This window comes from Macrotis lagotis, chromosome X, assembly GCF_037893015.1.
Source record: "Macrotis lagotis isolate mMagLag1 chromosome X, bilby.v1.9.chrom.fasta, whole genome shotgun sequence".
NCBI lineage: Eukaryota > Metazoa > Chordata > Mammalia > Peramelemorphia > Peramelidae > Macrotis > Macrotis lagotis.
In genome coordinates this window covers 341672021-341744109 of record NC_133666.1, presented here as the reverse complement: position 1 = coordinate 341744109, position 72089 = coordinate 341672021, and positions in this window count along the sequence as shown.

Below are 72089 nucleotides of genomic sequence, written 5' to 3'. Positions count from 1 at the left end.
GGCAATTTTCAAAAGATCTATTGTCTTAGTTATATTTCTTATTACATTATACTTGTGTTGATTTTTAAGTTGTTAGATTTTTTTGTTCATCCCTAATACATTTTATTTTAATTAATAATAGCTAGAATTTATAATAGTGCTTACATTATGCTAAACCATTTGTAAATATCATCTCAGTTGATCTTCAGAAAAATCCTGGGAAGTAGGTGCTATATATATCCCCATTTTACAGTTGAAGAAACAGGAAATCAGAGTTTAAAGGACTTACCTTGGCTACTAAGCCAATAAATGTATGAGTCTAGTTTTGAACTTATTACTTCCTGGCTCCAGGTCCATTACTGTATCTATTGTACTACCTAGCTGCCTAGATTCAATTTAGTATTCTAATCTGTCAAAATCTTTGAGTATCATGGTTTTGTCTTCTGAGCTAGTTCTCTCTCCTAGATCTGTGTATTCTAAAAATTTGATCAACATGGTTCCTTTTTAAACTAAATTTAAAAATGAAATTTCGGCTCTGGGAATTTCTTTGAATACCTCCTTCCAAAATGAGATCAATTAATTACTACTATGTATTTATAAACTACTAACTAATTTTTCTAACATATGATTCTCAAACCCATGTCTCCACATCTTCTCAAGTCTAGCAGAAAAGACTCTAAAACATTTCTCTCATCTAGATTTAATTTTATATCTAAATTCTACCAGTACTTCAAGTTCTTGCTCAAATGTTACCACCTAAATGAAGCATTTTATGATATTCTTAGTTGCAAGAATTCTATTCTTATGAATTCGCAGTTACTTGTTTCATAGAGTAGCATATATTAGAGTTTTTCCTATGCTACCTGGTGCATAGTAAGAGTTTAATACACATTGGCTGATTGACCTATCTTGTCTCCAATATTTCCAGGTAAGCTCCTCAGGAGGGATTTATACATCTTACTAATTTATGTGTTCCACAATGTCGCAAATAATATTTTATATATGCACTTTAGATATATAATGCTTTTTTTCTGAAAAGAGAATAAATGATAGATACTGGATCTCTGGAGATAAGTATAGAAACTATAAAAACACAAAAGCTAACCCAAACCATGTTTAAATTATTAATACATCACAAACATTCAAGATTATTTTAGCAACCATAAGGTCTTTCTAAAAAACTGAAAAAAGAAGAAACTTGATAAAATAGTGTCACCAAGTTTTTGTCAACGTTTTGGAGATGGAAAAATAATAAAGAAGAAGGTATTTAATATGCATGTTGTTTTTAAGGTTATTATGTAGACCCAGGCTGAAAAAAAAAAGGTAATGCCCTACTTATCCTGACTTAAAAAATGAAACTGAATCTCATTTTAAAATGAAACAACAATGATATTTTCTGTTTCTCATATTCATTATAATTACATTTATGGTTTTTTAAAGAATAATACTAATAGGGAAAAATTTTCTTATCTTTTTCTCCTCAAGGTGATAAAGAATGGACAAGCCAGGACCAGCTGGAACTGAACCTATCCAGCTGAGATGCTTTTGTTCTATTCTTTTATAGCTAAAGGCATTTTTTTTCTGCCTGCCTAGTGCACTTAGAAAGTACAGAAAATGGCTTTAGGTGTTATTAAAAGCTAATCTTCAAGTCAACAGGTTTTCTGGATTTGATCTACATCAATACTGCACATGTTGTATTTAACAGCGGTCCCAAAGGGAGAAAGGAACGAACATGCTTTGTATTGAGCTGTGCAACCCAATTAAATGTCTCTTGGGAGTTTGTTGTGGAGGACTGGATGGGGGGTGTAAACAATGCAATAACAAAGCAAAGTAAACCTATCCTGTAAGAAAGGAAGTATGCCTGATCCTGATGGGTCACATTATTAAACCACTGGGAGTAAATCTTTCTTATACTCAATATTGCATTTAAAACATTAGGAACCTGAAAATAAAGTGTACTATAGAACACCAGGAGTTGGTAGGCAGTACTTCAAATGAAGCTAATTTTGGACCATGACTATTTTTTTAAATGGGTTTGATTAATTACAGAACTGTAAAAAGCCAATAAGAAGAATCTCAAGGTTGAAACATATAGGAAAATTTTAGGGTGCAGTCTGTGTGGGTAAAATGGGGTATTTTTTGGGACTAGACAAAAGGGGAAGTTCTGATAAAATAGGGAACAGACACAAATATTTAAAATCAAGGGCTATTTCCCAGTAGTTAAGTGGTCCAAGAACATAATCAAGTACTTCTCAAAAAAAAAAAAGCAAAAATAAATAAATAAAAAATGAGAATAATGCCTTTTGTTAGCAAAAAAAAGTGGAAATAAAACTAAATTATTTCTGAAGTTTCCCATGAAATCTAATATCATAATGGCAAGATATGGAATTCGTCAATCTTGAAAGGTTTCTGGGAAGACAAGCACACAAATTTACATTGTTTTTGGAGTTAACCTGGAAATTTCCAATTGAGCTGGAAATCTTGTGATATTTATTCTAGACAAGTGATTCAACCCAAAGATTACATTACTGCTGGACCTAAAACTAAGGAGATAAAATTCATAAAAAAAAATGTTGCGACTAGTCCAAAATAATTATAACATCAGTTTTTTGTGATGTATGTGTAAATGTATGAACTTATATTGTATTAATCACATGTGTGCATGTATATGCACATATGCATGGGTTGTATATATGCATATTTGTGTATTGAAAACAAGCAACTATCCATTAACCTGGAAATCATTAAACATATTTTATTCCAAAATATAATAGAATATTATTGTGATATTTAAAAAATGACTATGGAGAATTCAGAGAAAAAAAGAAATGACTGATAGATCATTCAAACTGAAGTAAATAATTTTCTTTTTTATTTTTTGAGGGGACAAACCTGTGGAGTTATTAGTATATGTAATTGATTTTTTTTTAGGTTTTTGCAAGGCAATGGGGTTAAGTAACTTGCCTAAGTCCACAAAACTGGGTAATTATTAAATATCTGAAGCTAGTCCTCTTGACTCAAGGGCCAGTGCTCTATTCACTGCACCACCTAGCAGCCCCATATGTAATTTGTTTTTAAGGAAATTATATATTTGCAAAAGGAGTTGCTTTACAACTTAAAATCTTAGAGAATGTCTTAGAGTACTCAGAATTTACAAGTCTTGTGTAAGGTTATAGAAGCAGTTTATGTCAGAAGTGGAAATGAATCTTTCAAGAATAATCAGAGAAATCATGAACACAATAATTATAATTATAATAAGATAATAACAATGAATAGAACAATACAATAGTAGAGAAGAAAGACAATTGGAAGGAGGAAGGAGGAAGAGAAGGAAGAAGAGAAAAAGCAAGAAGAAAGAGAAGAGGATGAAAAAAGGAGTAGAAGGAGAGGAAGAAGAGGAGGAGAAGAAGATGAAGGAGGTGAATAACTCCACATATTTAAGATAATGTTATAATTGGATTGGAGGTAGCTCTATATAGTTAAAAGATATAGAATTTAACGATATGAGATATATTTCTGTCTCTGTTATTCTCTGAGTGCCCTTGAACAAGTTACCTTTGCACTTCTATAAACTATTGGGGCTATCTGAGTCATCGGCCTGCATGATTAAACTTTTTCTTAAAAAAAAAGGTTCAAATTAGTTAGGATTTATCTGAAAAAGATCATTTTTCCATTTAAGATCTTCATGGAAGTGAGCATACTCGAAAAACTTCATTATCCTTTGTCCTCAAAATTATATTCAGGTGTTCATGCACCCCTCTCACTTCAAAATTTATTCTTAATGACATAAAATTGGAACAATTAAGTTCTTTACTTGATTAAAAATCTAAAGTAACTAATTTATCAAAGCAATATATTTAAGTATATAGGCCAGAATAACTTATATAACATATCCTCCAAGTTTTAGTGCTTTGAAACTATACTGATTTCTGGGATTGTATAAATAATGTACTTGGCTTTTTTTAGGGAGGGAGTTTGCAAGGCAATAAGGCTAAGTGATTTGTTGAAGGTCACACAGTTGGGTAATTATTAAATGTCTAAGGTCAAATTTGAACTCAGGTCCTCCTGACTTGAGGGACAGGGCTCTATCCACTGTACTAGCTAGGCACCCCAAAGTAATCCACTTTTAAGATTTGAGAGGGGAGCTAGGAGGCACAATGGATAAAGCATTGGCCCTTGAGTAAGGAGGAATTGAGTTCAAATATGGCCTCAGAAACCTAATAATTACCTATGTGGCTTCATGCAAGTCACTTAACAGCATTGCCTTAAATAAATTTAAAAAAATGTAAAATAAGATTTGAAATTGCACTAAGACTTTTCTGGGGACATTCTATATACATAATTCAGGTATTTAAAAGTATATGCTTTTAGGGTTTAAAACTTTACTAAGGCTCTTGGGACACCCTGATTGTAAGAATAATGGGATAGCTTCTGGACAAGATGACAGAGAGAAGACAGGCACTGTGCTAGGGTCTCCTCATCTTCCCTCATATAAAATATGAAAAAAACCTCTTAACAGAAATTTGATTGACAAAAACCCAGAAAAAGAAGCTAGGAGAAGAATATCTATAAAGAAGGCTTGTCTCCAGGGATTGTGGGTGATACATGGGCAGAGAATAGAGAGCCAGCAGGGGCAGGGTGAAAGCCAGACTAACCTAAGATCAGCTGCAGAGGCTTTTACTGTGGGAGCTGTGGTCCAAGAGCCAACTAGGCCCCAGAGGCTTTGCCAGACTGGACAGCTAATACCAGCATAAAGAGTTGAAGAGAGCATTTGGTGCACTTAGAGTTACTAAACCCAGTAAACAAAGCCTCTAGGGATTTCAACACCAAACCTCTGTAAATCAGCCCCACCCCCAACATAATATCTTCGGAAAATGAAGAAAGGCCAGCAAAAAGTGGGGTCCATAGAAAACTACCTAGAAAATAAAGATCCTAAATCAGAGTGATCTATAACTTCTGAGGAGAATATGATTTGATCTCCATCTCAGAAATATTTCTTTGAAGAAATGAAGAAGGAGTTTAAAAATCAATTGGAAAATTTGGGAAAAGAAACCTAAGAGAAATTTAACATCTTGCAACAATAAAACAAATTCTTGGAAAATAAAATGGACAAATGCAAGAAGAAAATAATTCTCTCAAAACCTTAATTGGACAAATGGAAAACTTCAAAAATAGAATGGACCAATTGGAAAAGGAGTTACAAAAGGTAAATGAAGAAAATTCTTCTCTTAAAAAAAACAGAATGGAGTCTGTGGAAGCTAATTACTTCATGAGAAAACAAGAATTTGTAAAACAAAATCAAATGATATAAGAAATAGAAGGAAATGTAAAATACCTCATCAACAAAACCATTGATCCCAAGAATAGAACCAGGAGAGAAAACCTAAGAATCATTGGGCTTCCTGAAAAAAAATGAAGAGAAAATAATCTTGGACTTAATATTACAGAATTTAGTGATGGAAAATTGCCCTATCATGGAACCAGAGGGCAAAATAGTTATTGAAAGAATACATTTAACCTCTATGTAAAGGGATCCCAAAATGAAAACACCAAGGAATATTGTGACCAAATTCCAGAACAATTAGATAAAAGAGAAAATTCTGCAAGGAGCCAGAAAGAAGCAATTTGGAAACCAAGGAGCCACAGTAAGGATTACGTAGGACCTGGCTGCATCAACATTAAAGGATTGAAGGATCTGGAAAGTGATATTCTGAAGAGCAAGGGAGCTTGGAATGCAATCAGGAATACATTGTACAGCAAAACTGAGCCTTCTCTTATAACTTTTCCTGATCAAAAGACCAGAGCTAAATACAAAACTTGGACTTCAAAAGGTAAAAAAAAAATGGACTGCAAAAGGTTAAAAAGGAGGGGGGTAAAGAAAAAAATAACTGGTATCAAATAATATGAAACTAGCTATATCCCCACCTGGCAGAAATATTCTCATTACTCTCAAGAATTGTAATTGTATTAGAGAAAATATACCCTAGCCAGAAATAATGGACATTCATGACTTAACCGTGACTCTAATAGAATGATTTAAAAACAATATTTTCTTAAATAGGAGATCTCAGTAAAGAGATGGGAGAATGGAGCAGACTGAATGAGGTAAATCACATTACATAAAGAGCTACAAAGGACCTATTGCAATAGAGGGCAAGGAGGGTGGAAGTGAGAACTGCCTGAATCTTCCCCTCATCAGATTTGGCATAAATTTAACAAGCACACATTCAGTTAAGAAACTTATAATAACTTTCAAGTATTAAAAGGGGAAAGGGGGAGGGAAGGAAAAGAGGAACTAACAAAACATTGTGAAGGAAGAAGGGGGGGGGAAAGAAAGTGGAAATAAAGGGTAGGGGGGTTGGATATAAAGGAACAAACTGAAGGTGGTGGTATTCAGAAACAAAATACTGGGAAATATGGGTAAATTGAAAAAAAGGGGAAAATGCAAAAAGAAGGAACATAGAATAGAGGGCAATAAAGAATTTGATCTTTGGAGAAAACTGAATGGAGATAGAAAGGAATTTGCTTTTTTTTCTGAAGTACATAGCACTCACACAAAAATTGACCATGTACTAGGGCATAAAAAACCAACGATCAAATGCAGAAAGGAAGAAATAATGAATACATCCTTCTCAAATCCTAATGCAATAAAAATCATATGCGATAATGGTCCAGGGAGAGATAGACCTAAAACTAATTGGAAACTAAATAACTTCATTTAAAGAATGAATGGATCAAACAAAAATTATAGAAAGAATTAAAGATTTCATTCCAGATAATGGCAGTAATGAAACAACATATCAAAACTTATGGGATACAGTCAAGGCAGTTCTCATGGGATATTTATATATTTACATGCTTATATGAATAAATTAGAAAAAAAGAGGAACTCGGCAAACTAAACATGCAACTAAAAAAATTAAAGAAAAAAACAAATTAACCCCCCAATTAAATATCAAATTAGAAATTCTAAAAATTAAAGGAAAAATTAATAAAATAGAAAGCAAGAAAACAATTGAACTAGTAAATAAAACCAAGAGTTGGTTCTATGAAAAATCCAATAAAATTGATAAAAAATTTGGCTAATTTGATTAAAAAAGAAAAACGAAAATCAAATTGCTAGTATCATACATGAAAAAGGTGAACTCACCATCAATGAGGAGGAAATTAAAGTAATAAATCAGGAATTATTTTGCCCAACTCTATGCCAATAAATTTGATAGTCTTAGGGAAATGGCTGAATATTTACAAAAATATAAATTGCCCAGGTTAAATGAGGAAGACATTAAATACCTAAATAACTCTTTCTCAGAAAAAAGAAATTCAACAATCCATTATTGAAATCCCTAAGAAAAAAATCTTCAGGGCCAGATGGATTCACAAGTGAGTCTATCAAACATTTAAGGAACAATTTATTCCAATTGCATATAATCTCTTTGGAAAAATAGCACCAATAAGGTCCTGATACCTAAACCAGGAAGAGTTAAAACAGAGAAAGAAAATTATAGATCTATCTCCATGATGACTATAGATGCAAAAATCTCAAATAAAATATTAGCAAAATGATTACAGCAAGTTATCACTAGGATAATACTCTATGACCAAGAAGGATTTATCCTAGGAATGCAGTGTTGGTTCAATATTAGGAAAACAATATAATAATTATATCAATAACAAACCTATCAGAAATTAAATGATTATATCAATAGATTCTGAAAAAAAAACTTTGACAAAATACAGCACCCATACCTACTAAAACAATTGAGAGCATAGGAATAAATGGATTGTTCCTTAGAATAATAGGCAGTATCTATCTGAAATCATCAACAAGCATTACATACAAGCTAGAGGCATTCCCAATACGATCAGGGGTGAAACAAGGATGCCCATTATCACCACTACTATTCAATATTATATTAGAAATGTGAGCTTCAGCAATAAGAGAAGAAAAAGAAATTGAAGTAATTAGAATTGGGAAGGAAGAGCCAAAACTTTCACTCTTTGCAGATGACATGATAGTATACCTTGGTAATTCCAAAAACTCCTCTAAAAAACTACTAGAAATAATTAGCAACTTTAGCAAAGTCTCAGGATATAAAATAAACTCTCCTAAGTCCTCAGCATTTCTATATATGACTAGCAAGATACAGCAGAAAGAGCTAGAAAGAGAAATCCCATTCAAAATAACTTCAGATAACATAAAATACCTGGGAGTCTACCTGCCAAGGCAGACTCAGAAACTTTGAAAATAATTACAAAACACTTCTCACACAAATAAAGTCAGATTTAAATTACTGGGCAAATATTAACTGTTCATGGATAGGCAAAGCTAATATAATAAAAATGACAATTCTACCAAAATTAAACTACTTCTTAATGCCCTATCAAAGAAAATTTAAAAAATTACTTTAATGAGTTAGGAAAAAATGAAAGTAAATTCATATGGAGAAATAAAAAATATAGAATGTCCAGGGATTTAATAAAAAAAGGTATAAAAGAAGGTGGTTTAGCCTACCAGATCTAAAATTACATCATAAAGCATCATTCATCAAAATTGTCTGGTACTGACTAAGAAATAAAGTGGTAGATCAATGGAATAGACTAGGTGCAAAAGAGATAACAGGGAATGGTTATAGTAATCTGTGTTTGGTAAATCCAGAGAGTCCAGCTTTTAGGATAAAAAACTCTCTCTTTGATAAAAACTATTGGGAAAATTGGAAGTTAACATGACAGAAACTTTGATTAAACCAACACTCCACATCATTTACCCAAATAAGATCAAAATGGATAAAGGACTTAGACATAAAAGACAATGTTATAAGCAAACTAGGTGATGAAGGACTAGTTTATTTGTCGGATCTATGAAAAGGGAAACAGTTTATGATCACAGAAGATATGGAAAACATCATTAAAACAAACTATAATTTTGATTACATTAAATTAAAATGCTTTTGCATAGACAAAACCACTGTATCCAAGATTAAAAGAAATGTAGTAATTTGGGAAACAATTTTTACAACTAGAATTTCTGACAAAGGACTCATTTCTAAACTGTATAGAGAACTCAGTCAAATTTATATAAAAACAAACAATTCTCTAGTTGACAAATGGTCAAAGGACATACAGAGGCAATTTACAGATGAGGAAATCAAAGTGATCCATAGTCATATGAAAAATTGCTCTAAATCATTACTTATTAGAGAAATACAAATTAAAACTCTCTGAGGTACTACCTTATACTTCTCAGACTGGCCAATATGACCAGAAAGGACAGCGATCAATGTTGGAAGGGATATGGGATATCTGGGACACATAAACATTGTTGGTGCAGCTGTGAACTCATCCAACTTTTTTGGAGAGCAATTTGGAATTATGTTCAAAAGGCAATTAAAACATACATACCCTTTCATCCAGCAATACCACTACTGGGTCTATACCCTGATGAGATCATGAAAAAGGGTAAAGATGTCACCTGTACCAAAATATTCATAGCAGCTTTGTTTGTGGTAGCAAAGAATTGGAAATCAAGTGAATGTCTGGGGAATTGGGGAATGGTTTAATAAACTGTTGTATATGTATGTCATGAAATACTATTGTTCTATTAGTAACCAGGAGGGATAGGAATTCAGAGAAGCCTGGAAGGATTTGCTTGAACTGATGCTGAGCGAGATGAGCAGAACCAGAAGAACATTGTACACCCTAACAGCAACATGGGGGTGATGATCAATCTTAATGGATTTACTCATTCCATCAGTGCAACTAATCAGGGACAATTTTGAGGTATCTGCAAATGGAGAATACCATGTGTATCCAGAGAAAGAGTTGTGGAGTCTGACTAAAGACCAAAGATTATTACCTTAAAATTAAAAAAAAATGATATCTTATTATATAATTTTGCTATCTCTTATTTTTTTCCCTTAAGGATATGATTTCTTTCTCAATGCATTCAACTTAGATAAATGTATAACATGGAAACAATGTAAAGACTAACATGCTGCCATCTGTGGGGGGGTAGAGAAGCAAAATTAGGGGAAAAATTGTAATATTTAAAAATAAAGCAATTAAATAAAAAAAGAATAATGGGAGAAAATAAAGGTTCATGTACATTTTGAGCCTGTTGTACACAGTGTTCTTGGTACTTATAAGGTAAATTCTCATTAGTTGAAATTGATCTATAAAGACATTCATCTATACAATACTTGCTTAGTTGCTTGATTTCTCTGCAAATTAAAATTCCTGAATCAGGTGTTGCATAGATTTTTGACCCTGAAATGAATCAGCTAGCCAAAGAATAGATTGATAGCCTGACATAATATCCTAATCTATACATAGGGAATGGATCATAGAATAATTTATCATTCTACATGATGAGCATAGTACTGGCATATAGTGGTCCTTAATAAATGTAGAAATTTACTTTTAAGTTATGTGTAACAGAGTGATCATAGAAATCTTTCTGATCTTTTTTCTTCATTGATTTCTAGAAAATAGACAACATAATACAGAGAATAGAGAACTCGCCTTGCGTTATGGAAGCCTAGATTCAGGACCTGACTCTGACAAATACTAATTTTATGACAACCAAGTTGCTAAATATAACAGTACTGAGTTTGCACTTTACAAATATATTATAAAGGCCTTTCCCTCTGCCCTTAGTGCTAATACCCTTCCTCTGTTAATAATCTCCAGTTTATCTTGCATTTAGTTTCTGACACTTTGTATCTCCAATGTCTGACATAACAAGAGACACTAAATACCAAATAAATTTATTAGCTTTTATTATAATTTAATATTAAAATGTTTACATAAAGATTTTAAAATAAATTATTTGTCAAAACTGTAAATTACAGCATTCTATTCTTTCAGATTTGGGTCTGGAAAACATCTATATTCCTGCAAGCAGTGCAGAATAATTTCATTTACTGGTTCATCAAAATTCTGGACTGAGAGTAACATGAAGTCTTTTGAAAGAAAAGACCTTTTATCTAACGTTATTGTCATTGTGATGAAATATTCAGATCCGAATTTATTACTGACATTACATGTGTTTGTCAAGGATATTTTCACTCTATTTCTAGGGTATTCTTATAAAAAAGTAATAGATCTTAAAATGACCTATAATTTAGTAATTGTTGATATCTGTCACATTTCTTGTGGCATGAATAAAATCTGAAAAATTTCTATGCTCTTTGGGTATTCCATGCTTTCAAATGAATCAGTCCCTCAGTTCTCTCATAATTGTATGTGCTTTAGAATAAATTTCCACTATATTTCACTAAAAACACCTGCTTTATCCACTGGCTTTTCTTTATTGTCATGTTTGCCTCTTCAATCACAACTGGGACTGAAATATTGAAGATCAAGTATAATTTTTCTTCTTCCTTTAATGGTAAAATAATTTATTTGAAAATTATTTGCATATACTATCTTTCATCTGTGTATTTCCCTTCATATGACTTCATTCTTAATGGCCTTTATAATAATTTGCTTAGTTGGCAATTAGATCAAATTTTCTTTAATTGGTTTTACCATTCACTTCTTTCTCTATGACTTATAAAGATGTTTATATGAAAATTGTTCTTGACTATAAAAATCTCTGCTTGGTTTGCTAATGGATGCACTTTTACTCTTGTTATGAAATTTTATTTTCAATTAATATTTTATGAAATTATTACAAAAGTAACTATAATTTATTCTATCTATATTTAATTTTGGCATCAATAACATTTTAAAAGGACAGAAATTATTAAAAAGGAAAGAAAAGGACTTCACAATATTTTTAATCATTTTTTGTTCTACTTTGCAACAACTTTGATCTTTGCAACTAGTTCATTTGACTATTGCAAATATTTTAATAATAATTGATTTCTATTCACATATATAATCAGTGCCATTTTTAATATTTTTATTGTTTCATTAAAGTATTAATTATACTTAATATCATCAGTGGTATGTTATAAAATATTTAGACCTGACTCTAGAAATAGCTACATCCATTACATTTTTGCACATCTGTGTGTGTGGTTTATAATTTCTTAGCTTCTTTCAAGGTTTAGTTTCCACATTTTCAAACATCTTTTTCTCTATTTCATCTTTTTCACTGAAGTCAACAAATAACAAACTTTCTATTTGAATACACTAAGACAGATAATGGGGTACAAATTACAATTATTTTCATGGAAGCATTTTTGCAAATACATATTTTGATTAATGAAATAAAAATGTTTACATGTCTCATGAAATGATATTTCTTCTTCCCTTTGCAAAACTGATAAACTATATCATATCAATTCCTTTATTCATCTTTCCAAGGAAAAACTATAAGCTATTTTTCCATTTAAAAGCAATTTCCTTTCATCTTCTTGTTTCACTCATACTTTGAATGTCAATCTTGGCATTTTTAAATTCTCCTAATAAAATGTCCATACTTTGGTCAATAGATATTCTAAGCATTTTATACATATACATAAGCATTTATTCATATTTTAATTATTAATAGTAAAGTTAAATGGGCATCTACATGGTGCAGTGGACAGAGTCCTGTCACTGGAGTAAGGAAGACTCTAGTTCAAATCTAACCTTAGAGACATACCATATGACTTTGGACAAGTCATTTAATTGTTTGCCTCAGTTTCCTCATCTCTTAAAAGAACTGGAGAGGAAAATGGCAAACAATTCTAGAATCTTTCCCAAGAAAACCTAACTGGCATTATGAAAAGTCAGATATGACTGAAAAATGACTAAAGAACTATAAAAATGTTTATGCATGGTCTAAACAAATAAGCAATTATTATCCCTCTTTTTCCTATTTCTTGCCACTTTCCTACCATAACTGTAGAGGAAGAAGGATATTACACAGAGTTTAGGGTCCCTGGGTGCTTTTCTTTATTTTATGGGTCATCATGGCCAAACCGTTCACTATCAATAGTCCTCTACTGAGTCTCTCTACACTTATCAAGGCTGGAGTTTGGGAAATGGACTTTGCTTATTAAACTCTTGTTGTTGCTGTTCAGTTGTTTGGGTGTCCTACTCTTCGTGACCCTGTGGACCACACCATGCCAATCCTGTACATGTAGTTTTTCTGGATACTGGAATAGTTTACCACTTCCTTCTCTATGCTGATGATATTCTAGAACCTTTTGTAGAAGGTGTTCTACTGCTATATTAAGTGAAATTTCATATCTATGTGCTTGCCATAATTAAGCTACTTGGGATCAGTGACAGCCCTAATTCGTAGTATAGAAACCTGAGATTTAGGGAAGATACTTCTTTCCAGTAGAACTCTAAATTTATTTTTGTTTTCTGACAAGGAACTAGAGAACAGAACTGACAATACATTGCCAGGAATAATTGGATGGAATGCATCTTTTTGAGAAATATGTGATCAGAAAATGAGATGGGTTCATTATGTACTACTGTAAGGCAAACATTGCTTAACTGATAAATCCTCAAAGATAGTTTTCAAAGAAATACATATAGTGGGGAAAATCCTATTAAAAAGCTCTTAATCACAATATTTAGATAAATACAAATTAAAATATCTCTGAAATATGACCTCACACTCATCAAATTGGTAGTTAATAATAAAGGAAAATGATAAATGTTGAGAAAACAGGTACATTTATAGATTGTTAGTGGAGTTATAAACTGGTCCAAATGTTCTCTAAAGCCATTTGAAATTGTGCTCTCAAAGGATAATCTTATTTATCTGTGCATATCTTTTGATCCATTGATATCACTATTGTATCTTTATTACAAAGAGAACAAACAGAGAGGAACATGATAAGCACACACACACGTACACGCACAGACACAGCACGTGCACGCGCGCGCGCGCGCGTGTGTGTGTGTGTGTGTGTGTGTGTTTGTGTGAAAGAAGGAGGTAGTTTTATAGAAAAAAATGTGAAGGCTATTGTTCCTTTGAGTTTTATCAAGAAAGGTATACCTACTTCATAAAATGACAGCAGGGCACTAAAATCTTGTTAATATACTTCTCTGTTTTTACACTGTCAACACCTCATCATATTCTTTACATCATCAGCTGAGCAGGGAAAGGAGGGGTTTTTCCACCTCCTCCCCAAGTATATCTCCTTACTATATAATATTTCTAGAGATCTAAAAGAAAGTCCTTAGACATGTTGGGCAGATCCTCTGAAAGTTATAGAAGTCTGCATGAAAACGAATTTCTCAGTATGAAGGAACATGCATAAGGCGATTGTGATCAACTTTATTTGCAGGGAATAGCACATAGATGAAATCTCAGATCCACTGTTATATTGAAGTAAATACAGCAGCAACTTACTGCAATAGAGTTTGGACTTTGAAATATGAAGAGGAATTCATTATAGCAATACTACATACTAACTAGGACCTTTAGTAAGTCATATTATTCCTTTGAGCCCTAGATGTGATCACTAAACAAGCTTCAAACATATTAAATGGAAAGTGAACAAATATTAGTTCTAATTCTTTTGCATATAAATAAATCTATGAATGTATGTATGTATGTTTAGTATTCTTTTATATTGCGTTAGACAGGGTTGGAAAAGAATTGAATCCCCTGTTTCGTGGAGTCTCCCTTTATTTCAGTTATTCCCATGTGCTTAGCTCAAATATTGAATGAGCAATCATGAAAAGGTTTCATGAAACAGGTGACACATTGTACTACAATAATACCTGAATGTGCTACACATTAGTAAAGCAATGAGAGGGAAAATGTGTATAAAAACTTTGCTGTCTTAAATACATGGAACTTCAAGGACTTGTACCTACTTGTTATTTGCAAACATTCCAGAAATTTAATTAAGAACTTCCTTAATGACAAGGACTGAGAGAACCTAAGTTGTGTGTCTATAATTCTGTGGCCCCAAAGAAGAGAGATGTCTATGAGAGATACTCTGTTCTCATGTATAATGAAAAAAATTTTTTTTCACCACAATTTTAATGGATTTTTTATGGTCTAACGTTTCAAAGTAAAAACTGTGCATGGTATCCTTCATTTGCTTTTTTGCAAGAAAGTCTTTTAAAATGCTTCAACTCATTTCATGTGAAATCTCTAAGTCTGAGGCATTAGAGGGATAAGGCAATATATTTGAGTGGAAAGATTATTGTTTTAGAGGAAGAACATCTGGGTTCCAATACTGCCTCCATTGTTCCAATCAATCAGTCAATAAGTATTTATTGTACTTAAGTTAGCATACACAAAAAGTAAAAAGATATTCCCTGGCCTTAGTCTATGACCCATATTACCTTGGTCAGTCAACTAAACTCTGGAATTCAGTTTCCTCATCTAAAAATTACAAGATTAAACAGAATGGTTTATAACGTTATTTTATATTCTAAATTTACAATCCTAGGTAGGATTGAGTTAAATTTTAAAAATAAAGAATGAAAGAAAAAAGGAAGGAAATAAGAATTTAAGCTCTCTCCTCTCTCTCTCTCTCTCTCTCTCTCTCTCTCTCTCTCTCTCTCTCTCTCTCTCTCTCTCTCTCTCTCTCCTACTATTTCCCAAGGCTTTACAAATATCATTTGATACCTAGAACAACTTGTGGAATTAGATGTTAATATCTTTTATAACTGAGGAAACAGAGATAGAGATTAAGATTTGTCCACAGTCAGTAAATTTCTGATACCAAATTTGAATTTAGTTCTTCCTGACACCAGGTCCATGATCTATTTACTGAGACAGCCTAGATGCTTCTAATAACAGCAATAGGCTACATTTGTTTAGTTGTATTATTACAAAAACATTTGGTATGCTTTATTTCATTTAATGTATGCAACAATTCTGTGGCTTAGGAATCAGAAATATTGATATTACTTATTTTACAGATAAAAATGAAATTCAAAGAAATTAATCTTCAAGATTATTTAGCTAGGTAATGGCACATCAAATACTTCAAATCATTTTACTCCAGTTTCAGGATTCTTCCCTCTACATAATGCAACATCAAGAGAAATAATAATTGTTAAGGGTTTTCTAATTTGAAAATAAAAGGAATTCTACCTCTCTACAAACATTTAAAATGTATGCCAAGAAACTGAATATTTGAATTTGCTTTCCATGATCATTAGAAAATATTTCATAATTAACATGTACTTCAATATATATTGATTCATTTCTATGAATGAAATCATTTTTGTATAAGGTCTATATTGATATTCAGAAATCAGATAATGTTTGGTATCCTAGATATGCCATTTAAACACAAAGAGAATTCATGTTGTTCTCAATTGTCTTAATAAACCTAGTGAGGAACCCAATAAGAAATCCACTTTTGCAAAAGAGTTTAAGTTCTACAAAATATCTCAATATCAAAATGTAATGTATCAAAAAGGATGATTTTTTTAACAAGTATAATAAATCCTTTCAGATTTACCGATTTTATATTTCCCAACTTATTTTCACTGTTCCAAAGGTATTTTTCTGAAAATTTAACTCAAAACTAGCATTAGTGTTTGCAGAAATGTTTATGAAAATGAATGTGCTAAACTCTTCAGTGTTGTAATCCTATGAGAATCTTGGCTTAAACAGTTAACAAGAAAAGAATCCAGTAGTGGTTGGTTTTTACTACAGCTTCAGAAAGAGAAATAGAATACAATCGTTACTACTCCAGAAAGAATTTCATATGACTCACTGGGATCTTTTATAAAGTGACCAGTAGAATATTGAACTGATAAAAATCTAAAAAAAAATCTTTGCTAGAACTATACACAAAGTGAAAGAGGGAGAAGTATATAGAGTGCACACAAAAACCTAAACTTTAAGTTCTGTCAAGTTATAATTTTTATTATAAATGCAGTTTTTATTGTTATTTAGTCATAGATAACTATTTATGATCCCATTTGGGGTTTTCTTGCCAAAGATAATGGAATTATGATTTCCTTCTCTAGCTCAACGAGGCAAACAAGATTATGGGATTTGTCCAGGGACATAAAGCTCTTAAACTTCTGAGGTTAAATTTGAACTTAGGTCTTCCTGAATCTAGATGAAAAGGCAATACTTTATAATAATTTTAAAAGCTTTAAAAATAAATATGGATTCAATTTATACATTTTTATAACTCAATCATGCATGGGGATTGCTTCTTTGACATTAGCATTTTAATCTACTAGATCAAAGCAAGCATAGATGAATAAAAGGAAAAATGGGAAGAGAGAAAGAGTGGAGAGAGAGAGACAGACAGAGAGAGAGAGAGAGAGAGAGAGAGAGAGAGAGAGAGAGAGAGAGAGAGAGAGAAATTCAGACAGTTCTAAATTTTGGCAGGGAGACAAAGGAATAAGCTGCATTATGGTGTTTACTCCTATTGACACTGTAGAAGAAAATGTGCTTCCTCCCTCACCCCAAAGAAGGTAAAATTCTTGTGCACTTCTATTTTATACTTCTTTTCCTTCTGTTTTCATTAAATTCCATGTCATTACATACTTTATTACCAGGGACTTTCCACATTTATTGAGAGTGAAATGGAAAATAATGTTTTCTAGCTTACCAAACCCACTGTAATCTAGAAAAAAATGATAATTTGGGAGATGTAGTCTATTTTTAAAATATAGGTCATTTTTAAACTAAAGATGTCTTGTCCCAACAGCAACAAAAGCTGTCCTCTCAATTCAGTTAGATTATTCATTGCTTCCTTCTTTCTGAAGAGCTGTTGTTTGGGGAAGAATAACTCCCCAAAATTGTAGAAGCAAAGCTGGAAAGGAAAAAAAAATTGATATGTCAAAAGATAATATGTTTCCAATTTAAGTAGATAATAGGAGTCTCTTTTTAGTTTGTTTTTTTTTGTGGGGGGGGGTAAGGCAATGGGGTTAAGTGACTTGCCCGAAGTCACCTAGCTAGGTAATTATTATGTGTCTGAGACTGGATTTGAACTCAGATCCTCCCGACTCCAGGGATGGTGCTCTATCTACTGTGTCACCTAGCTGCCTCAGGAGTCTTTTTAAATAAAGCTTCACTTAATGAAAAGATAGCTACCCAAGATGGATAATCTGGAATTTAAGAAAAGTCAGTAGGAGGAATAAACAAAAATGAGCTGGGTGAGCTCTGTTCCTAGAGAAGCTGAGGAAGGTAGATCACTTGAACTCAACAGTTCTGAGCTATAGGAGGCTAAACCAGTCAGATGTCCACATCAGTCATATGTTCAAAATCAAAATTATATAAACTCTGAGGAGGAGAGGACTACCAGGTTGCTTAAGTAGGGACTGGAAAGAAGACAGACCAAACTTCTGTTCCAGTCGGCAGTGGAATAAAATCCATGAGTAACCACTGTACTTCTAGCCTGGGAGAGATAAGACCCAGTCTCTGAATAAACAAACAGAAGGACAACATAATACAACACAAAAGAAACAATATACCAAATAGAAAGAATAAATCTGGCACATTGTGGTATAGTAAGGTAGAGGGATATTTTTTTTAAGGCAATAGGGTTAAGTTTCTTGCCCAAGAACATACAGCTAGGCAATTACAGTGAGGAAATGTCACTTGACTGAGACCAAATTTGAACTCAGGTCTTCCTGACTCCAGGGCCAGTGCTCTACCCACTGCACCACCTAGCTACCCCAAAGGACACTATTTTGATGATGCCAAAAAGAACAGATAGAAGGGAAAATTTTGGCTTGGGTCATGATATTTGTACCAATTGCAGTCATATGAGTATGGGAAGTAGAATTGCTGTTGATAAAATTAATAGAAATAGTCAAGAGGCAAAATAGATATTTCCATAATCTAATGACTAAGTCATTGTTATCAAATTATTGATAAATCATTGTTGATAAATCAACAATCATTTAATAGGCAATGTACTGTGTTCCATATTCTATCTTAGATGATTGAGAAACAAATAGAAAATTTAACTTTCTTACTAAGAAATGTTTTTTTTAGAATTTACCTTATTATACTAAAAGTTCCATCCTTCTGTAACTAATTCTAGAGATTTCATAAAGTTGGTTCCATTGGTACCCTTCAGGTAGACCAGTCTATTAATATCAAAGTGCCCAATTCTAAGACTTTCAAATATCCATTTATTTATTTCCCTGGAAAATATCAATAATATTCCTGACCAAGAATTCCTATAGTTTCCCTGAGATATGTTTACTTGGGTCTCCCAATCTTCAGTTGAGGCAGCAAGTGTTCAACCCTACTATGTATTGAGCTCTTAGGATAAAGATCCTGTTTCCAACCTGAAGACTCCAGAGACAGCAAAAACCGCGAACACTAAAGAGTCATCATGTCAGTCCTAAAGCCATGAGAGCTCTCTAATACAGTGAGGAAATGTCACTACTTTCCATACACAATTTAGTGCCTTCCTAGAAATTAAAAAAAAAGTTGTCCTTAAGGTATATTTTCTCTATGGGTATCTAGGACTATTTTAAGCCACCAACTTACGAAGTGACTTTAAGTAGATAGTATTATTTGAGAGCTTCTGTTAAGAACTTATGGAAGAAAATTCAGATTTTTTTTTTCAATATTGGTCAAGAGTAAGTCCCAGAACTCATATTGTATAAATTCTGACTGATATCAGTCTACCCTGAAAACATGTTATTGATAGTCTTTAGTTAAATCTCAATTGCTAAAATATATATGAATGAAATCATATCTATCCTAATGACAAAGATCATTTATTTATACCAGTCTTCTTCCATGTCTACTAAAAGAGGAAAAAAACAAAACAAAAGGATCATCTTGTTACCACCCATTGGCATTTTGATACCCATAAACATGGCAACAAAAAAAGATGAAAATGGATAATGAGATGAATATCCTGTCTAAATGGGGTACTTCTGGTAACTAAGTAACATAATATTCCTAAAGAGATCTTTAAAATTGGGTTGAATTTCAATAAATGTTTCCTGATAATGGGAATTACTGGATTAAAAGGAAGCCGTTCAAGAAAAGTGATGAAAGTACTACCACTTGGAAAATTTTGACTTAAATCTTTCAAAGTGAAATTTTGCTTATATTCTCCCATAAAAAGTCTCTTATTTGCACCTTTTAACATGTGATTCACAAAGTGTTCATATAGATGCGGGGGGGGGGGAATGGACATTCTCTAAATAAGTTTTTGTTAGTGATCTCCTCAAATGAATCATGTTCTTCTATTTGAAAAGTCACTTCTTCACATTCTTTAATAATTCACAGAGAAAAATATGTATGTATGTATTATAAATGGACAATCATTATCAAATGATATAGCCACTTGTATGTGTATATATGTCCATCTATCTATCTATCTATCTTTCTATACACACACACACACACACACACACACACACACTCGTAAAGACAGGAATAGAGGAAAAAGAAGGTCAGAAGGTTAGTGAAACAGCTTCAGAGACAGATGGACAGACACACAGGAAGAAAGGTAGGTAGGTGGACAGACAAATAAGCACTTCGAGTGCTCGTCTCTGTTCTGTAAATTATATCTGCCAACCTTAAGGTCATTTTCAGATTAATAACATATGGTATCAGTCAGTAGAAAGATGTGCAGAGATATGAGTACCTTTTAACACTTATAATTTAAAATTGCTTAAGAACTAAGACGGAGCCAATTTGAGCAGTAAGTAGTAGGATATTTATAATATCTAACATTTCTCTTTATTTGTTCTAGATTACAATCAAAGTTTCCAAAAAATATTTTCCTTCCCAGGGAGTAACGATCATGAATTTAATCATTTGATCAATGGAGAATGGGGTATGTGGTAAGAGAACCTCATTAACTAAAGAGTTATGACTGAATTTGAATTTTACTTGGTGTATTTAGAAATAAGGAATCATAGGTGACTGAGAAATTGACATATTGACTTGACTGACTTACCACACACAGGAAGAGACAGAGAGACAGACAGAGAGAGAGAGAGAGAGACAGAGAGAGAGAGAGAGAGACAGAGAGAGACAGAGAGAGAGACAGAGACAGAGAGACAGAGACAGAGAGACAGAGAGACAGAGAGAGACAGAGACAGAGAGACAGAGAGAGGAGAGAGATAGAGACAGAGAGACACAGAGAGAGAGGAGAGAGACAGAGAGAGAGAGAGAGAGAGACAGAGAGAGGAAAGAGAGAGAAACAGAGAGACAGAGAGAGAGAGACACACACACACACACACAGAGAAAGAGAGCAAGGATTCTATGATTTTTTTTTAGTGCCTTTCTAAAATGTTCACTCCATTAAGCTAATTTGTAAATGAAATGAAGAACAACAAGATACCTTTGGATGAGAGTGATTATATCAGTTTCAGAAGATTTTGAAACAATCTATCTCTCAAGAACAGATACTGCTTTCTTTAACCTAGCAATACCACCCCTAGATCTGTACCCAAAAGAGATTTAAGAAAAGGAAAAACCTATATGCACATAAATATTTATTTTGTGGTGGTCAATGATTGAAAATTGTGGGAGTGTTCATCATTTGGGTAATAGTTGAACATATTGTGGTATATGGTTAGAGAGAAAATCTATATCTTCCCTTTGAATATCTGGAGTTTACTTTTGTTATTCACCAGTATTAATTCCTTATGTGAGCGCTATATGCAGCACTATGCTTTCTGGAGAATGAGAAGCTATACAGAAAGAAACAAACAAACAAAAACACAGTATCTGCCCTCAAATAGTTTATTTGTTACTTAAGTGGCATATCAGCACCTTGGTTAGCAATAGCAGCTGTCATAGTCTACACAAAGTCTAGATAAATAAGAAGTGCAGATTAGTTGAGTTCTTTTGGTCCACTATTGATATATTTTGGTTTTTATTGTTTTTCATTTTTTTCTCTCTTTGTTTTTGTAAGGCAATGGGGTTAAGTGACTAGCCCAAGGTCACACAGATAGGTAATTATTGTCTGAGACAACAGATTTGAACTCAGATCCTCCTGACTCCAGGGCCAGTGCTCTATCCACTGTGCCACCTAGCCACCCCAACATCTTGGATTTTATGGAAGACAAGTGACAATTGCTGTTTATAGTAGACTTAAGTGGGCAAGCTAACATGTGCATTGGTCAACTTAAATCATTCTTAGAATGTGAAGATTTATACTGTAAGCCTTATATTTCCTTCTCCATAGATTGAAAAATTCATCCAGAATGATTGTATATTTGTGAATATATTTCCCAGGTTCTTTATTGGCAGGGAAGGAGCCAGGACAAAGGTTTTGGTCTTTCTATTTCCAGGATTTGAATATTCTGTGGCAGCATGTTGTAGTCTCCTCATAAGATCCAAGATGAGTTTTCAAGTAACAGCTTTATATAAAAAGAAGTCCTGATTGTGATATTGATATTTTACTTGACAAACTCAAAAATAACTCTATAGCTTCCCTTAATATCTGAGGTCAAAAATCTTACCTTCTCTTTTTCCAAGCTCTGTTATCCATTTAGAAATATTAACCATTTTAAAATAGCAAGTAAAATTTTAAAATGAGGAGGACCCAAGCTTAATAAAAGTGTGAAGTCACTTCCTCAGTTTGGCGACAATGACAATTTAGGGCTAATCTTTGCCATATCAAGGAACATGTTACTCCTTTATTCAAATAGAAGATAAAGCATTGTCAACTGATATTTGTGATACTAGCTATTTTTCAATTTTCTCTATTTCCTAATTTTATACATTGTTGACACCAATCAGATGACTAATATATCAAAATTTTTCTTAGAGATCTCTAAACCTTTAAAGTTAAACAGTTTTCTTAAGAAATGGTAAAGTGGGAAGAAATTCTCAAGTAGCAGATAGACCAAGATGAACAGAAAAGAAACAAAAATTCACTAATATACCCTCAAAATAATTTCTATGTATGGAACCCCAGAAGTATTAGAGAGTTGACATTTTTCTTCCTTAATAGAGGCTTTGCAATATTTGAAGTCTTGTTTTCTATAGTTCCAATCATAACACTTTTCCAAGAAGTACTAGAATTCCCAACCACTAAAAGCAAAAGTCATGATGACAATATTTTCCCTTTAAATTTTTTATAAGTTATTTTTATAATTAAGGATAAAATCAATTTTTACTTTTTTAAAATTTTGAATTCCAGATTCTCTCTCTCACTCCTTTCCTTCTACTTCTCCTTTAATATCAAAAATAAATTTATATGTCTTATACAAGTACAGTTATTGAAAACATATTTCTATAAGTCATGTTGTGAAAGAAATCACAAACCAAAGAGAAAAACAGAAGAAAGATAATGAAAATTTAAAAGAAGTATTCATCAATATGTATTGAGAGTCCCCAAGTTTTTTCTCTGGAGATAGTATTTTTCACCATAAATTCTTTGGGATTGTCTTGGATCACTGTATTGCTGAGAATAGCTAAGTCTTTTACAATATATCATTGTATAATTTTATTGTTACTATGGAAAATGATCTTCTGGTTCTGCTTATTTCACTTTATATCAGTTCATATAAGCCACTTCAGGTTTTTCTGAAACTGTGCTGTTCATTTCTTACAGTACAACAGTATTCTCTCTAAGCATATGCCACAACCATTCCCAAAATAATGAACATTTCAATTATTTACTACCACAAAAAGAAAAGGAATAAATATTTTTGTACATGTTGGTACTTTCCTTTCCTTAAAGCTCTTTGGGATACAGATCTAAGGGTGGTATTGCTAGGTCAAAGAAAACAGAATCACTTCTTCAGAGACAGATATTTTTGAAATCTTCTGAAAATGACAAAATTACCCTCTCATTTCCAAAGTTAGATATCAAAGTCAAATATGCAAAGAAGTCTCTGTCCTATAGTTCCCAAAATTCCTGTCTCCAAAGTGACCCTTTTCTATTGTTTGCACTTGAAACTCACAAAAGAATTTTCATAGCTATCAAACAATGATAACAAAAATATGACATTGTCGTCAATCCATTAGCATCAATTATAGTTATTAAAAATAAACCTACATAATGCCACTAATAAAATATATTCTATAATAAATTGTCCTTTGATCTAGAAAAATAGCCATGACATCAAGTGAATGACATCATGACATGCAAAGACACCATTCTCATCATCACTTCGAAGACCATATGAACCCAGTGGCTTGATATAATAAGAATATGATGATTGGTTTTGGACTGGATACAATGACAGATCTAGGCCTTTTAGATGCTGATTTTTTTTCCCCAAAACAAGGCACTTCAGCCCTGAAGTTTTGTCACCCTTAGGGAATTTTGACTTTGTGACATTCAAAGTTGTATAACTGATAGATGCACCACTTTGGTTTATCTTCTTTCCAGCTACATTGTAAGTGACAAATCACCAGTAGGGTAAAAGTAACGTACCTATCACATGAAGGTCTATTTCATTCACCTGTGAGATTAAGCTCCTTCCAGAACTGAATAACATTGGATGGATCATGGGTAATAATGCCACTGGATTGCTAGTTGGCATCATTTATAAATCAGTGTTACAATGGAATCTGATCATCTTAATATCTCTGACTTTCATTCTTGATTAATGAAAACATTCTTGGCAAATGCTTTCATTCTTGTCTGCCTTCTGGTCCAAAAATTTCAGCTCCAGTGGCATAATTCAAATATTCCTGACCATTCCTCTTTCATGACCCCAGTTCAAAAAACCAACAAAACATAACTGGTGTCCTATTCCATTATTCCTAGTTGGGATATCCAGATGATCAACCAATATCTAGAATAAGTCAGCATACACACACACACACACACACAAACACACACACACACACACACGTATATATAAAACAAATCTAATTTCTAACCAATTATTTTTAATTCTTTAAAATTTCAAATTATTTGTGAGAATTTGAATTGTTAACCCTAAGATAAAGATTAAAAGAATATCCCTATATAGTGACTTGTTACCTTTTATAAATCCATCATAATCTTCCATGATCTGTAAAATAAAACTTTAAAATAATTGTATAACTCTACACTCTCTAGGGAAAGACTTCTACCCAAGAGACAGTTTCCTTCCCTGAATAGGTACATTTTCAATATAATTGCTTACAGTGAATAAATTTGTCACCTCAAGAGATATAGGCTCCTGGGCAATTTCTATCAGGTACTGAATGTTCTATAGATCTACTTGTGGTGAAATAGTCATTATCTTCTAATATGCCCTAATTTTTCTCTGTCCTCCTTTTCACTCCTACATTCCAGATATACTCATCCTGCTTGCAGTGTGGAAATTTTCTCTTCTCTTATCATGAAAATACCTCAGAGTTTTCCTAGAAAAAAGTCATCACTAGGGGAAGTATCTTTGTTCATTTTCAACTCAAATTTCTTTGAAGTCCTGTAACACATGGGTTTCCATTTACAATAAATGATATACTCATGTCATTGCCTTTATTCAGTTATTACTGAGAACTATTCATAATGACAACTTGACTCTGAGATCTTAGAGCCAAGTAGAAAGTGAGAACCTCATTTTGTTTCAATTATTTGTAGATGCTACAAAGATTATCAAGAGTGTCAAAAATTAAAGTATATCATCAAGAATATGAGAAGATAAAACTGCTGGACCCTGGTCTAGCTAATTTAAATATTTTCTATGTAAATAAAAAATACCAAGGGGTAGGAAGCAGCTAAATTTTGGGGTACACTCATGTACTTGGGGTACACAACCAGTATTTTAAATTTTTGTCTCTGTTGTCCCATATTTTATTTCTCAGTACCTTCTACATTCCAAAATCTATAGGTCTATTTGGAGGAGATACTTCCAGTTTTTAATGGGACAAGCTAATTTTGCATCAAATGAGTGCAACTTTGCTGGTAAAATAATGATGCCTTCTCTATGAAATTGTATGGTTTATCACTACTCTTCTTTCTAAACCCTACATACATACATTCCCTCCCACTCTTACCTCTAATGCATGGAAAGAATAATCTCCCTTCCTCCCATGTACCACCTCAGTCTCTGGGGAAGGGATAAGGATAAAGTTCATAGGTTAGTTTAGTTGCCATAGAGCACTGTTGCAGTTCCAAGTCCAAAACCCAACATGGGCACAAGTTGCAGGCATGTTAGCTTCTCAGGGCATCCATTGAAAGACTATCTGGCTGACCACTATGCCAATCCTGACTCCAATTTCAACATGAAACTACCAGTCCCAGGATTATCACACTAGCTTGAGAAAAAAAAAAACAGTATGAAACAGGAACATCATCAAGCACAGTTGTCATAACTAAGATAAAAGAAACAAGTAGAGGAAGTCAAATTCTTCCCTTCTCATCATTTTTTTTTTACGATATCTAGCAGGATAAAAACAGTCATTGAAAGAAGTCATTGAAGATAGAAGTCACTGAAGAGAGAGTAACCATAAAAGACCCACTTTCCTGATTTTCTAGTAATTAGACCTGGTTGGTCCTTTTTGTGGGATTGTCAGATAGGACTCCACTTGATTAGCTATTTAGCTTGAAAAAAATTGGAGTCATAGGGGTCAAAGCCTAGGTGGCAGAATAAAGGCAGGGTCTTGCCAAAGTTCTCCCCTAATCCACTCCAAATACCTTTAAATAATAACTGTAACCAAATTCTAGAGTGGCAGAACATACAAAAATACTGAGTGAGACAATCTATCTACCCAAGGCAACTTGGAAGATCAGATAGGAAGAGTATATTGCCTTGGGGTAAGACAGGAGCACAGAGCAACATGGGCTATACCAGAGAAACTGGCCCCAGAAATCCAGGAAGAGACAGTAGGGCACCTTAGTAAATGGAAGTGGTGGTGGTTTCTATACCTCTCCAAGATCTGGTTTCCATTACAGCCCAGGACAACTTGGAAGGTCAGCAGGAAAGTCTGCCCCACCAGGGTGAGAATGGAGCCTAGTCCAATGCAGGCCTCAGCAGCCTGGACCCAACCCCAGCAGACCATCAGCAAGCCTTAGGATCCACTGGTAAGGGGGTTGGAAGGAGATTAAAGGGGTTCCTTTGCAAACACTGAGGTAGCACTCTGTGACTTTGCCCATAGTCAGATCTGTGTCATAGTCTGGGGATCCAGTCCCAGGAAAAGGAATAGAAGTACAAAAGAGTATACAGCCACAGCAGAGATCAAAAAGAGTAATAGGAACCTCTCCTTTGATTATAAACCTTGGAAGAATTGAAAATTCACAGGTCCCTAGAAATATCTCTGAAAACAGCTACCAAAAATCCACAAAAGCTTGGAACAATACATCCTCCACCCTGGAAGCAGAGTCCCACTTTAACAAAGAGTTAAAATCATGTCATAGGCTAGAGAAATAGTAAACAACAGAAGAAATAAATCTGACCATAGACAGTTTCCATGGTCATTAGGAAGATCAAAATACATACTCAGAAGAAGATAACAAAGCCAAAGCTTCTACATCCAAAGCTGCATAGAAAGAGATTAATTGGTCACAGACCATGGAATAGCTGAAAGAGGATTTGGAAATCAATTAAGGGAGGTAAAGGAAAATTGGGAAGAGAAATGAGAGTCATTCAGGAAAATCATGAAAACTGAGTCAGTACCTTGGGGAAAGAGATTAAAAAATACTGAAGAAAATAACATTTTAAAAACCAGACTGGGAAAAGAGGTCCAAAAAGTTAATGAGGAGAAGAATGTCTTAAAAAAAGAGAATTGGCCAAATGGAAAAGAATGTACTAAAGCTCATTAAATAAAATAATTCCTATATGTGGATTCAAGCCCTTTAAACTGTTGACAGAGGATATATTATCCCCCAAATAAATGGTGCACCTCAGCAATCCTCACTCCCAAGACCAAGTTTAGAGGTTTGGACCTGAAACTTTCCCAAGTTGTGGCCATAATAGCAGGAAATTTTAACTTCACCAATTTCCTTATAGTTAATACAGTGATATCACTCCAAGTTCACAGAAGCTCCTAGAAAGTATTTGTGAGTAATGAAAAATAAACACTGGATTTTGAAACAGAAGGCACTGATTTGAATCTTGGTTACCTTGGGAAAATCACTGAAGATCTCTGCTCCTTAATTTTATATTCTTTCAAATGAAGACAATAGATTGGACACTGGTCTGCTAACCAGAATTTTAGCTGGAGGAATGGCTTTAATTTTTTCAGTATATAATCAAAGTAGTTCATATGAAATCAGTTTGCCCAAAGAGAGTGCTGGAGCAAGTACAAGAAGTTTTTTTTCTCCTTTAGAACGTAGAAGAATAATAACTTGCAATCCAGCTTGCAAAATGGTGCAATGGATAGAATGCTGGTTCTGAAGTCAAGAGTTCAAATCCAGCCTCAAATACATATTAGAAATTTGACCCTAAGCAAGTCATTCAATCTCTGTCTCAGTTTTCTCTTTTATAAAATGGAGATAAAGTACCATTAACCTCCCAGGGTTGTTGTGAGGGATCCAAAGAAGATATGATAATCATAAAAATTCTTAGCCCAATGTCTGAGACACAGCAAGTTCTAGAAGCTTGTGACAGTGCCTGAGATATATTTGCCCAAGTGAGCCCGAGACATTATTTCCAAGTGTTTCTTTTGCCTATTAATTCTCTTTACTATACATAGGTCAGTGACGAGCAATTCTAATAAATATATTTACTATATAGTTAATCCTAACTTTAAGTGTCCCTGGGTTTGAATGTCAAGTATCAGTTACTCAGCGTGAGATTTCCACAATAGTATCATTATCAGAGACAGGACTACTAACAAAAAAAAAAATCACCCCATAGCTGTAATGAAAAATGCATGCAATGGCTGAGCAAAAAATCCAGGAGAATTTACTAGTTGCTAGGACAGGTCACATCCAAGATGATGCTCAACAGCCTTTAAGCAATACAAAAATGTCTTTATTTTCAGAAGCAAAGGAAGTTTACATATAGTTGACTATTTCTGTGTTTTCTATTTCTTATAAATATTCACTGTCTTGGTGAGTCTTTTATTTGTTATGAATGGAGGAATTTTTTAATAAGTTCCTTTCCTGATACCCATATTGCATAATGTGAGGGGGCACTGGGAGAGGGTCACTGTGACCCATATATGTATAGGAAATTATCCAAACTTTGTTTTAGAGATTATTCTAGAGAAATAAAAGAGTGGAAAGATTTAATTAGTTTTTCATAACTTGAGTTGGAGTGAGAACACCAAAAATGGGTTCACATGAGGCCAGGGTTCTTGGTGACCCCTGGGCTATGAGGGATACACACTTTGTGGTTCTGAGATGTCCATGGCTATATAACACCACATGATTGCCTTGAACTTCCTCCTGTTCCGTTATTATATTATTTGTATTGAGGTGGGAAGATTTTGTGTTTTTAAAAGGGTCAATGTTTGGCTTCAAATGCCAGAAAATAGTACAATTCAAACAAACTCTTTTGGAAACTGCAAGATCAATTTTGAACTAGTACAGCTTATCAGATTCATAGACACAATTGAACTCACCTCAAGGCTCTTAAACCAAAAGAACATTTAGAAAATCACTGAAAATATAGTGGACCAAATTCTGATTACTGCAACATAAGAGAAAAAAAATATAATTGGATTGCTTAAGGAAAGAACAATCATCTAATGCTTTAAACATACACTTCACAGCAACCTACCATAGTTGCTGATTTAATTTTGAATTATTTAAGGTTTGGATAGAATGATTGGACTATCTAATAGATGTTGGTTCTGGCTCTGATGATAGCACTAGAAAGACATTTCTTTAGAATGCTATTATTCTCCATATTGAGTATGTCTGCACATCATTTTCAATTTGTCACTTTAAGTTTGTTTGGATTCTCATGTTATTTTTGACTACAAAACTGCAATATTATAGTGATAGTTCTGCTGTTTTTTGTGCCTTGATCATATCATATCATACCATACCAGATCATATCCCATTATTCTCATAAATTCAACTCAATTTAATAACATCATTTTAATTCAATTTCATAGTTATTATAAAAACACCTGTTGTGTAAAGTATTGTTATGAATTCTGGTTGCCACTTTTTAGAATGAACTTTCCCAAAATGAACTGAATCCATTGGAGAGCAGCCAGGCATGAGGAAACTCAAAATCTTGCCATTAAAATAGTAAACATTTGGTGGTGGCATAAGGTATTGGCCATGCTATATCTATGGAAGTGAAGTATAGAAGGAAAATGGTCTATTTAAATATATAAAGGATTATCATTAGAAAAAATAGTCTTATCTTCAGCTGGCAAAACTAGGAGCAGTGAGTATAAATTATAAAAGGAAAATAATCAGTTTCAGGAAAAATTTTCTTATCTCTATTGTATATATATATATATATATATATATATATATATTAGGATTTATTTGAAAATAAAAATTATATAATATAATTGTCTATTATTATGATTTTTCTAGCAGGAAGTGGATGATTACTTACCGTGGATGTGATAGAAGGTACTATCAAATAGAGATTAGACCATTATGTTGTTTCCTAACTCTTGAAGTCTGTGATTATATGAATAAAATTGATTTTATTTACACTAATTGTTTTTAAATCAGTTTTATTTATAACCATACCCTATGTTGTCTATAGTATACACATTAGGAAGCCGTTTAGACAGATCTGAGTTTGAATCACTGCCTCAGATGTATGTGACCCATAAGCTAAACATGTGACCACACAAAAGTCATTTAAGCTCTCCCAGACACTGTTTCTGTATAAATCCAAAACATAGCAGTGTTATGAGGCATCAAATGGAATAAAATGTAAAACTCTTTTCAATGGAGATATTAGCTAGAATGTTCAAGGTGTTTCATATATCTTAGTATTTTTTAAACTATTAAAGCTTAAATCTTCACTAAGATTTTTGTGATTCTCCATATGACTATGGATACATTATATGATATCATGTTTATCCATATATATATACATATGTAAAAATCCTTATTTTTAGGTCAATGCTTAATCTTTGGTATTTGTTTTGCTTATGCAAGTGTAAACTCTCTTCCTCTAGTTTCCCTTGTTTCTGACCAATTCCAATTTCCTTGGGTTTATAACTAATTGAAGAACCATTCATCAATAATAACATTCCACTTATACATTGATTTATTAATGAATGAAAGATATATTCCCCTGAAATATTAATTTCCTTTACCTTCTATGTTCTTGATTTTTTCTGGTTCACTATTACATTCTTTAGACTACTCTTTTTTTTTCTCATTTCATAGCAGCTATGACACCACTGTCTTTCAGACAATATGCATGACAATATGGGTTCCCTTAAGAAAAACGAAAATGAAATATAGAAACACATTGACCAAAATTTACATAATGCTCTATCTAATTCCATATATATAATAATAAAAACAGCTCATTTCTCAGTCTTGATTAATATCTGAAAGTATTTAATTTTCTGTAGTTTCATTAATTTAAAATATCTGCTTATTTGTCAGTCATTTAAGGGTCACATTTTTATGATTTTCCTCTTTCTTGAAATCTAGTTATTAGTTTTGAAGTTTAGGCTCAGATTTTCAGGAAATGTTATTTTGGGATCTTAGTTTGCTTGCTTTTTTTTAGGAATATCACACTCTGATTTTTTTCTTTTGGTTTCTTATAACAGTAATTCTATTTTTTCTCATCTGTTCTTAGAATTTTAAGTTTTTTTTCTGGTTGTGGGATGATTTTGTTTTTAAAGGTATAGTTTTGTCCTTTGATTTTAATGTTTCTTTATTATTTAACATTGACTTTTTTCATGCTTATAATTCTGATGGGCATTTTCTGTCTGATTTATTGGAGTCTGATATGCAGTTTTTTCTTTTACATGTTTATTTTTTTCCTAGAGAATCTGTAGTAATTACATTTTTTCTGTATTTTGTAGACATTTCATGTATTCTTCAATTTTATTAATTTATCTCATTCATTTTTTCTTCAATACCTATTTTTTGCATTCTAATTTTATTATTTTATTCCTTGCTTTTTCTTTTTTTTCAGAATTGAAGGAAATTTATTCATATCCATATCACTCAAACTTGCTATTGAATAAAGATGCTCATGTCTTTTTTCTTAAGATGACTAATTTGTGTCCTTATTTCTTTCAGATTCAATTAAATAATAAATCATTGCTCTCATTGATTAAGAATTTCACTGTAATCATGCATATTGTAATTCATCAATATTTACTTGCCCATAAAGATTACTGCTGTAATGGAAGACCTAAGATTAATTACTCAAATTATTTTTCAGTTTGCCAAAAAATAAGTCCAGCTCATTAGTCCATTGTCTTCCTCAAATATATTTATATTATTGAACAAGTGCTCTTGGATTTCAAGTTGGAATCTGGCAATAAACATTATTTCTCCATTTAATCTTTCCTATATGATGGCACAACTCCTCTGAGTAATTACAGATATATTGAAGGCTTATGTAGTATCTTGGAACTGGATGAAATTAATATAATGTCATCTGCAAACAGATGCACTCAGAAGTCATCAAGTGGCACAGGAAATATTTACTCTGCTGACTCTTCTCAATATCAGATTTGAATACCTTTGTTGATCACACATGTCCATATTTGACAACTCACCTAATGCCCATTAACAGTGTGTAATTGAACAGTTATTTCTATTGTTACATTTTCCAAGGAATATGTGGATGAGACACTTTGCCAAAAAGAGAACTTCAATATGAATAGACTTTTAACATTGTCTTTTGTTTTACTGATATGCATTTCCTTTTATACAAATATAAGGGATTTTAGATTTTCTAAATTTTTCAATAAGTTATAAAATTATTGATCATCATTTGTGTAAACCTTTTTGTTTCCTGTTTATACTCTCATAAGTGATATCTTCTATAAATGTAAATGATTCTATACATCAAAGAGTAGATATCCAGGTCAGTGGTTGTTCACGTTTTCTCATTTTTAATTATTGAAGTGAATTTCACTATTTTTTTGGTGTCTTTCTTATTCTATAATTTTGTCCCTCAATGGCTTCAAAATTTTCTCTCTTTCCCTCTCTCTTTTCTTCTGTTTATCTGTTCTTCATGAGACAATATTGCTCATAATCATTTATCATCCTCCTTTGTAAAATTCTACATAGGAGACTATACACCAAGAAAGTGTTAATTTTGGTGAATATATCTCTCAATTTTACAAGAAAGTCAAGTGTTTGCTGACTGAAGTATTTTCTGGACCCTTTGAAATTTTTGTAGCAATTGACTTATATTTTATTTCTGGATGAAATTAACACATTCAGCTCCAATATCATTCATAAAATTAATTTCCTCAGAATTGAGTTTTCTGAAGAAATTTCTTTGGTATTTTCACTAAATTGATTTTCTAACATGTTCTGTACATTCTTAGAGTTGGTTCATAGTCATTTGAACTCAAAACCAAAGAATCCAAATACTATACTGGTAGCAAAGACTATAGGGAAACTGGTTAAGACTTAATTTCATAAATTGGATGCTCAATAATAAAACTTCTCAAAGCATCAAGGCAATAGGAAGGAGAGACTTAGAACCATGAGCTGGTGGAAGATTTACTTTGTATAACATTCTTTTGATTATATTTTCTCATTTTTTCATTGGGATTCCTTTTGAATTTAAGGGTCATTATCTCATATTTGATAGGGGATGTTAAGAAGAGAGGGAAACACAATGCCAGGAAAGAGCTCTCAGTTTCCGATCTCTCTGGATTTCCTAAAATTATTTTTCTGTGCTAGTCTGAACTCAGGAGAGGAAATGAGAGCACTCTTCCACTGAAATATATTATGATTATGTTTCTGCAGCACCAAATAAGTGAACAATTTGATGAAAAAAAATCAGCCAGAATTGATAGAAATAAACAAATGATTCAACAAGTCATTTACTTTTTTAATCAATTGCTTTTTCAATCTATAGATAACATAATTTTAAAATAATTTTTTTTTCATTTTCCTAGTACCATTTCTTCTCAAAAGAAATGTGAGAAAAATGCTGTACCTTCCTCTTTATGGAACACCTATCCCCACAAGCCTCACCTCTGCCAAGGAGCAGTTTAGGATGAAAAAAAGAAGATGCATGGATACTAAACAATTTTCTCACTAGATAACCTTCTTCTGAGAAGTATAGACTGAAAGCAATGTCTTATTAAAAGTCTATAAATCATAGACATTATGAACATGGACAAGAAGCTATTAGCATATTTCCTTGAGAAATAGGTGCTAAATGTTTTTGTATTCTGGAAATTAATGATTATTACTACCATCAACAACTCTCCTTTTAAAGAGGTGTATCAACATTCCCCCCACCCACCCCTGACCCGGCCCCTGACCCAGTCGCTGACCCGGTCCCATGTTGATATTTTTTCTTCTTGATACAATTATTAATAACAAGTTTTATTGTGGGTCTATAAAGTTCCACAAAGCAAGGAATGAGAGGCAAAACATGCAAACTCTTCCACGAATTTTAATCAATGTACCTCTTTAAGAAAAAATATTAACTAAAGATACTGCTTCTATTTGAGAACGTAATATATGTCTGATCACTAATCATTCATCAAAAAAGAAAAAAAAGAAAATTCAACGGGATTGCCAGGATGCTAATTAAGTACAAGGCAAGGGATGACAAAAGGTATTCTAATATAGTATTCTGGACCAGGCCCAAGCCAATCAAATGATTTAACTAGCCCTAAGGTTAAAATGCAACAAGACACTTTTGAACCATAAAATTCAATGAAAAAACTAATTAAGAGATCAAAAGAATAAGCTTCAAAATTCAAAGTCTATAAAATGCTAATCTACTCCAGTCTTCACAAGCCAAGTCAGGAACTCAGGAAGAACAGAAAGTGTACAGACCTTAGTTTTATTTTCTTAAACAACTTCCTGTCTCTTATCCCAGGACTTGGCTTCTGATCATTCAAACCTTGAAAAACCCAGGTCTAGTTCAAGAGGGGACAGCAACAGCATAAAATTTAGATGGAAAAGGAGAAAAAAGGAAGGGAGAAAGAAGGAATAGGAATTCAAAGGGAGGATTAAACAGCTCCCTTCACTTATAAGCAATGAACAAACATGGTAGCCCCTATTGCTCCTACCCAGTCATGGTCATCTAGCTCTAGTGATACCTATGGTTATCATCTACAGAGATACAAACAGATATATATATATATATATATATATTATATATATATATATATATATATATATGTTTGTAGAAAGAAGTGTGTCTCTCTGTGTATACAAATATGTACATATATGTATATATGTTTGTGTGTATATGCATATATAAATAAATATTTCTAATCTTATATTTCTGCTTATAAGATAAGTTGATTGATGCCAAAATACTATTATAAAGTCTAACACTTTAACTTCAATATGGTTGATTTTCTCTTATCTACTTAATTAAATGCCAGATTGTGTTTAAAAGTAAATAGCTAAGCATCTATTTTCTCAGCAAGAAAGCAAGCAGGTTAAAAATAGCAGGTATTAGGGGACATTAAGCAAAGGGGTTATAATTATTTTTTTCTCATTCAGAGACTTCATATACCAAAGCATAGATGATTGTTCGAACTACTTGTTAAAGCAAGGGGTCTATATAGAAGGGAAAAGTGACAAAGTTTGGAGAGGATGTGGAAAATTGGGATACCAATTCAGTGTTCTGGAATTGTGAACTCATCCATCATCCATTTTGGAGAGTACTCTGGAATAATGTCCTAGTATTTCTTTGATCCTATAAACTATTAGAGAGGTTATTTTTAATATTATGAAAATTAAAACTCATAGAAGTGAAGTTACTAACTTAGAAACTAGCCTGTAAAATCTAGATTTAGAACATGTGTGTAAAGACTTTCAGACTAAAACTTTTCACTCTGTCATAATAATTTGTAAAGGCACAAAGAGAATCAGAACTAGTTAGATCCTTTGTAAACTAAATTTATGCATTGAAATTTGCCCAAAAGAAAAGACCATGAATGTCAATAACTTTGGGTGTCATAGAAGACAACTAGTTACCTGAAGCCCCTTATCAGAGAAACCAGGTTCTAAGATAGACTGTAGTCAAATTTAGACTCACCAAAGCTGGATCCATACATATCCACAGATTATCCAGTATTGGGTCATAGAAAAAGAAAAAGTCTGATGCAAAATAACCCCAAATCAGAATCTTTTTAATGCTTATAATTCAGATGATTATTAAGTCCTGCCCTTTCCAGACTTGTTGGTGGCCTATTACAAAATCGTAAATCTATGTGTTTATAAAATAGGGGAACTTGTTCAGAACTTTTTTTTTACTTCTGTTGGATCTGGTTCAACACTGTTTTTGTGTGTGAGTGCATGTGTGCTCCCTTCTGGATTGGTTCCTCAAGCACTGATCTCTTGAAAATTGTGTTACACCATATTCTTTGTGTCTTTGAAACCATGGATATGCACTGAAGACTCATTTGTGTTTATGGTAGAGAGGTGGAAGCCACTAATGAGAATGTGTCACAGGATATGATGGCTAGATTAACACCTGAGAATGGAGTTCTAGGGCTCCTGAACTTAATAGCTGCTGAGAGATTCTCATAATTGAATACCTGAACCAATGATCTGAATACCTTTAATTCTCTAGAGGTTTGCACCTTGTAGATGAGTTTGGACTCTGATTGATTGCACTTTTTATTTATTTGAGTATTTGAGGTATTTGAGGTATACATATAGTAACTATGGTATGTAGAACACTGTATAATACAGTATGTAATACACTATAGTTTATTCTATATAGCATGTATATAGTATAGTATGTAATGTACTATAGTATAGTATGTTGTACACTGTGGTGTGTAGTATAATATAGTATGTAGGACACTATAATATGCAGCACATTGTGGTATGTAGCACACAGTAGTAGGGAGTATACTGTGGTATGTAGCACACTGAAGTATGTAGTTCACTGTGCTATGTAGTATTGTATAATATAGCATAGTATAGTATAGTATAGTATAGTATAGTATAGTATTTTAAATGCTATAGTATAGTATAGTATAGTATAGTATAGTATAGTATAGTATAGTATAGTATAGTATAGTATAGTATAGTAAAGTATAGTATAGTATTTTAAATGCTTTCCTTTAAACTCTTCGTCCATGGAGAATTAAAAGTTATCATTATAATAATGAAATATATAGACTTTTAATATTAACAGATATAACTTTAGATGATAATATTCATTAAATACATAAATGATTAGTTCTCTATTGTTTCAAACATTTGCTTTCAATTTGAATTATATTTTAAAGGAAAAATTACTAAGAAAAATAAATCAATATTTTTCTTATAGGAAACACATAAAGGAATAAGTTGCAAATGAATTTTGTTGACTCTTTTAAGTCAGCATCTTATTTCATCCTTCCACTGATAAAAAAAAACACCATAAAATTTGGTGAATCTGAACAGATCATCTGGTGGAAATAATTCAAAGAAAAATTGCAAGTTAATTCTACTAATCTTAGCATTGCATAGGAAAAGGACAGCTCATTAGAAATGTGGCCTTAAGTATCTTTTATTTCCTTTCCTATAATCCCTTTCCTACCCCAATCCAGGTATCTGACATTCTAATACTCTTGGTCACCTGTCAAGAACAGCTAATAAAGTTACCAACATCTCATTGGTATTTTAGTGCTAATCTTTCCTTCCAAAGGAAAGCTGTCCAAGGATCGTGCAAAAGGAAGAATAATGGTGGACTTTGGGCAACTGAAGCATCTTACTTCAAGAAAATCTTTTTAAATCCCCTAAAAGCAAACCATATAGATTGCAACAGAAGTCATTTTAATATAGAGCTGGCCCATCCAGAAAGAGAGGAGAGATAACCCCCCAAATTTGCAATTTGTGAAAGAGAAACTACATTGGATAACTGCAATCAGGACAAGTAGAAGCAACAAGAAAACAATTACATTAATAATCATACAATTATGCTATAGTAGCTTAAATTAAAGAGGGGTGGGTAGATACATATAAAGAGTAGTAGAAGGGACATAAACAAATGTTTATTAAAGACCTACAAAGTATCTATGTGTTCTATGGGCTTTAAAAATATAATCTCATTTGACCCTTGCAACAATCCTGATAGGAAGATGCTATTATTATTATCCCTGTTTCATAAATGGGAAATCTGAAGTATATAGAAGCTAAATGACTTTTCTAGGGTCACATAGTTAGGAATTATTTAAAGTCATATTTGAATTCCTAGTTTCCTGATTCAAGATCTCCACTATACCACCTAGCTGCATGAGCAGACTCACAAAACCCATAAGGCCAAAAAAAAAGATATTCTCAAAAGTAGACACTTTTAATTATTTAAAAATACAAATGAGACCAAAAAAGTCAAAGATTGGAAGCATGTTAAAGATCAAAGGATCATAGAATTTAATACTTGAAAGGACCCTTTGGCATCCACTAATCCAAGTTATTTATCATCTAGTAGTCACCATTTATAAGATTTATATTTAATCTAAGTGAAACACTTTTAATTGGTCTGGTTTTGTGTATATTAATTGGAAATATAGCAGGGGGCATTAAATACAACTGTTAGTACAATGATAATAAAGTTGAAGCCATAATTTAGAATGAAGATGAGTCAATTCAATCTGCAATCTCTAGTGGTCACAGACTATAGTCACTCTTCATTCCTAAAAACAGTCTAAGAAGTATGTGTCACTGTTCACCAAGAGAAACTGCCAAAGAAAATGTGAATTTGGAGTCTGAAAATTCCAACCATGTCATCATAGCAGGGACTCCCAAGAGTTGACAATAAACAAGGAATATTTCCATATTAGAATAACAGATTTGTAGAATTGGGAAGGACCACAAAAAAAACTTCTAGTAGCTAAGCTAATCCTTATCTGAGAAGGGAAATCTACTTAGCAAAAGATGATTCATCTTAAAAATTCTTTAATGAGAGGAAAGTCATATCTACTTGTAGATATTAGGGACTCCAAATGTTAGGGAGAAGCTTGATTTGATCTCTTTGCAGTTTCTAAATACTCTTATTGATTCTTTAAATATACCTCTCAAGCAGCTGAAATCCTAACCTTTTTCAAGAGGGAAAAAAAAACCTTTAAATATTTGAAAACAGGAAATAAATCCTCTATGAGTTTCCTTTTCTCTAGTCTAAACATCTCCAATCCTTTCCACCAGTCTCAAGAATTTAAGATTATGAATTCATCAACAAAGGACTAGAATATTTCGTGGAGAGAATTTCCTTTTTTTTTTTGTTGTTCATGTGCAAAGAAATTCCCTGCTCCTATTTTTCCATGAAATATTCTCTGCTGCATTTAATTTCACTCATTTATCATTTCAGGATATGGATTCTAGACCCATATTTAAACTCCTAGGCACCTCCCTCTTTCTTTGGAAGGGTTAGAAATCTTTTTTTCCCACAAATTCTAACAATATGCCATTCTTATTTGTACCATTTATAATCCCATTTCAGAAACTGAGAACAGAATAAGTTAAAATTCATAGGATCATGTATTTATAACTGAAGGAATCTTTGAAGTCATATTTAGTCCAGAGGTCAATCAGGAAATTGGGGCTCATAATTCCCATGGTAGTCACAACATGAATGAGGCCTGAATCAGATTAAAATGTAATTGGAAAAACAGTGAAAAATAAGTAAAATATAATAAAACATAGATAATATTAATTTTTAATTTTCTAAGTCAATTTGCAGCATACAGGCACCTATATATTGTGGTTTACTGACTCATTTCTATTGTAATTTGACACCACTCAACTACCCACTCTCATTTTACGTGTGAGGAGCCTGTGGCTCAAGGAGTCCAAAAGATTTGCCCAAGATCCCACAGTTGAGAAAAGTGGAGAGTCATGTTTGGAATCTAAGCTTTCAGACACCCTATCTTCCCACTCTATCACATTACCTCTCAGTTGTTGCAGTATTCCTTTGTGGTATTTGTAAGTAAAGGTAAAAAGCTCTAAGCTGCCTATCATCATTTCAGTACCCTGAACTAGATTTGCCAAAAGACTTTGCTTTTATTCGTGCCACCCTATTAACATTCTGATCCAATCCAATGTGCTTATCCCCACCTCACAAAAGAGACCATGACTTGAAAAACAAATAACACAGCTCAGCAGAGCTGCACAAAACAGCTCCAATTTAGGGAAAAAATATCAAGTTTGGCAAGCAAAGAATTATTTGGATTTTTATTCCTTATCTACCAACTCATTTGCATCACAGATAAGTTAGTATAGGTCAATCATCCCAGTATGCAAAAGTCATAAAACTCTAAAAACATGCTATTCTTTTCCTTAGGAAGAGAATAAAGTCTCTGCTTCAGGTCAGCCTATGCAGAAAATAGTATGAAACAGCTAACTTAAATTACTGGAGAAAAACATCTACAATCCATTTTGGTCTCAAATATTCCTTCTTTTACTCAACAAAACCTGTAGCTGTAACTAGAATTATAAAAACAAAAGAGGAAAGTTCAGAAGATATGCTGCTCAATGTGCTTGCATATCTCACAGATGAGAATATATTTTATGGCATATCAGTTCAATGTATTGTAATGCTCTGTGATTGATATTGGAAAATATACAAAGATTACAGTGTAGAGGGAAGCATTATGACTGATCTCTACCTCACATCTTCTCCAAACTGACCTAGCAAATGATCAAGTTATGGTCAGAAAATCCAAGAAAAAATATCATAGTGAACCCAAATTGTCATTGGGATTCCAATTCGGGAACATCTGTGTACCAGGGCAAGAAGTTCCTAATCCAGTAAAGAACAGTCTAAATTTGTGGGAATTAAAGCAATCATGGGGTCACTTGTCAGTTCTCTTGTTCATCAAGCAATCCACAGTCTTGGGTTGTAAAGGCTTTAATTCCTAGACAATGCCAGCCCTGCACTCTAGGAAAATCACTTTCACAACTATGTAAAGGATGGAATAGACTGGGAAAGATTAAAAGCAAGGAAAAGTTCAATTAGAGAGGAATAACAAAATTTTCTGAGGATTCAGAGTAAGGAAATCACTCATCCAAAAGACAGTGTCAGGAAAGGCAGCACAATACACTACAGAGTTAAATATTGGGTTCAAATCTTGCCTTTGCACTTATTTTTGTCATCGTCCCCTTTCATAGTATGATTAAGCATATAACCTTTCATTAGAATGTTTGTTATGTGTATTTGTATTTGGAATGTATGTGTATTTGGAATACTACATTTCAGGTACAAGTAAATGAAAATAAAACATATTTTTCCTCCTTTAATTATATGGATGTCTAAAATCTATCTATGGAGACAATAGGGTTCCATGTGTCACAGAAGAACACAGATCTAGTATAACTTGTTCTTGATTGAACAATAATTCCCCTACAATGTCCCTGATAATCTTCATCTAACTTTTCCATGAAAATATTCCCTGAAAAGAAATCAATTTACCATCAAAACAGATTTATTAAAAATGTTAAATATATGATTGGGTTTGAAGAAGAGGTAAAATTGCAGCTTATGATTAAGACAAAAAAGGTCATTTCAAGTGTGTATAGGAAGACAAAATGACAAAAAATAGAAATGAGAAAGTATTTGAATACAATTATGGTAATAAGAATGGGGATGGATGAGCATGGAAAGGGTTCAAAATTATGTAAGTAAAATTGGTGAAGGACCTGGGGATATTTTATCTAAGAAATGTAAAGTTTAAGGATCAAATATTTTTCTACCAGCGCATAGAAAATGGATAAAATTTATAAAGTAAGTGTAGACTAGACCATGGTGGGATTTGATAAGAGTTGTAAGAAATTTTTGAGAGCATTTAGTTTAATTCAAGAATCTTTATGTACAATCACGTCTTCTATTAAATTTCTCCAGTGATGCAGATACTTGCTGCTTCCATTTAAATTTTAAATGGAAGTTTTATGTTTTAAAATTAATTTTAATTTAATGAATTTTGTATGTTTGATATAACTATTAGGATCCTTTTCTTTGTATTGTCAAAATTCATCATTCTAAATCTTACATGCATTTAGTTCTTAATTTGGCTCACTGGAGCTAAACAAAAAATAAAAACAAAAATAGTCTAGGTTAATTCATTTTTTTTCCATACAGGGCAACTTTTCAAATATTTCCATGCAGCTAGTCAGAGAATAATAGAGTTTCAGGTGAGGAGAAAGTCTAGAATTTCTTTACTTCAATTCCATTATTTTATAAATGAACAATCTGAGTCTAAAGGGAGCTAAGCTATTTGTCTAAGATTATGAAAGTAATAAGTATCAAGACCAAAATCATCAACAAAAACTGGCTGCAAATCAAGTTCTATTTTCACTCAAATACCCTGCTAAACATTCCTAGTTCCTTCAGTCAATCACTGGATAGTGTGATTTTGAGTCTCCTAGATATTCTGGTCCTGCTCTGCTGGATAGTCATTAGCACGTCAACATCTTTCCTAAAATGTTCAGAACTAAACCCAGCACTCCAAGTTTTGACTACAAAGAACTGAATACTTGACAATTTGATCTCCCTTCATTTATTCTTATTAATAGGAGATTAATATTGCCTCAAATTTCATTCACTTCTAGGGTGACCATTTATCACATATTTGTCTCACATGAAGTTTGTTAATCACAACAGAGTCTTAGGGTTCAGTGTGCATATGCTTCCACATGAACTATAATTTCATCATAGCTCTTACATCCTGCACTGGTTTTGCTTGAAGAATTAGAATGCTATTATGTTGGCAATAGTGGAGAAATAAAGAGACTGAAATTTTTTAAGGATGAAAATCATATGGACTTGGTCTGGATCTGCAATGTCTTTTTTCAAGACTCATGGTGAGTGATTCTAGGCTTTGCTTTCTCAGTTCAAAAAGGACTAGAGAAAGGAAAAATATAAAAGATCTGATAAGTTGGGAGATAATTACAATAAAAGATTATGAAACTAGGTATAAATGAGCAGAAAACATTTTAAAGCTCTTAATATGTACAAAGCACTGTATCAGTTTTTGAGGATACAAATAGCTGGGCAAATGATTTTGTATCTATCATCTATTTCTATATCTTTATCTTTATCTGTATCTCATCTATCATCTATCTCTATCTCTATATCTATCCATATAGATATCTCTCTATCTCTAGAAAGACAGATATAGATATAGATTTATAGGGAGGGCAGTTAGGTGGTCCAGTGAATAGAGTACCTGCCCTGGAATCAGGAGAACCCGAGTTCAAATCCAGCCTCAGACACTTGACTGATGTTAGAGGCATGACCTTTGGCAAGTCACTTATTGTTGAATGCCTCACATGCAGAGCCATCTCCAATTTTCTAATTCATATCTGACCCCTGGACCCAGAAGGTTCTGGAGGAAATAGTGAGGCTGGTGACTTAGCACAGCACACCCTCCCTCAAATCCAATTCATGTACTTGTCAAGGCATCACCTTCCTAATGTCACAGTCTTTTTTAAGGCCAAACAAAAAAGCAGCAAAAAATAATGTATATGTGAATGTGTGTGTTTGTGTGTGTGTGTGTGTGTGTGTGTGTGTGTGTTTGTGCGTGCACAATTGTAACAATCTCTAAGCTAGGGGTGGGAAGAATAAAAATGATAAAAAATATAAATTTTCATGATAAAATTTACATGATTAAATGGAATAACAAGTTGTGCCTAATAGATTTGTAGTTTATTGTGCAATTATCATTTTTATTAAACTATGTTATAAAAATTCCATAAGTTAAAAGATGAAATAAATACATCTTTTTTAGGAGTTCCTGTTCTCAAGAAACTCATGGTCTCATGGGGGAGGCAACAAATATATAGGATATTTCAGTGAAAAATCAGATAGAAAGACCCAGTAATCTTTAGAATGTTGCAGCAAAGCTTCTTTCCCTGCAATTTCTAATTTTTGGTGAAGTTAAATTACTTGAAAGTGCCAATGACTTTAGTGGTCAGAACTTTCTTGCCAGGACTTCAGTAAATGTATCTTCTGAAGAAGAAGCTACAATTTCCAGGTTTATACTCCACTGGAATTATTTATCTCATGATTGCCTACAGGGGGTAGTGACTTGGAGTTGCAGATAGGGATGAAATCCCCAGAACTTTAAAGTTTATCTCACTCTTGACAGAAGCTGGTCAGGATGTTGTTGGTGATGGAGATGGCAGGTTCATTTTTTTGTCACTGGTTATTTCCAAGATGATGGTGATGGGGATAGGTAAGAATGAAGGGGGCGGGCGGCTAGGTGGCGCAGCGGATAGAGCACTAGCCCTGAAGTCAGGAGTACCTGGGTTCTAATCCATCTCAGACACTTAATAATTACCTAGCTGTGTGGCCTTGGGCAAGCCACTTAACCCCATTTGCCTTGCAAAAACCTAAAAAAAAAGAATGATGTAAGGGGAGAAAAATATTTATTAATCATTTAATTGTGCTAGGCAGATAGATACAAATACTATCTCATTTGATAATAAGAAATAAGTTCAATGTGACAGGGAGGTTAGTCAGAGGAAGTCTGACATTGCAATTCCATGCTTCTTTAGGTAGTCTTGGGCTATCTTCATTTCTTTTTCTTTCTTTCTTTCTTTCTTTCTTTCTTTCTTTCTTTCTTTCTTTCTTTCTTTCTTTCTTTCTTTCTTTCTTTCTTTCTTTCTTTCTTTCTTTCTTTCTTTCTTTCTTTCTTTCTTTCTTTCTTTCTTTCTTTCTTTCTTTCTTTCTTTCTTCCTTCCTTTCACTTTTAGTCTATATTTCTTTCTTTTTCTATATTTCTCTTTCTTTTTTCTTTCTTTTTTCTCTTTCTTTCTTTCGTTCTTTCTTTCTTCCTTCCTTCCTTCCTCAACACTGATCTTTTCCCCTTTTTATCATCTTAGTCAGTCTGATAGGTGTGAGGTGGTTCCTCAGAGTTGTTTTAATTTGCATTTTTCCTAATAATAATGAATTGCTGAATTTTTTCATATGGTTATATATAGTTTTAATTTCTTCATTTGAAAATGGCCTGTTCATGTCCTTTGACAATTTATCAGTTGGGGAATGACTTGTAACATTATAAATTTGATTCAATTCTCTTCATATTTTAGGAATGATATCTTTATCAGAGCCCCTAGCTATGAATATTGTTTTTCAGTTTTCTGTTTTCCTAAAATCTTGGTAACATTGACTTTATTGATGAAAAAACTTTTAATTTAATGTAGTCAAAATCATCCCTTTTGCAATTTATAAAGTACTCTATTTCTCACTTGGTCATAAATTTCTCCTTTTCATAGATCTAACAGATAGAATATTTCTTGATCTGTTTATTTGGTCTATGATATCTCCCCTGTAGGTCTAAATCCTGTACCCATTTTGACCTTATTTTGATATAGGGTGTGAGATGTGGGTCATTGTAATGATTCTGCCATAGTATTTTCCAGTTTTTCCAACAATTTTTGTCAATAGTGAGCTCTTTTTCCCAGAAACTGTCTTTGGATTTGTCAAATAGTAGATTGCTGCAGTCATTTGCTGCTGTTTCTTTTGAACCTATCCCAATCCACTGGTCCATTATTCTATTTGTTAACCAGTACCAGGAAGTTTAGATAACTGCTGTTTTCTTTTATTATTATGGTTTATAGATCTGGTAGAGCAAGACCACTTTACCTTTTTCCCGCCATCATTTCCCTTGATATTCTTAACTTTTTGTTGGAGCATTTTTTTCATATGACTATAGGCAGCTTTAATTTTTTCATGTGAAAACTGCTAATTTCCTTTTGCTCATTTATCAGTTAGGGAATGACTTGAATTCTTATAAATTTTATGCAATTCTTTGTATATTTTTAGAAATGAGTCTTTACTCAGAAAGACTAGTTGTGAAAATTGTTTCCCAGTTTTCTGCAGTTCTTCTAATCTTAATTGTATTGATTTTCCTTATGCAAAACTGTTTATTTTAATGTAGTTAAATTACCCATTTCATAATTTATAATGTTTTCTGTCTTGCTTTGTCATTAACTCCTCCCATCTCCATAAGTCTTACAGGTAGAGTATAACTTATTCTACTATTTGACTTAAGGTATCACTCTTGATGTCTAAATCCTATAACCATTTCAATCTTATCTTGTGTGAAATATTGTTCTGTGCCTAGTTTTTGTTGTAGTATTTTCTGGTTTTCTCAGAAGTTTTTGTCAAGTAGTGAGTTCTTATAAAAGAAGTTAGTCTTTGAGTTTATCAAACCATAGATTATGAGTCATTTCCTACTATTTATTTTTTTAACCAAACATATTCCACTGAACTCATTCTCTAATTTTTACCCAGATCAGTCTGTTTTGAATAATTTTGCATTTCTTCATTACTTTCCTTAATGTTCCTGACTTTTTTTTTCTACAGATGAATTTTGTTACTTTTTTTCTGACTCACAAATATTTTTGGTAGTTTGATTAACATGGTATTGAATAAATAATTTAATTAAAGTAAAATTTTAGATTTTATTGTTATAATATTAAATTCAATTCTTATCATATAAACTTACCATAATCAATTGACATTTTTCTAATTCTTTATACCTGACTGTATTTCTGTGAAAAAATGCTTTGAATTTATGTTTATATAATCTTGGGGTTTGACTTGGGAAGTATATTCCCAAGTATTTTATGTTGTCTGCAGTTACTTTAAATGGAATTTCTCTTTTTTCTCTCTTGCTGTTGGACTTTGTTGGTAATGTATAGAAATGCTCATTTATGTGGGTTTATTTTATATACTACTACTTGTTTAAAGTTTTTAATTGTTTCACATGGATTGTTAGCTGATTTTCCAGGGTTCTTTATACCATCATATCATCTGCAAGATTTTATTTTAAATTTTATATGTAGATTCATTAGAGAGATTGGTCTATAAGGTTCTTGTTCTGCATTGGTTCTTATGGTTTATATAGAATTGAATTAATTGTTCTTTTAATGTTTGGTAGAATAAACTTGTAAATCCACCTGACACTGAAGATTTTTTTAGGGAGTTTATTCATTGGTTGTTCAATTTATTTTTCTGAAATGGGGTTATCAACGTGTTTTGCTTCCTTTTCTATTAATCTGGCCAGCATACATACATACATACATACATACATACATACATACATACAGATAGATAGATAGATATGTGTGTGTGTGAATATTTATTCATTAGACTTTTATTGCCAAATTTATTGGCAATTTATGGGCAAAATACTTCTGAATTATTACTTTGATTTCCTCCTCAATAGTGATGACTTTTCCCTTTTTTATTTTTGATTATGGTAATTTGTTTTTTTATTTATTTTTAAACCAGATTAACCAAAGATTTATATATTTTATTGATTTTTAAAAATAAAAGAAACTCACTTATTTTTCAGTTCAATGGTTTTCTTACCTTAAGTTTTCTTAATATCTCCTTTGATTTTCATAACTTTTAATTTGATATTTAACTGAAAAATTTTCAATTTTTTCTTTTTTTCTAGCTTTTTTTAGCATGTCCAATTCATAGACCTCCTCTTTATTTTATTCTTATTAGCATTTAGAGGTATATAAAATTTCTCCTAATTATTGCTTTGGCTGAATATTACAAGTTTTGGTATGATATCTCATCATTCTATTATCTAGGATGAAATTGCTGATTAGTTCTATGATTTGTTGGTGCTTCACCCATTCTTTTAAAATTGGTTATTTATTTTCCAATTAATTTTTAGTTTATCTTTCCCTGGCCTTTTATTGTATGTAATTTTCATAACATCCTGATCTTAAAAGGATACAATTAAATTTTATGCTTTTCTGTGAAGTTGTGAGGTTTTAAATGTACTAATATATGGCAAATTTTTCCTCTAGAAACCATGTCTGCATTCAATTTTTTCCAGAGTCTATCATATCTCACTTTTCTAAAATCCCATTCACCTTATTAATTTCCTTCCTGTTTATTTTGTGGTTAGATTTGCCTAATTCTGTGAGAGAGAGAGAGAGGTTGAGGTCCTCCACTAATAAAATTTTGCTGTCTTCCTGTAACTTATTTACCTTCACCCTTAAGAATTTGGATGCTATATCACTTGGTGCATATATGATTAATGTTTTTACTTCATATTCTTATTTTAGGAATTTTAGATTCTAATCTTATCCCTTAAAATTCTAATTTTGTTCTACTTTGTCTGAGATTAGGTTTGCTACCATTGCTTTCTTTACTTTAGCTGAAGCATAATATATTCTGCTCCAGTTTTTTTTTTTTTGCCTTAAAGTATAAAGGTTACTTTATACTTTAAGTGTATTTCTTTTAAATAATGTAGTGTGGAATTTTTATTCTTAATCTACTCTACTATCTACTTCTGGGTTTTTTTTAGGTTTTTGCAAGGCAAATGGGGTTAAGTGGCTTTCCCAAGACCACACAGCTAGGTAATTATTAAGTGTCTGAGAACAGATTTGAACCCAGGTACTCCTGACTCCAGGGCTGATACTTTATCCACTTTACCACCTAGCTACCCCTCCACTTCTGTTTTATGGAAGAGTTCATACCATTCCCATTCAAAGTTATGATTACTCACTGTATTTCCATCAATCCTATCATCATTCTGTTTATATGTTTTTTCCTACTTTCACCTTATCTCTCCTCTACCCTTTTCTTTTTTACCTCCTACTTACAGGGTAAGATAAAATTCTAAACCTAATTGGAAATATATTTTGTTCTCCCTTTGAGCTAAATTTGTTGAGAGTAATATAAACTCAAAATTCACACTTTCCCTTATTTCCCTCCACTATAATAGACCTTTTTTTTGTCTCTTCATATAGTGTTACTGTCTTTACCTTCTCCCAGGATAATCCTTTTTTCTTATCTTAATTGCTTTATACCTGTTTGGTGCTTACACTCTTTGTCAAAGTATAATCCTTTCAAGTATCCTGATTGAACCATATGCATCATCACATCATTAATTTATACCCACACCTTTTGTTCAAGTATACTCCCTTCAACTGTCCCAGAAGAAACACTACAACCATGAGCTAAGGTATGATCATAACATGATCAGTTTATACCCACACCCTCTGTCTAATTGTGCACTTTTCCACTGTCCTAAGAGAAATCCATTTCTCAAGAGTTATAGCTATTATCTTCCCATGCATGGATGTAGTTAGTTTAGGTTTATTGACTAATTTTTTTTCTATTTACCTTTTTATGCATCTCTTTAGTTGTGTATTTGAAAATCAAATTTGCTATTCAGTTCTTCTCTTTTTATGCAATAAGTTTAAAAGTCCTCTATTTCATTGAACATCTATCATTATCCCTGAAAAAAATATGTTGAATTTTACAGGGTAGTTGATTCTTGGTTGTAATCCAAGCACCTTTGCACTCTGAAATGCTATATCCTAAGTCCTCTTATCCTTTAATGTTGAAGTTGATAATTCCTACATAATCCTGACTGTGGTTCCCTGGTATTTAAATTACTTCTTTTTGGCAGCTGGCAGTACTTTCTCCTTTTGTTGAGAATACTGTAATATTCGTTGGAGTTATTATGTTGGGATCTCTTTCTGGGGATAATCAATACATTATTTCAAGAACTATTTTATCTTCTTTTTCTAGGATATTAGAGTTATTTTCCATGGTATTTTTCTGCATGATATTTATCTAGTTCTTTTGCTGATCATAGCTTTCAGGTTGGCCAATGATTTAATGGATCTATTCTCCATATAGGTAATTTTTCCTAAGAAGTACTTAACATTTTCTTCTATTTTCTTAGTTTTTTTTTAAATTTTATTTGATGGAATCTTATTGTCTTATAGAGCCATTAATTTCCATAAGTACAATTCTACTTTTTAGGGTTTTGTTTTTTCAGCTAGTTTTTGAGTTTCTTTTTCTGGACATTCATTTTAATTTTAGTTGAGTCATTTTACTATTCCATTTTAGATAAGTTTCTTTCCATTTCCAGTTGGTTATTAAAGGATTTGTTGCCTTTTCCATTCAGTCAATTTTACTTTTAAAGGAATTGATTTGGTCAGTTTTATTTTTAAAAGTAGGCTTTTCTTCAATTAATTTTTCACAATTCTTCTGCATGATTCATGTTTTTTCTCTAATTTTCTTCTATCTTCTTTGGTTTTTAAAAGCGTTTTTGAGATCATTCCGTCAGGTCTTTTTGAATTTTAAACTAAGTGTTCTTTGAGACTTTACCTGTAAACTTTTTTGACACTGCTCTCCTCTTCTGAAATGACATTTTTATCATTCCTAACAGAATAGTCATTTTCTTTGGCTAGTGTTCTTTCTCATTTTTGTTTGTTTGTTTTTTGCTTATTTGGTGGCATATTCCCATGCTTTTTGTTCTGGGCCTGGGAGTCTGGTCCCTGGATTTTCACTCTGACATTTTAGAAGCTAATGGTTTGTTTCCTGTATTAGAATAACCCAGTACAGTCCTGCATCTTAGACCAGAGTTCAAGACTTGAGCTTTGCCTTCTGAGCTAATGTTAGAACCCTCAATTCTGGTTTGCTGTGCCACTGACCTGCTACATTAGGACCTGGACTGCATTGTAGCTTAGAGTTTCCCCACTGATTTCCCAGCTTTCCCATTTACGCTGGAGTTTTACAGCCTTTTAGTTTTACTTCCCTTTTACTCACGAGACCTACCTTTTCTTGAGTTCCTACACAATATCTTGAGCAGAGAACTTGTTACACTATTTTTTTGGGTGGGCTTTAAGATCTGTTTAGAGGCTTCATTTATAGGGAAAAGCTTTGGGAGCTTCCTAGTTTTATGTGACTATCTTGGCTATTGCTCCAGAAATGATCTCTGTTTGTTTCTGAAGGGAATTAGTGCTGGTAGAAGTGAAGTTTGAACCACCTGGCACAGGCAGATTCTGTCTCTTCCTCAATATAACTTATTAGTTCAGCTATGCTAACTTGTCTCCTCTCCTGTTGTAGTAAGTCTTAACAATTAAAAATTTGAACAATTGAGATAAGGAGAGATCAAAACAAAGTGATCCCTGATGATTGGAGTAAAGAATTATCTTTTACTTGGAGTAGGGAGGGAATGGAGTTTAGGACAGGTTGCCTGAAAGAGAGGACCTTGAGACCATAGTGATGAGTTAGTAATGCTGAACCAGTCTAAAACAAGCTTTAGGGTTTAACCAATTCAAAACACTTTCATTTAAGATGATGTAATTGAAATAATTTAGTCCATTAATGGTATAATCAGACCTAAGTCAAAGGTCTCAAGGTTTCCAAATTTGTTTCTCTTCATATAACACTACATAAATTGTTGTTTTATTTTATTCTTTCCCATTTAACCAGGTATTTAACACAGTGCTAGAGATCAAAGATATACTTAATGAATGTTTGCTGAGTCATGGAATGTTTGGATGAAAAAAAATTAAACTTTAATTTTCCTTAGTATGTGAATGAACTATTTCTGAATGCTTAACTAAAAATAATATTAATAAAATTTGTATGCACTAATGTTTCCTATTAAATTCATTTCATAGTCACCATAGGGGCTAAATTTCATAGAAGATCCTTGATAGTTGAACTTATTGAGAAAAGTCACAGTAGTCTAGGGAGCATGGTTTATTTTATTTCATCATTCCAAAGCAAAAGGGAGGCAAGTTCTATTTATTTAAGGACCTGGAAAATGTCCAGTTTTATTTTTAAACTGCACAATGCATATCATATTTTTCTTATGAATGGTTTCTCCCCCCTCCCCAGCCTCCCCTCATTCATTTATTAATTTAAAATGCAAATTAAATTTCTTTCCAATCTAAATTATTCTTAACCTAGAGGATTTGTAAATCTTTAAAAATAGCCATTAATTTTATTAAACTCCAATTGTTTGGGGCGGCTAGGTGGCATAGTGGTTAAAGCACCGGCCTTGGAGTCAGGAGTACCTAGGTTCAAATCCAGTCTCAGACACTTAATAATTACCTAGCTGTGTGGCCTTGGGCAAGCCACTTAACCCTGTTTTCCTTGCCAAAAAACCTAAGAAAAAACCCAAAAAACTCAAATTGTTCTAACCTTAAGTTGCATTATGCCAGGCTCATTTGAAATAAATGATAGAAGTCATCATCAATTTCTTAATGGTGCAATTTTTGATCAATACTTCACTACATTCTAGAAATGTGAAAAGTAGTGTAATATCACTTTACATTTTAGCTGCAGTCTGAAAAATATTATTTTGGAGAAGAGGACGATGATGAACCATTTAACTGGATTGAGAAGGCAAACTTTTTTTTTTGTTAAAAGAATGGGACTATATTCAACACTGTTTTGTTCCTTAAAAGGGTGCACTGCTTCTTCCTCAAGCAGAACCAATGTCAATTCAATCTAGCAATGAATTTGTAATATAGAAAATACTCTGCCCTTGGTGGAAACTAAAGAGAAGACAATAGAGGAAAGGTAATCTTTCACTTCCATCTACCTTGATGAAACAAGAAATAGTGGAAAGATTTGTACTTTCATGTGATCAGCTTAGAAGTATTGTTACTTATTCTCACTGGGTCTGGTTCTCTTCTTGGTTACAGGGCATATTATTCTTATGTAGAGCCAGGTCTAGATAACAGATATTTAGATTTTGAATTTTTTCAGTCTTTGTACTATATTATAGGGCATACCTTTTTTCTGTCTTTATAGAATTTAGCATGGTGATGGTGACAAAAGAAGTTTTTAATAAATTCATCTTAAATGAAAGAACCAGACCAGGACAATTTCCACCTGAGTTTTTTCCTCTTTTCCACATCATTGCCTTATATAAACTATATATTGTTTTATTTCTTCCCTTTTCCCTCTTCTCTTCTATCTCTCCTTTTCATTTTCCTTTCCCACATTTCTTCTTTCTTGTCCCTCCTCCCCTCTCTCTCTCTCTCTCTTTTTTCTTTCCCACTATTTTCTCTCCCTCTATTCTCTCCACCTTTTTTGTCTCTCTCTCTCCCCCTCTTTCTCCTCTCTTTTCTTTCTCTCTTCCCCTTCTTTTCTCAATCCCTTCTCTTTTATACTCTTTAGTTAAGATTTTGACTCTGAAAACAAAATTTTTTCATATAAAATAATAGTTGAGTCCTAGGAAACATATTTATTTATTAACTTTTAATATAGTTTAAGGTTTTTGTTAATGATTTTATTATCAATTTATAGACATTTTAAAAATAAATTTATGGGTTGGTTGTTGAAATAGAAAATTTCCAAAAATTCCATGCTGCCTTCCTAAGTAAACAGCTGATTAGTCAAAATTCAAAAGAGAGTTTTATGGTGGATATAGCAGATTGCAACATGTAAAATAGGGAGAAGAACAAGTATGAATTAAAAATAAGATAGCAACTCAAAGGGAAAGGATGACAGATAAGACCAGCTATACGCTCAAGTGGTTTCATCCTTCTGATTTCAAGAGAAATTGAAGAGCTTTCCTAATACATGTTTCTCCTAAAGCAAACTTATAGGTTCATAGGATGGGTTGTGAGATAATCAAAAGCAAAATCTCAGTTGAAATTATAGATCCATTTGAATATTTATGGTTAAATATATTTTTCCTTCTTTTATCATTGTTTTGACCCTACCACATTCATCCTCCTAAACTCTGCCACTGATTTTACAGCATTGTAGTGATTGAACCTGCAAGCTAGACTCTTTCCTTCCATTTTCAGATCTATTACTTCATTCCCCTGCCATGCTTAGAGCACAGCTTTTCAAATCAAATGGTCCAAGTTGCAGAGCAGACACTTGGACTGGTTTTCTGCATAAGCTATCAGGTTATGCTGTGGCCATACAGTGGGCATTTAGAAGACACAGCAGGCATTTTACTTTTTAATCTTTCAAGTAATGTCTGTGACTGCAATAAAGCTTTCCCCAAAGCCTGACCAGATCATTAGATGTTTGGATGAAATTGCAAACTGTGATGGGTAAAATTAGCTCCGTGAAGAGTTGGAAGGAAATAGAAATAGCTTTCACCTCTAACTGTGGGTCTTCTGGATCCTATCCAGAAATAAGATGATCTTACTTATGGGAGAAAAATCAATCTCACCTTCTATTTAGGACTAATTTATACTTCCTCAAAATAAGCATGTTCCCACTTACTTAAAAGATGAACGTAATTAGTAGATGATCTAATGAAAATCACTGTCATGGTACCCATGTTACTCTCCTTTTCATTTAAGATAGGTGATTTTTTTTATTAGAAAACATTTATTGGTTTTCTCCTTAAATGTCTCCTCCAAAGGACTTTCAGTCATGTCTTCTAAACTTTTATGTGACTATCTTGAAGTCAATAAGCTCAATTTACCTTGAAGGAATTTCTAAGTTATTAATGAGAGGATGGGGAGTGAAATATGTACATTAATAGTTATAATACAAGGGAGAACATTTTGAGTATTGTAAAAGTCACAAACACTTGGGTCTTCAAAGTAGGGATAAATTTAAAAAGTGAGGATTTATGGATTCCAGGCTAAACATATGGATCAGCATTTGTGAAACCAGGGACAGAGGGGAGGACAGGATAAAAATGAGAGATGGATAGCAGATCAGTTGAGCTGGAAGGTAGAATACTTGAAGAGACGTAGTAGGAGAGTCTTCAAAGGTTAAATGTGAGTAAGGTTTTGGAAGACTTTGAATACCTATATCAGTAATTTTTATTTTATTTTATAGTATGAACATGCCAAAGGTTGTTATATGAATAACTGACTGACATGATCAAAGCTATGCATAAGGAAGATTATCTGAGCACCATTGTGAAGAGTAAATTGAAAAGTTTGAAAACATTGGAAATACAAAGACAAGTAGCAGATGGTTATAAGAATTTAGATGAGAAGAGATAAAAACCTGAGTTAGAGTAGTTGCCATGATATTAAATCTCTACTATATGATAGGCACATTGCTGTGTTCTTTGCAAAATATTACCTCTTTTAATCCTCACAATAATTTTTTGAGATAGGTACTATTATTATCATCATTTTATATTTGAAGAATATGAGGCAAAGAGGGATTAAATTACTTGCCCACCATCACACAGCTAGGATGTATCATAAGTCAGAATTGTGCTCAGATCTTTCTGTTTTTAGCCCCATTATTCTTACTGTGCCTCTATGCTCCAGACACTAGTGGAAAGGCAAAGAATAGATACTGGGAAGGCAGTTAGTAATTTAGGACTAGTTCTCTGAAAAAAGAGAGGTCCTGTGGAGAGGGAGTGTTGGGAGTCATTGACTTAGAAACCATTGGAGTAGATAAAATCTACAAAGAAGAGAGTGAATAGGATCATCATCCTTGGTTTCTTTGACTCACACCTCTCTCTTACCTAACTTAAAAGACTTAATGGGTGTGACCTCAGTCAAATTGTGACCTAGAAAAGACTTAGCCTTAAAAGGCCAAGGTCTCCTACTGCAACCAAAGCCATCTACAGTCGTCCTGATTCGTATCTGGCCACTGGATCCAGATGATTACAGAGGTGTCAGTGAGACTGGTGATAGCACAGAAACCCATCACTCAAAGACAATTGACTTGCATGTCATGTAATCACTTCCCTGATATCATGTTCTTCAAGAACAAAGGGCAAACAAAAACAAAAATAATGTGGAGTGAAAAGGGTTAAGGATAAATCCTAGAGGAGAGAGTAGGCATCAGTGAATTTGAGACAGAGGTTATAGAGCACTTTTCCCTTAAATTTTAGAGCAAAGTAGAAGTGAAAGATAGATAATAGTTTGAGGATCTAGCAGTGTCAAATGAATATGTACATATGTATGCTTCTCTGTTTAAAAATGTATATTTATTTTTAAATAACATAAGAAAATATTATAATATAATATTGGATAGATAGATAGATAGGTGCACACATACATAGATAGCCATGAATATCTGGTCTTCTTGTGAAGGTTAAGCCAATTAGGAGGGAGTGTTTGAAGGTTAATGAGAGAAAAAGTGAATGCATGATAAGACAAATATCATAGAAATTATGGCGGGGGTGGAATTGAGAGAAGCAGGTAAGAGTTTAATCTTTGCAAATAATATCATTTCTTCTGCCTTCTAAGATGATCAAGAAGGAGGAAGAATGGGTAAGAAAAATTGAGAAGTTTAAAAGAGAGGAGTTATAGGTTGTTGATGTGGTTTCCTAGTCAACTGAGTATTTAAAAGAAAGTCACAATTCTAGTTTCCCTTGATGCTTGATATTTAGATCACCATGAGTAACAAAGGAAGAGGACCTGAGTTCAGATGAATGAATATTATGTCCTCTTATGGCAAAGTAAATGCTCTTTTAAAAATTTTTAATCTTTTTAATTTTAGAAAAGTTTATTTATTTTGTTTTACAAAATTTTCCCCCAATCATGCTTCCCTCTCCTCACCTCCCACAGAAAGCAGTTTGCTAGTCTTTACAACAATCCTCTCTTTTTTAAAGGTAATATCTTTTGTATTTTAATTTCATTTCAGTATCAAATTTGGAAGTATCAGTTTAGTCTAGCTATCCCATGCCTACAATACCTTTCTAGGTAGAATCTTCTCGACTCACTGGAATTTTGCTTTGCTGTGTTCTTGACTCAATATCTACCTGCCACCCCCCGCCCCCCACACACACATTGAAATCTCACTGCATCAAAATGCATATAAGAAGCTATTTCCAGGAGGGACAGAAAGGGACAAAGGTCACCCTTTAAATTCAATCTACTCATAATAGCTATTTTTTTAAAATTGTAGATACTTAAACCACTACTTTTTGGTGAGGTCTTGAAGGAAGTAGTGATTTAAACTGGATTTAAAAGCAATTCCATACTAGAACATTTCCATGTCTCTTGGGACATTCTCTAAGCAATTAGAAGTTAAGTGGAAGATAGCATTAAATGCTGTTTCTCTTTCACCATTATTATTCAATTGTTGCTTGTTGTTTGCATCTTCTAGTCCTCATTTTCCAGCAAATTAGAATATTGACCCTAAAAATTTTTATGTAAATAATGGACTCTTCTTGTTTTAGTCAAGATATGTTTTTTCCTCATTGATATATTTTCCTCTATTAGAAAAGATAAATGTGAACATCTGCAAAAAAATAACCACACACATTTTCATACATTATTTTTCCAGATGAATTTATCTAGTTTTTCTCTTAAAATATGATAAGAAATGATAATACAATTCTAGAATTAGAAATTCAATGTAAGATCATTCTCATGGATAAAAAAATAGGTTAAAGATTTTCCAAACTAATATATTTAATTAAAGATATTAATTACTTATAGTCAATAGAGCACTTAAACTTTCAAATATGTTTTTACTGATGATTTGTCTTTAATACATTGCTATTTCACCCCTACTCTTTGAAAAACTACACCTTGCCTTATGAGAAAGAAAAACAATTAAACATGAACATCCAATACATTTATACAATATTTTGTTCCAATTAACTTTCACTTGGGTGATCTAAGAGTGGAGAATTGTTTCACTATCTTTTTCAAGATTTTGACTATTTTTGCTATTACACAGAATTCAACTTATTCATAGTGATCTTTGTGTTTTTTTCACTGTTATAATACTCATGCTTTATTTCCTTGGTTCTCTTTATTTCATTCTGTATGTGGAAACACAGCTTCCCCAATTTTTTTCAGAATTCTTCATCTTCATCATTTCTTTCTACATTGTAATATTACATAATATTAAAATACCATAATTTTGTTTTTAGTCTTTTCTCAATCTATGGGCATGCATATCATTCCCAATTCCTTGCTCCCATAGAGAATACTGATATGAAAATTTTGATATCTATTAGATCATTATCAAACGCAAATAGAAATGACGTCACTCTATAAGAATACTGAATCTCAAAATTACTTAGAAAAATGCATGTTAAAATTATATATAATCTATTTTATTTATATTTTTGTTAAATATTCCCCAATTACATTTTATTCTGGTATCTTAGGACTTGAAAGTGTGAAGGGTCTCATTGGACACTTTTTTTATTAGAACAATGTTTCTCATTTAAAAAAAAATTCTTGACAGGTTTGTATCCAATATGAAATCATTAGATCAGATGTACTGAGAGTTAAAGTAACTTTTCTTGCATGAAAATTGAAAGTCCAGTATGGTTGAACCACTTCAAAGGTCAACCAATTGAGCATTCATGTACTTGTCTTCCAATACTCATTTTCGCACTAATGGTTCTTTTCTTTGTCAGTTTTCAAGAGCTAAAATGAACCTCAGAGTGGTTTAAATTGCATTTTCCCCCTGATTGTTTGTAATTTGCTTGTTTTCATGTGGTCCTTTAATTTCTGTAGTTTTCTTTTTAAAACTTCATAACCATTGATCAGTCATCTACATGATAGTGTAGATTAACATAGTAGTGTAGAAATAAGGTCATTGTATATATATTATCAAATTCAAAATGACAATTATATTAAAAAGAATCATAGCCAGTGGGTTCATAATAACATCTTTCTTTAGCACTCATTATATCCACATCTTTTTTTGCCTTGCTAGGAGCTTCAATTTCTCTTTTACCTTCTCAAATTCACTGACTAGAAGGAGAGGTTTTGATCATCATGAACATGTTCAAGTTCACAAAGGTAGTAATTAGCAGAGCCAAGATAGGCAACCAGATAATTTGAGTCCAAATTCATTGTACACCATACATTCTTTTTTTAATCTATGTAAATGTTTTTTGAAGCCCATTAGGGATATTTGTGTAAGCTCAAACTAAACAGGGTTATTATTATTATTAGTTATTAGAGTAAGCATCTCAAAAAAAAAAACCAACTGGATCATGGCTGCTCTTCTCTGTACATCCCAAGCTTATCAATGTCCTTCATAAAGCATAAAATCTAGAACCTCCACATAAGATCTGACAAGGGCAGCACTCAATAGGACTATCATTTTCCTATTACAGGAAGACATGCCTATCTTATTTCAACATTGGCTTTTCTGGCTGTCACATCACATAGCTTACCCAAATTGAGCTTGTGTTTCACTAAACTCTTCAGATTTTTTTTTTAGGTTTTTGCAAGGCAAATGGGGTTAAGTGGCTTGCCCAAGGCCACACAGCTAGGTAATTATTAAATCAGGTCTGAGGCCTTATTTGACCTCAGTTACTCCTGACTCCAGGGCCGGTGCTCTACCCACTGTGCCACCTAGCCGCCCCCAGATATTTTTTCAGATCAATTGCTATCTATGTCTTTCCAATATTATACTTGTGAAGATGGCTTTACTGAAATGCAAAACTTTCATTTGTTGTGATTGAATTTTATCTTGAAAGAGTCCATCAAGATTCTTTTGAATAATTACTTTGCAATGCTCCTCCTTAAATATTTTCTCAAATTTATGTAATTTGAAAATGTAATCAATGTCATCTATGTCTTTATTCAAGGAACTGACAGCAATGTTAAAAGTACATAGATGCCTCTGGTGCTTTGCTGGAGATTTCCTACTATGTTCAAATTTAACCATTAGCAGCTCTTGTTTTAGTATGCCTCTCCAATCAGTTCTGAATACATCTGATTTTATTGTTATGTATTACATATGTATTCATATTCTCACCAATAATTGTCTGACAGATTTTAACAAAACTTTTGCTAAAAATCTAGGCTAACTACGTCTATTGATTTTCCTTCATTTCTTAGTTCCTTCAAACTCTTCAATGGAAGGGAGTTGTGGGAAAAGTGAAAGGAGGAAAAAGAACTTAAGGCAAATAAAAAGGAAGTTGTTTAAGTGATTCAGAATTTTATACTAGTGAATTCAAACATAGATTGAATTAATGTAGGAATTATTTTTTAAAATTTGAGCAAAATTTTTAAAAAATTAAGAAAATCTCTATGCTCAGACTCTGAATTCTTGCTAGCAAATGAAGCAATATCAACATAATTAAAGAGGATATAACTATATTAAGGATAATAAAGGAGTATGCCATTAAACCTGAAGATGTAGACTCAAGAAGGAGAGGGAGAAGATATTTGGCAGGATTACTATGCAAGAAAAGTTAAATAATCAAAGAGAAGTCGAAATTAGTTCATATAATGAATTGGTGAAGAGAGAAAATTTAATTAGAAGTTTTAACCTTTAAAATGAATGATTGACTATAAACAGCTCAATCATATGCTTAGTGATAAGCTATAAACATCAACAAGTAGTTCTAAGAAAGAAGATTGAAATATTTAACCATTAGGGAAAGGAAGGAAAATTGTGCAGTGACTTTTTTTTTTGAATGTGCCCTGTTTATATGTCTGCAACAGTGGAGAAAAACTTTTCTTTTTTCCAAGGCTAAACTGATTTCCTCTCTAGAAAACAAGATAAAGTGAAGAGAAGAACATTTCTTCATATTCCAGGGTGTCAGTGAGAATAATGAATTTCTAAAGGAAATAGACAAATAGTTTGAAAGGGAGAAAGTATGTGTGGAGGTGAATGAGAAAAACCTTGACCCTTGGAAGATGTCAGAATGATAGAGAATTGAACAATAGTACAGAAACAAAAAAAGGGAAAGGAAAAAAAAGAATATCTGCACAAATGGGAGTTTAAATTAGACTGAGGCTCTTCTTAAAGAGAAGACAATTGGATGTTCTCAGAATGAAGAAACTTCTTGTCCAGTTAAGATGACATGGAAAAGCATCAAGAGCTAGAGACTGAGAGAATATCCAGTAAGGGATAATAGAAGAAAAGAAAAAAAATTAAATAGTTGATGATTCCTTTACATAGAGGTAGTGGAGTAAATTTTTCTTATTAACCTGATAAAAAATTTGTAAAACAATCTGTATTTTGTAGCATGTGTCCAAAATATAGCATAATATTAAGTCTTATGAAAATGTATAACCATCCATGATTCATGTAAAAAGAAAAAAATAATTTCAAAAGGTCTAGACTGCTCCAGTAGATGTTTAGATAAGTAAAATCGCACATTAGTACTATATCAGACACTGTAAAGACTTGTAATCTGCTTGTTTTCCAAATCTTTTTCTCTTCTCTTCATGTGGTCTATTATATACAGATAAATAGAAACATACATAGATATAGATAAGTATATTTTTGTTGTATGTATGTGTATGTTTGTATATGTGTATGTGTGTATGTATGGATGTATGTCTCATACAGTCTCTCTACTATGCTTACCCACACAGATTCCTAAATTACATTCCTAAATTACTTCTTTATATAAAATGCTAATATCTCTCTCTGTCTGTCTCTGTCTCTCTGACAGTCTCTGTCTCTGTCTGTGGATTCCAACTTTATTCAATCGGACCCCATATCCTACACATTCACTATCAACCTGTGAGATTTCATCCCCCACCCAATCTCTGGACTTAAAAGTGGTTTATTTTTTTTATGCTTAATAGATTTCAATTATTTCCCTTATCCCAGACAAATACATGAATGTCTTTTTTTCCCCTAGATGCCAGCTATAGTCTGGTTACAAACTATTAGGATTACAAACCCTACAATTCATCCAAAAGTCCTGAGGTTATTAATTTTTACTTACAAATTTTGTGCAAGAACATTCTCTCTCTCTCTCTCTCTCTCTCTCTCTCTCTCTCTCTCTCTCTCTCTTTTGGTTTTTTTCAAGGCAATGGGGTTACGTGATTTGTCCAAGGTACAAAACTAGGTAATTATTAAGTGTCTGAGGTCACATTTGAACTCAGGTACTCCTGACTCCAAGGTCAGTGTTCCATTCACTGTACCACCTAGCCACCCCAAGAATAGTATAACTCTTGAGAGACTATCAATCCTGCAGAATTTTTGCTCAACCACAAAATCCTTTTTCCTTTCTGAAATTCCTAAAAACACTGAATTTTAAGTTGAAACACCTGTAATTTAATTGCAGTTTCACTCTTTGATATCTGTGTGGCTGTGGTAGCTCACCTTCCTCTCTGAGCTAGTTTCCTTATCTGTAAAATGACAGAGTTTGTCTTTGATGTCTCTCTCATTTATAGAGTGGAAAAAAAGAGCTGAGCTTTTTATTTGGTGGGGGGCATTTTTCATATAAAATCAGCTCTCAAAAAGGATGTTATTATGAACCCACTGGTTATGATTCTTTTTTAATATAATTGTCATTATGAATTTGATAGCATCCATTTCAAAATAAAAAAGAAGAGGTTTGGGTAAGAAGTTGATATATATTTAAATCATCTATTTATATTATATATACATATATGTATATTTAATTGTAACAAAATTACATTATTTGTTCCTCTTCCTTTTCTCCTCTGCATTAACATACTTTTAGCAGGCATTTTTATTACTTCTCATTAACTCATCTCCCTCCCCTAAAACCTCAATAGAAGCCATCCTCCGTAACAAATAAAGCAAAGTCAAGTACAACAGATCAATAGATTGTCCATATTTGAAAATTCATGTCTCATTCTGAATGTCTAGCTCATCACTTCCCTGACAAGCCACTGGAATTATTCATCATCAGTGGACTGAAATCTTGCTTAGTCCCTGCTTCTACTGACATTCTGAGAAAGGTTCCAGCAAAGTTCAATTCTGCTATAAAATAGCCCATGGTTGAGGAAAACCAGACAAAATATAAACTTTGAAATGTTGGTTAACTTTCCAAGTGCCGTTGTGGTTTCATGATTTAGTTTGAAGCATCATGACATCCTAGAACATCTGACACACCCACATTCCAAAGTATAGTCAAAGTACAAATACAGATGGTTTTTAGTTTTCTGCATTTTTGAAACCATAACTCTGCTCCTTTCCTTAGTGAAAGCTTTTGAAGATTGCCTGTAAATGACAAAGAATTTTATACCCTCTAGATTTGGTTTCTTTGTATAGTGCTTAGTAATAGTGGTAAAGGAAATGCCATATCCAAATGTGTATGTGTATGGGGGGAAAAGGGAATAGTGGTATAAGAGCTGAAAGGACACACCATACACTGAAAAACTTGCATATTCTATGTAAGCAAGAAAGCCAAAATTGTCATGCAATATAGGCTTACAGCATCAGCTTTATTGGTATGCACACTAATGGGTAAATGAGTAACACTCAAAAAGAATTATCAGTATTGTATACCAATTTCATGATAGCATGCTTTCATATACAATGTGCTCTTCGTTTTCCAGTCATCAATGGAGTAAAGAAAGTATGCTTGTTTGCTCCTTTGCTTTTTGAGTATCATGATTTCAGTGATGTTGCTAAGCATGTTCAAAAAGAACAAATATGGCTTCAAGGTCAGCCACTCTACTGCTGGTAAATAATATAACTTGAAAAGACTACAAGCCAAGACTAAATGTGAGGGAGAGTTGATATACAACTTTTTTGTTTGCAGATGATTGTGAATTCAATGCAGCCTCTGGGGATGAGATGCAATAGAGCATGGATCAGTTTTTCATTCTTTGTACTAATTTTGATCTGATAATTAATGCCAAGAAAACAGAGTTTCTATACTAGGCAGTACCACACCATCAATACATGGAACTATTGGTTATAACAATTATAGAAATTTTGGACACTTACTAGAAATGTTTTTCTTGTATCAGGTTAAAATTTATTTCTTTGTAACTGTCATTCCTGGTTTGTAGGTTTCCATTTTGGGCCCAAGTAAAAAAAAATCTAACTCTTTTCTATATAACAGTCTTTCAAATATTAATACAACTATCCTATTCTTTTGAAGTATTCACTTAATGTGCTAAATATCTTTCATTCTTTCAAAGTTATATCATAAAAAATTATGGATTTCTTCTTTGACTTAAGACACTTTAAATGTGGTACTCCAGACTGAACTCAGTAAAAAAAATGTCCTGACCAAGGAAGAATACAAATTAACTATTATCTTTGCATTATAGGCACTATGTATCTCTTAATACAATCTAAGATTCCAATAATTACTGTTGAATTTATTGTTCCCTAAATGCCTTAGATCCTTTTTTACATTACCTCAGCCTTGGATCCCTTTAATCCTTTGTCGCCCCATAATACTTTGTCCTCTATTCATGTAAGCTGATTTTTTTAACCTAAGCATAGGATTTCATAATTATCTCTATTCAATATATTCTTCTTAAATTCAACCCTACACACCAGCCTGTCAAAACCCTTATGGAAGCTGATTCTGGGAACCAATGAATTCAATATGCTTCCTATCTGTATGTCCACAAGCATTCATTCATGATAAAATGTTCTTTAAGAAGGATCCGTATAAATAATCTAACCCAAACCTTTAAATTTCAGGCAAGTGGTGAAGGGGTTTGTTTTGGGTCAGGCTTTAGTGGAGCTAGGATCACTACATCCACACAACGGGAGCTGTGGTGAGACAAAACTTTCCAGGCAGTTTGAGTGTTGCTCCTGGATAAGATGGATCTGGGACCCTACAATGAGTTCTTTGTGGAAAAGAGGACAAAGATAATTTTTAAGGACTTGAGTACAGAGTTCCTGAGAGTTTATGTATAACTACTTATACCCTAACCCTGACATAGCAAAGGAACAAATGTTCCCTGTCCTTGCAGTAGCCTTGTAACTCTTCATGTTGTATTGTAGAGAATGTCAGATTTGAAGAATCAAAGTTCAGTTTTTATATCTGTTCCTTACTGCCTATGTAATTGGGTGACTAATTGGATGATCCAATCTTTCTCTCATTAGCTTCCTTCTATGTAAAATGAAGGTAGACTCGATGGCCTCTGATGGCTTCCAACTCTTTGACTATGATCAAATAAGTACCCTGAACTTCATGAGCAATATCAGCCTTTACTGATATTGAAGATATGAAAGAGTAAAGAGTCAGACCAAATGAGGTGGGAGGACTAGTGTAGTTGTGCCATCAGAGAAGTTTGATCTTTCTCCCCTTTAATTGTCCCTAGTGACAACAAGGCTATTTCTCTCAGACTAGGCTCATGACTGCTATGGCTGAAGAGGCTACACAGACCATTCAGTTGAACAGGATGAGGAAAGAATGCTGTGGCCAGAGGTAATATAAAGCTGCCTCTTCAAATTGTATAAAATGAGCTGTGCCTGGATTCTCATTCTTAAAGAAGAGTACAAAGCTTTAAAATGTGGAAATTTGTTTCACTTGACTATATTTCTTACAAAAACTTTTGTTCCTATAATTAAGGTAGAGATTGATGAGAGGAAGTGATAGGGTAGCAAGAAAAAAAGAGGGATCACTGACACATCTTTCTAAAGTGTGAAAATCATATAAGGTAGATCAGAAAGAAAAACAGAAAAACAGGATAGTTATGAAAAGGATAGATTGAATTTATTAAATACTGAAAAAAGAATAACAAGCAGTATATAATTGAAATCTACAGTTTCACATGCAAACCTATTTTTCTATTCTATTATATGTGAAGTTGCTCTTTTTGGGGGTATTCATTAAGTAGAGAATAAAAGTCCTGATATGTTAAGAATAAAAATAAAAGTCTTTAGGTGTACAGAATAAAAATAAATTGCAAAAAAATGACTGTCAGGCAGTGGGCTAAAACCAATATAGCTTATTGGTATTCTCCAAATTTTCAAATCAGTATGGCACAAATAAGTAGTATATTACTGCATGTAAGGGAATAAGCTGGTTGAATTAAAATGATAAGTCTGTAGGCAACTCTACAAATTTAGGAATGTGTTCATAGTTTTAGAAATTGCTAACCCTAGACTTGGAAGAGTTCCCCCCCACTCACCCCATTATTTCTGAGTTCTTATAATCTTTCTGCAATGTAATAGCTTTTTTTAAAAAGGCAACCCATATATATATATATATATATACCTCAAGCTTAACATAAAAGAAAGAAAAATTGAGATCAGACTACTTTTGCATTCTTCCTTCAGTGTGATATTTACATTTTTTTGTTGCTTTTGGTCACCTTATTTTTTTCATTCTTAACACATAAGGACTAATATCTGGAATTTTGAACCTTCTGCCTAGACTTGCTTTTTTATTTTTCACTCTGCCTATTTCTTAATGCTCTGAGGGCTCAGAATTCTAAATTTTTTTTCCTGCCTGACTCTTAATTGATTTTCCAGGTTCCCAGGCTATATAGCTCAATGACCCAGATTTCCCCAGTGTTTTATTAATTCTCTGAAATGATCTGGTCCCTCCAATGAAGCAGAATGTGTTCAGACTCCTGGAATGGTACCAAGTCCATCTAGGTCAAACAGTAATGCACTAAGTGACCCCTTGGAAAAATCCTCAGAGGGTCAGTACTCCTTACGAAGCCAACTATTAGAAGGAAATGGATTAGATCCTAAAGACATTGCTATCACTAAACTTCCATTTGTGCTTTCATCTCACTGAATATCAGTTCTCCTCAGATTTCCCAATATGATGACTCAGTGATCAAATCAATTATATATTAGAAATTTAAAGAAGGTGCCTTTGTATGCTAATTTCCAACATTCAGTTATTCTGAGGAGTGAGTGTGTCTATGCATACAAATTAATCTTTTGAAAATATGCAATTTAGGTGGAATTTTTAAAATTTAGATAGGATTCAGTAAATCATTTACTTATCAGTTTGCTTGTCCTTGGTAATTATAATTGTGGACAATGTTTTGATCCCATTTGAGATTTTCATGGCAAAGATACTAGAGTGTTTTTGCCATTGATTTCTCCATCTCATTTTATAGATGAAGAAACTGAGGAAAATAGGATTAAGTTACTTCCTCAGGGTCACATATGTGGGAGATCTTATTTGAACTCACATAAGTCTTACTGACTTCTCTTCTGGGTACTCTATCCACTTCATCACTTACCTGCCCAACCAGTTGGTAGTCCATTATTTAAATTTGAGTGAGGTTTTTCTTTCTTTAAATGTATTCAAGGGTTTAAAAAATTAAGTGCTCACTATGAACAAAGAACAGGGCTAAGTTTTAGGAATACTTAGAAAAAAAGGTGACATTCAAGGAAATTACATTTTAAAACTTTTATTTTTCAATTAATCTTTTTTTCTGTTTCCATTCAACTAACTATATAAAACAGAAAACAAAGAGACATCAATACATAAATGAGATTTTAGCTACAAGTTAAATGAGAGACTCCAAGGTCGTTAGGGTTCAGGATCAAAGGAGATAATAATATGTCTTCTTTAGTGTGATTGTCACATATAAGATCATGCTTAAATCTTATGTTGAGTCATTTGACAATTCCAAGGACTTTGGTAATAAATATTCTTTTCTTGTTCTTCACTACCTGCAATTGCAAGAAGCAGGTGCTGCAGCAACTATAGAATCACTTGCCAAATCACATCTCCCCAACATTCCCTTCCATATATATAATGGGTCAGGCTGAAATCAGAGCTAGTAGGGAATGAGGATGGGGAATGCCTTTTCTTAGGAACTTGGGCTTATCTTCTTATATATGATACAACTGGTAATCAGTTTAGGCATGGTTGGCACTTCCTCTATAAACATTGTTCCCTTAGATTTTGCCTATTAGGACTGATCAGGATTAAGAAGCACTTCTATTCCTTGTGCTCCTGAGTGATAGTCCTTGAATATCTGTGAGGATGAGGTGTTCCAGACATGCCAGTTGTTTGACCCCATCCCATCCCCATATGCCTCTTCCTTTCTCTCACCCCATTTCTTGCTATTTCATCTAGGTTAAGCCAAAGTTTATTTAATTAAGTAGAAGAGGAATACATGATGAAGGGGATTCTTTCCAACAGAGGTCATTCCCCAAAGTAATGTTTACCAGGCCAGTTAGAAGCAGAAGCCTGTGGTTCAGGAGGGGGGGAGGGCACTGCTGTTTCAAGGTCAGGAACTGGTTTGTCAGTCTTTTTAATAACTTGCTTGCATAGCCAGATAATGAGAATTAAAAAATGCTCATCTACAGAAAACATGAGGAAAAAAATTGAGTCCAATTTAATTCAAAAGTCATTTTTTCAATCCCTGCTATATTAGGTGCTGGGAATAAAAAACAAAACAAAATAAAATAAAAACTAACAGTGGCCTCAAGAAGACTATATTTTTCTGGGGGGTTGGAAGTTAACACATACATGTTTATGGATATGATTTGAGGAAGAATAAATGCAGAAAAATAAATGGCATATATGCAGTACTTTAAGATTTGCAAAGCATATTACATAAATTATTTCATTTTTAGGGAAGCACTATGGTTATTGTTTCCATTATTTTAGAGATGAAGAATCTCAGGTTCCAGGATCTTAAGTAAATTGCCCATAATTACACAGCTCTTTTGTAACTGAGGGAGTTCTTCCTTACACAAAGTCCAATATTCTATCCATCTTGCCATATTCCCCAATGCCTTAATTAAGGCAACCAAGAACTCCCATAGGAGTTTGTATATGAACTGATCCTTAATGGAAACCAAGAAGTCTAAAAGTCAGAGATAGGAAAAGAGTGAATTTCAAGAAAAGGGTCTAGCCTTTGTAAAGATATGAAAGCAAGAAATAAGTTGAGGATTTCTTAGAGCAAGTGGATCACTCTGCTAGAATGTAGAACAAACTGATATGAAGTAAAGGGATAGAAATCCACAGCAATGTTTCTTCATATTTGTTTGCTTGTTGTCTCCCCCATTAGAATGTGAGTTCTTGATGGCAGGAACTATCTTGGCCCATTTTAAAAATCTCCAGGACTTAACACAGTGTCTGGCACATAATAAGTGCTTAATAAATGTTCAATGATTGGATGGAACAAGGTTGTGAAAGGCTAAATATTAGGCTGAGAACTTTGTATTTGTTCTTATGCCAGTAAGGAGCTATTAAAAGTTTCATTAAAGGCAGTGACACGATCAAGAAGGCATTTTTAATTGTGGTGTAAAAGATGGGATGAAGAAAGGGATAGTTTGGAAACTGGAAATTTAAGAAGAAAATAATGAACTGTCTAACGAATACATGGACTGATAAGAGAAGAGTGGGTTCCAACATCATGCAATTCAGATTAGGAAGTTAATGTTGATGGAGTTGTTCAATGGCAAGCTTAGTAATACTATATTGGTGCATCAATGAATATCATAATTTTGATGGATGAGATGGCAATTCAGAATTATGAAAAACAAATGATTAAATTGCCCATATTCGAATCAGCAGTCTCACTCCTAGGCTTAGATTCCAAGGAAGTCAAAGACAAAAGATTCAGTACCTGCCACAAGCACCAAAATATAGACATAACCACTCCTAGAATGAACAAAAATCTGGAATCCATATAAGTTCCCGTTGATGGCAGGCCAAAAATAAAATAAAAGAATAACAACAAACAAAATGTAGTTTATGAAAGTAATGGAATATTGTTGGGCAACAAATGACATAAAATGAAACAGTTCAGAGAAACATAGTAAATTGTTATGAACTTAAGTGAAGAAAAACAAATAAAAACAGAAGTAGAATATACACAATTATTTAAAAAATTAAATAACTTGCAAAAGGGAAATTAAACTTAGCAACTGAAAAAATGAAACTAAAAAGCTGAAATGCACTTACATTCTAGCAGAAGGGCTACTAGGTGGGGGGAAGTATAAAACTCAAAATAAAACTTAAAAAAGTTAAAAAAAGGAGGGCTTCTAGGATTGATTATCTTTCATATTATTAATTTTACTAGTACTTTTGTTTAACTGCTTTTATTTGCATCAAGGGAAGATTTAATGGGCAGAGTGAAAAATTGATGAGATCTCTGTCATAGATTTAAATCATCAATGCAACTTTGATGTTTAAGCCTTTGTGTATGCTTAGAAAAACTAGGTTCTTTGGAAATAAAAGAAAAAATCAGGGGTTAAGGGACATTTGAGATTTTATTCCATATTTTAACAGATGAAACCAAGCATCCACTTCCTCGTTATTTTACAGATTGTTTTAATGGTAATAAAGTTTCCATTGAATTGAATAAGCAAGTGGTTTTTTTTTCTTTTCCTTGATAAGCTGGAGGATGGCAAGTCTCAACTTTTAGGAGTGAAATAAGCATGCACTACGAATATGTATGGTAAATATTTTTGGCTCAGCTAAAATATAAACATAGCACATTCTTACTAAATGATTACAAATATTCCCATGTACACTCACTTATAATCCCTGGCTGTCCTTAAAATATCCTTAATAGATGTTTATCAATTTTTTTCTCTCTAACCTATTAGTTTATCTCAGGAAATATCATAGAATTATATCTTTAGAGGTGGAATGGACTTTAGAGTTTACTAGTCCAAACATGGCATTTTAAAGATAAATTTAAACATAAATAAGTTAGGATCTGCCCAAGTTTACATAATTACTAAATATCTGAGTAGGATTTCAACTCAGAAAATCATGACCCCAAATTCAGTTGCTTTATCACTTTTAACATCAAAGTTACCACCAATTTGCTTTGCTTAACTTTTCTTATTTAAATTCTATTTGTTTTTTGAATTCCATCCCTTTTCCACTCCTTCCTTGAGTTTTCCCAATAAATCTCATTTCCACCTATGATTTGGGTCTTTCTTTAGAGAGCTTTGACCTAAAGTTCATGTTTAAAATATATATTTTGGGGGCAGCTAGGTGGCATAGTGGATAAAGCACCGGCCCTGGAGTCAGGAGTACCTGGGTTCAAATCCAGTCTCAGACACTTAATAATTACCTAGGTGTGTGGCCTTGGGCAAGCCACTTAACCCTGTTTGCCTAGCAAAAACATAACCCCCCCCCCAAAGAAACAATAAAATATGTATTTTTTCAGATAATTGGATTTCAATGTAATTTATTTCTAAACCATTATAATAATTTTTGGTATAATTTGTCTTACGCATTCTAAAATATTGTTCTGAGAATTCCATATTTTTTGATCAATTTACCAAAGGAATGTGTCACAGAAAAAAGCATAAATGATCCCTGAAGACTGAATCAATACCACTATTAGATCTATATCTCAAAGGGAAAATGAAAGGGAAAAGGATCTATTTATGCAAAAAAATATTTATTGCAGCTTTTGTATGGTGGTAAAGAACTAGAAATTAGGAGGATGCCTATCAATTGGAGAATGGCTAAGCAAGTTGTGAAGTTTGATTGTGATGAAATACTATTGTGCTTTAACATTGAGCAAGTAGATTTCAGAAAACCTGGAAAGATATAAATGAATTACTGCAAAGTGAAAAGAACAGAACCAGGAGAAGACTGTAGATAATATAGTAATCAACTATGAATGATATTTTTAGGAATAAAGTGATTCAAGAAAATTCCAGAGGGACACATGATAAAAAAAAAATGGATCCACATTCTGAGAAAGAACTGATAGTCTTTTTCTTAATTAAAGAAAGATTTTACTTATTTTTGAGTTTTACAAATTTTCCCCTATTCTTGCTTCCCTCCCCCCACCCCCCACAGAATGCAGTCTGTTAGTCTTTACATTGTATCCATGGTATATATTGACCTAAGTTGAATGTGATGAAAGAGAAATCATATCCTTAAGGAAGAAAAATAAAATATAAGAGATAGCAAAATTACATAATAAGATAAGGATTTTTTTTTTCTAAATTGAAGGTAATAGTCTTTGGTCTCTGATCAAACTCCACAATTCTTTCTCTGGATACAGATGGTATTCTCCATCTCAGATAGTCCAAAATTGTCCCTGATTGTTGCACCGATGGAATGAGCAAGTCCATCAAGGTTAATCATGACTGCTATGTTGCTGTAAGGGTGTACAGTGTTTTTCTGGTTCTGCTGATCTCACTCAGCATGAACTTAGAGAGTCTTAAGAAAAAGTGAAAATACTATTTTTCACTTTATTTTTTCATGTTTCTTTTTCTTTTAATGTTTCTTTCTTTACGATATGACTACTATAGAAATATGTTTTGCACAAATATATAATTATATATGCATATATGTTTTTAAATGTTTCTTAATACATAAAATCTCAAGGAGGGAAAGGGAGAGAAGAAAAATTATTTAGAACTCAAAATTATTTTATAGATAATTGGGAAAAATGAAAAACAGCACATAGATTCATATATTAATATATTGGGTACATATATACATTACATACAACATGTGTCATATATAAGTTCTATATATATGTATGTATATATATATATATATATAAAACAAAATGGAAGATCTAGTAAGAGCTTGATTAATTTAAAGCATAATGGAAAAAATTATTATTTCTGTCTCTCTCTTGGCTTGCAATTTCATTTAATATCAGAAATTCCCAGTATAAGAATTTTCATATGTACATGTTTTTACAGGGAAAACTTATAGTCTTAGATAGTTTCCTTGGAGTAATAAGAAGTTCTGTCTTCCTCAGGGTAATAGATTTTGTGTGTCCAAAGTTACATTTAAATTAATTATTTCCAGGCCACCCCCTCAATCTATTGCACTAAGTTATTTGCCTTGTACACCTTAGGTATTTAAATATATCCCCAATCATTATGCCATTGACACCGGAATCTTTTTTTGCAGTGGCCATTATTTAGTTTATGGTTGGTATATGTTTAGATTATCACAGTCAAGATACATAATACATAGAACAGCAACTTTATTGCAAACGTTCACTGAATTTTTTGCAAAAAAACAATTGATG